The sequence below is a fragment of the Lissotriton helveticus genome, chromosome 12 (genome assembly GCF_964261635.1).
Source record: "Lissotriton helveticus chromosome 12, aLisHel1.1, whole genome shotgun sequence".
Lineage (NCBI taxonomy): Eukaryota > Metazoa > Chordata > Amphibia > Caudata > Salamandridae > Lissotriton > Lissotriton helveticus.
This window is the reverse complement of record NC_136073.1, coordinates 407,070,738-407,142,826: the sequence shown is the minus strand read 5'-3', so window position 1 is coordinate 407,142,826 and position 72,089 is coordinate 407,070,738.

Genomic DNA, 72,089 nt, shown 5'->3' with positions numbered 1-72,089 from the left:
TTTCCCAGAGTGAGGAAAGTGGGCAAAGTTTTGCCAAGCAAAGTAATGTTGTGCACTATCAACATGCAACTTCCGCTTCCATGTGGGTAAGCGGTATCAGCGGAGAGAATCACATGGCTTTGCTAACTGTGTTGGACCATTAGCAAAGTAAGTAGGGGCTGAGGGTAATTACCAGTGACTTTTGAAAACACATGAGCCTGGAGGGGATAACGTTCACATATTTTGAATACCAATGATCTGCAATTTTAGCAGCAATTGATTATCCATGAAGTGAGCAGGGGGTCCAAGTGTAATGGCAGGCCTACTTCTGGCACTTGCAGACTACTATGAAGAAGATGGGGGTTCACCCAGGTGATAATGGGAATATTAACAGGATGAAACAAGAAGGGGTATGCAGTTCCTCGCTGAGTCATCCTGGAGGTAAGTGGAGAAAGGTACAATGTGAAAACCACTTGTAAGACAAAGTAGTCCTAGACGTAATTAGATAGGAGGGAAATACCTCCTTTCGGAACTAGGGCCCTGACACACCCAGCCAGCTAGGTGTCATGTTTCATCATTGGGTCTGCTCCTCTTTGGGTCGATGCTGCAATACCCGATGGGCACTCAATAAGGGGCTTTTTGGCAGAGATCTTTAGTTCCTTGCTGTAAGGTGAGGTGTGGGTGAGGGGCCTAGGCTAGTGTAGATGTGGTGTAAGGAATGTGAAATTAAAACAGGTTGGGTAGTCAAAGAACCTATTTAATGAGATGGCTCCCACCTGACTAAAGAGCTCTACCCTTCCAGAGCAGAACGCTAGAATCTTCAACTATTACTTCAGATACAGGCCGCCACTCTTTTCTATTTTAGTCAGGTGGGAGCCATCTCATTAAATAGGTTCTTGGACTACCCAACCTGTTTCCTTACACCACATCTACACTAGCCTAGGCCCCTCACCCACACCTAGGGGGATGAAATTCTGGCACTAGGGGGCAGGGGAAAGTGGGAGTAAGGTGGATTTCCGTCAGTAGGTCCTTTACTTTTTTTGTGAAGAAGAACTTGAACTTGTAACAGACTTCCATACGGAAAGAGGGCGTCGTTTTTTTTTGTCTTGTCTAAGTTCTTTGAGGATCTGGAAGGTCTTTTTTTGTGTGTTATCGGCAGTCGCTATCTTTGCTTCATAAAATTCTGCCTTCCTTGTCAGAACAGCTTTCTTATAGACTGTGAACCTAGATAGATATTCTGACTGGGCGCTAGGGTCATTAGCTTTCCGCCAGGCTCTCTCGCACTGGCGGAGGGTTTGTTTTAAGTTTCTTAAAGAATTGTTATGCCAGTGTGCTCCGTTACCCTTGTCCCTTATTCTTTCCCTGCGTGCTGGAGCCGCTACAGTCATTGCGTTTTTCAGTTTTAACGACAGGGAAACACTTTCTTCATCGAGGTCGCCCTGTGTTGGAGTTGAGGTTGGAGCTTTATGTAAGATAGCAATGAGGTCGTCAGCTCTGATTGCTCTTTTGTGTAAGTTTACACTTTTTATGCAATTCACAAAAGAACTTTACTAGTAGTATCTCTATGACTGCGAGGTGTCCGGCTTGTGGCAGAGATTTCACACATAAAAAGATAGTCAGTCATAAAGATACCACTTGTAAAATGCGTTTGTGAATTGCAGAAAATCGTTAACTTACACAAAAATGTAATTTTACCTTTGTGAATCAGGTCCAGTGAGGTTTATTTTGTATTTTGCACAAAAGTGCATTTTAAAACAGATTTCAAGACCAACTTTGAGCATCTATGCTGACCGTTTTCAGATCAGTACACACAACTGAAAATTACTGCTACTCCTTTTTTATAACAGAGAATAATGCTGCACTATTGTTTTTCATGAAGCTGTCATCCTTGTTTAAGTTTGCATTTGTGAATTTGCAATTAAAATATTTGATTATATTTTCTGCACACAGGGGTTATATCTGAAACATTTTAATGGTGATGATCAACCATACATGTTGTCGATGATCACAGATTCCATTTTTGCAATATTTGTGAAGAAATCTACTTTTTACTAATTTGGCTCAGTCACTGAGAGGTTTTCTCAATCCCATAACTTTTTCTTAGGAGTTTGCATTTCTTTCTCTAAGTATCTCTGACCTGGTCATATCCGATCATTTTTTAATCACGTTTTCACTTAACCTCTGACCTAAACTGAGGGGGCAGCATATCATGTATCGCCCAAGGGAACTTTTCTATTGCCTCCTAGTTTGCATTTGTATTCCCCTGCCAGTTACATGCCAGATGGTGTTGAGAGAGCGCCACACTTCTTTAAGTGTTTGACTGAAAAATTTATTTCTCTACAGGGGTCCGATTCCACGTCATCACGCACTTTTGAGTAGTGACTAGCAATTTCGTTTAAGACATCAGAAATTGCTTTAAATTCGCTGTTGCTGATGTTACACTCTAGAGTAAGATCCTTAATTTAGCATACATTACATGATGGCTTAAGCTTTAGCCTCATGTCATAAAGTGGACTGTTTGTGAGACAAGGAAACCTGCATTCTTGTAAGTTCGTTTTTATAACGGAATGCCATGTCTTAATCCTGAATCTGGAAAGAAAGTAGTATATTTTGGGAGCTTTGGTCCAGGTGTCCAAAGCCATTTTACGACCGAAAACCATGCAATTCGCTTAATGGTCAGTTAGTGGTCAAGGGAACAGTGTGCCCTAGAGACATCTATCCCTTTGTGAATGGTGTCAGAAGCCTTGTGGGGAGCAGGCAGAGGTCCACAAGGGCCACTGGCTGCTCTCAATGATGTTTTTGCAAATAGGGCTCTTTAAAAAAAAAGCTGCACTAGTTAAGGAATACAGGTGGCCTTCCAAATAAGATTCCATTTGGGAATGCAAAATGTAGTTACTGGTACTCTAATTTTCCTTGCAGGCCACCGTCCCTGTGTGTGTAGCCAATCACAGTGGCTGGAGATTCTTCAGTGCAACCTGTTATAACACAGGTTGCAATGAAACATTATTGACTGGTCACGAAATGTTGATGTGCAACTTGTGATAATTTTGTGTGGCAGGCCTTTTAGTACACAAAGTTCATTTGATTTCAGACTACAGTTTCTTTTGGAAAAAAGTAAATATCACAGACACCCATACAGATTCTTATGAATAACTTCCCACAAATCATATCCACGTATTTACATCTCAACACACTGAGCTATTGACAGTCTAACACATGTAAAGGGGATCAACCTTGCCAAAACGATGTGGCAGTGGGATACACTTCAAACAGTGTGACAGCAGCCATTTGGAGATTTGTTACTTGTTGGGTGAGTGAGGGGGGTAGGTTTCTCCCTCAAGTAACTTTAACAGCCTCAAATGTTGAGTTTTAAGATATATCAGGCTAATGAACCTTTTGAGGAGGTCTAATTTGGATTCTAAGTATGAGAACAATAAGTGATGAATGCATCATTCGAAGGTACAATCAGCACATTACATTGGTCTCGATGTGTGAAGACTTGAAGCCTTCGTTTGCAAGGAGTTTTAACGTTCCTCCTAAGTAATTTCTTACATAATTAGTGTCAAATGAAGCACTTTATGCACACTCTTTTGTTGTTTTGTGTGTACTGCATTTAGAAGGCACACAGTACCTTTATATTAGTTGGAAGATTGGATATCAGTAAAGGAAACAACCTTCCTGCTATTAAAAGTGATAATTCCTCAAGTACCTTAACAAGTCTAAAAAAAAAATTGAAAGCTGTTGGCGTAGTCCATGGTACCCCTTACTAGCAGCTTTCTCCCAATTTACTGATTTTACATGTGTGGCCAATTGCTTGACCTGATTTGCTATCCATATTTGATAAAATGTTGGCTTTAGAACACTCCTTTAGCAAAGTGCTCTAATCCATGGTGGCCACAACTGTACAGAAATGATACCCATATAAAACACATGTAAATACTCAAGCATCAGAATACTATAGATACTTTTTTTAATGACACATTTGCCAGTAATGGTTGGTTGAAGAGTAGCTTTACTACAACTTAATTCGGGATTTGTTACAGATGCACCGCAGATGAACATTTATTGTATTAATTGCAATTATGTTTTTAATTGAGGGAAACATGAAACTGAATTCCTTGTGGGAATTCCCAGAAGAGTATGAGGAGGTACTGGTGAAAATAATGGTACAAGTATTGGATTGGCTATTAACAACAGTGGTGGTTCAAATATGCTAGTGCTACATACTCCTAGTGAATATTGAGTTGCAGCACAGAATAGGCACTATGAAGGGACCGGAAGGCAGCAGTCAGTTCTGTGTTGCCTGACTGATGGTTGTAGACCATTAGTGGCCAGTTGTGCCAGCCAGTGGGTTGGCTACCCTAAGAACAATGGGCCTTATGTACATACACATTTTCCCATAGACACAGAATGGGTAAAACCCTTTGATACATCTGCCCCAATGCTGCTCCAAATGTGTGTCGCCTAGCATGGGTTTAAAGTGGCTACCTAATGAGGTTAAGGGCATACATGTCATGATATATAACTATGAAATGAGAAAAGAGATTAATAACAAGGAAGCACTTTGATCAACTCCAAATGTTATTCAGACATGTCAGCAGTAAAGGGGCTCTGGTGGCCTAGTCATTACTAGTTTTCATCACTTCTGCTCAATTGCAATCAGTTGGTGAAGATGCTAAAATATATTGAGCGAAAAGCTGCAATGCTGCATTGTGTACCTTAGCAATGTTACTGTAGTACCTTTCTTGTTCAACTTGTACCTTGATTCTCTAAAATTGCTGTTCAAGGGTGCTGCAGTTCCAGTGACCAATATGGTGATGACACAGAATTCTACATAAATATGACATCTCTCTGTGAACACTCCACGCCTTAAACCTCCCTTACAAAACTCTAAACATGCATATCTGACAACTTCCCCATGCTCAACATACAGAAAAATGAATTTCGCCCCTCCCTCTTCCACCCCCCTCCCACACACACACCCAATAGGCAGAGCCCGAACAAAAGCAATGCCTGAGGCCCCACTGTTCGGTTTGTAATTTTCCCACATTTGCACACTCAAAAACAGGGTGAAACCGAAGTTGCAAAAGACTAGACATGACTCATTGGAGCAAGTAACTCCAAGAACAAAACAGTACTTAAATATTCTTGGCTTTACCCCTAGCATATTAATGTGGTTTTGGAATCTGGCGAGCCTATGTACAAAGCTTAAGAAAAAGTCACTTTTAGTCAAATCTCAAGTAAATTTCAAGCAGAGATATTTGTTTGCAAGAAACTCGGTCCCTTTCAGATGTTTTACTTGACTATGAATATATTCACCTAATACAAAGGGCCTCACAAGTGGAGGTCTTTCAATTCTCCTTTCAGTTAACTGTTATTTGGAATTATGAAATAGTTCCATTACCAGACACTAATACCCATGGTCTAAAGATTACTCTTAATTCCCCAGTGTCAAAAACGAAATCTATCTGTTCATTCATTTTTTTGGTTCTGATACATTTCTTCACTCAGATCTCCCAGATTGGATGATAATTTTAGGGGACTTCTATGCAATACTCTCCTTTCACTGAATGTTTTGTCTGGCAGGGTCCTTGAAGAAGCCTGGTCAATTCCAGATGCCTCTTCCCAGATTATTGTAGGGCAGATAAATGTGGCATTCTTATACTTGCCATAATAAGAGAAGTAAGGAATGCAATTAATAATCGTTTTCCTGTCAATAATGTTCCGTTCTCACCCCCAGATGGAAACCCTCTAGGTCCACAATAATAGGCTGTATTTAACTTACATCAGGAATTCTGTAATTGACCACTCAATTCTTTCTTTTAACCTAAGGGGCCGAAGAACAGAGGTTATAAAGACAAGTGTCCGTGTGATCTGGGACCCTAATGCTGTATAGCAAACAGCCAGAGATCTATGGTAAAAAAAGAATACATTTTCCCCCAGAGATATAATAGATTGTGCTCTTTCTACGGAGTTCAATAAAATGATACAAAGACAATGTTAATGTTCCCCAGTTTGCAGAGCAAGTAAAATAAAACAATTAAAAAGGCCACAAAAGCAACACATCTTTAAAATCCAACAAATGCAATTAATCTCCTTTTGCATGATTTGTCGTCCGTAGCCAGGGATACAAATTCCAGATGTTCTGGTAAATGAAGGCTATACAATGTTCTGTAAGGACAATCAAGCAGGCACTTTGACACATCAGACTAGGCAAGCCTACAGCCCCACACTCTACAGAGAGAACCCGGAAAAGACTTTAATAGAGAAGCAGTTTGTATTCCTGAGTTTTTCTAACTCAGATCTGGAAATTGTCTCTCTCTCGGCACAGCAAATTGCCAATTATATTCACAAAAGTTCTAAAGTGAGGGGTCCAGATCAAATACAGATTGCCGTGTAAAAACCTAAGTGAACTTCGTAGAGGGAACTGTTGGTTCCAGTCTTCGATTTTTACTATAAAACTTCCACTGTCTCTAAATCATGGACTGGCAGTATAAATCTTCCACTTTGGCAACATGTTCTGATATTCAGATGCTTATATAGCTTTTCAGTCTTTATAGTATAGCGTGCCTTTAAAACTGATAGTAAGACATTTGGTGAAGTACTGAACAAAATGTCTGCGTCCTGGTCATTTTGTTTATAACCTCTTGTATCTGTGACTATAATATTATGTTGAAGAGCAGTGTTGATTTGGCCTATCAGGCATTCTGGCACTTTGGCACTACAAGTAAATTACAATTTCTATGACCAGGGAAGGGTCAGTTGTAGGTCTTGGTCATACAATGTATCATTTGCATACAGTGAGATGATATATTGGTTATCCACTCTATTCAAAACCCTATGAAATCACTTAGTTCAGAAAAGAGAAGCCAATGGCTCAGCTGCTAATACACATAGTAGCAGCAAACATGGCAGCACAACCTGCTGCCATGTTCCACCCACCATCAAGCCGAAATTCCACTTTCTTTGCGGACCATAGTCAATCTGCATGTGTACTAGAGAGACAGCCAACCCTGGTTCAAACCCTGCAGCATGTAGTCCTGCATATAAATATTCACTACCTGGCTTTGTCAAAGCTCTCTTCATGTCGGAGGAAGCTACTGAGGATAATGCCCCAATTACTTACCAGTAATCTTCATTACTCTGAGTCTTGGGGTTCCTTGATGCAGTCCTTAAGCAAAAGATAATTCTTCTTTCTGCCAGAACCACTTCCCCAGCTGAAACCAACAAGTTAATCCAAAAAGGCCCCTGTTACCCAGGAGCCACCACAAAACAGGGAAACTAACAATGCACTTTCTGTAACATACCACGTAAATGCCACAAGACAAAAGCAAAACTGGAAATAGTCAACTGACATGCGCTACTCAGGACTGCATCAAGGAAGACCAGGACTCAGATTAATGAAACCGGGGCATTACCTACTTGTCTGTCTTCCTGGATGCAGTCCTTATTCATGAGGCAAAACCCAATCAACCCACTGACTATTTTCAGACACTAAGGGGCTTATTTACAAGCCTACTGTACCACCGTTGCGTCACTTTTTTTGATGCACCGGCGGCACAGTGGGCCTGCCCATATTTACAAGACCACAAAGCCATAAAGACACCCTGCGTGGCTTCTAGCCCCCTTTCAAGCACTAACACCCTGAACGAGGCATTACATGGGTGTTGCTGTGGGTGTTCCCATGCAACATCGATGGAACCTGGCACATTCCCAGATTTCCAATGTTTTTAAACCGGGGAATGTGTCAGACTCCTACGCCTCCCCAGGGGAAGTGTAAGGGAGGCACAATGAGGAGAAATACCTTTATTTCTTCTTGCTTTTCCTTTTTCTATGTGTGCTGCATTCTGCAGCACACATACAAAGAGAAAACACCTCTTGTGATTGTTTCTGTGAACTAATGTCTCCCTTCCTGCACAAAAATAATCACTCCTACAATGCAGACACCCTTGCACCATGGCGCAAGGGTACCTACTTTGGCACATGGCAGCTCATTGTGCACCAGCACAGGGGAAAAGGACAGGAATGCACCATATCTTGAAGATACGGCAAATTCCTGCACTTTTCTTTGGACACACTGCAGCACAGTAGGAAAGCTTGCTGCACTGCTGTGCATTAAAATATTGTAAATGAGGCCCTAAGTTTGAAAAACACACCAGTGACCCACATAGTATACTGAATCACAACAGAATATATTACAACATAAAAAACAAAACTGCTTTTCCTGCTACAAAACTGGCAGAAGTATTCTGCTATAGACAGGACATGATGTCTACAGGAGGAAGAAAAATGCCCACCCAATTGCAACCGATAATGGGACAGAAGAGTGTGATGAGAACTCCAAGGAGCCACAGCATATACATCCCTCAAAGAGGCACCTCCAAAAACTGCCCAAGGTGTAGCGTCACCCCTAGTTAGACAACCCTGCACCTGCGGGGTACAAAAAGAGTCTGACACCTGGTAAGCCCTCATGATGGTAGACTTGATGCACCTTGAAATGGTAGCTGTAGAAGGATGCAAACCCTTATTGGAAAGACCGAAGGTAACACAAGCATTGGCATAGCCAATAGGTTTCGCCTTTGGGACCTTATAAGTATTTAGTTATGCAGCACAATATCCTTACTGCATGAACATTAACTGTTGCATGGCTAAACACTTATAAGGTCCCAAAGGCGAGATCTATTGGCTATGCCAATGCTTGTTTAAATATAATAATTGTTAGCCGACAGTATCAATTCCTATCTATGGGGAGAAATATAGACATGCTGCTGCGGGATTGAAAAAAGTGTATTGTGTTAAACACGAACAAGGAAAGAGGGGAGACCACACCGGGACGACAGTGTCCTGCAATAAATTACATGCAGTCTAAAACAACCCAGAGACCCTCCGTGTGTAACCCTTCCCAGGGCAGGGGGCTGAATAAACATACAAATATCTGATGGATTGAGTGTGCCAGAAGAGTGCTAAAGAATACTAACTAAACTGAGGCATGTCTCGTACCTATACTTTAGACATGTTAGCAATTACTGTGTATCACTAAAAACGCAGTACTCTGGTCCCTTTATTCTATAGCAATGCATGCTGGTACTTGTAGTCTTGCTTCTAATAAATGGATTGTAGTCCATTCTACAAAAACCACCGGAAGTCACGTTATCCGTAATTACGTATTCAAATTCAGCAGGTGAAGATTTTAGTCTACAGCAAACTGGCTTATTGTTACGATCTACAAAAAATGTATTTACATCCATGTTCATGGTGTAATTAATTAAGCCTGGTGAATTCGTACGACTAGTCTGCCTTTTAATTTTGCATAAACATAACTCGCGCTATCGGATGAGATCTATAGTACATTGTCAATGTTCTTTGCATTAACTGTGTAACACTCAAACACACTGCTACAAAGACATGTCGAAGTTTGCAGCTCACTTTCCGCCCACTCCTTAACCCACGGCAGCTACTTCAACATTTACTTCTATTCAGAATATGAAAGCATTTAAAAATGATGATATTGCGGAGTACATGTTCTTTTTACAGAATGTGTGTTCCAAGCAAGGGAGGGCGATCACCGAAGCCTCTGATTTCCAATGATTCTGAGACTGTCCAAGAGACACGCAACCACGCACCATCGGAGCTCTGGTTCATCATTACGTACCAGCCGGCGCAAAATGAGCACATTGGAACAATTAACTGCTAGCATTAACAACTCATCTGATGGAGAAAAAAACAATACCACTTAAGGTTTATTTGGGTATTTTTTATAACTCTGTTGCCTAATGCCCGTTAATTATGTTTCTGATCGCAGTTTCCTTGGTATGCTTATTGCTTTCAGCGAATGCTGTCCTTTACGGTACTCGCATGCTGCAATGGTGAAAGAGAAGGGTGGGGAGGGGGGGGGAGCGAGAAACCTGACACAGACAGAAGAAATCCGTGCAGGCGTAATACTTAGAGATTAGGCTGGGGCGGCCGTCGTACTGATTATACTGGTTATAATTAAAATGTTACCTGCAGGGTTAAGGTTGAATTGAGGTGCAGCATTGCTGCAATGGTGAAAGAGAAGGGTGGGGAGGGGGGGGGGAGCGAGAAACCTGACACAGACAGAAGAAATCCGTGCAGGCGTAATACTTAGAGATTAGGCTGGGGCGGCCGTCGTACTGATTATACTGGTTATAATTAAAATGTTACCTGCAGGGTTAAGGTTGAATTGAGTTGCAGCGTTGTTATAAAGGGAAACCCGCGAATGTGCGCAAACAGCTGTTCAAAACAACGAACTAAAGCAGACAGAGAAAGGAGTGCAGGGAAACAAAGAGAATATGCACCCACTGGATAAGCATGCTTGTGGGGACTGGGAGGAAGGGTGACGAGACGCAGGCCCTGCAGTGAATAATTAGGGGAGGAGAGATGCCGGCCTGAGGCAGAGCGCATGCTGGGGGAAGGAGGCTGGGCTGCCTTTGATGTGGTGATGTCTCGGGAGGGAAGCTGATGCCTTTGATGTGGGGAGGGAGATGCGCGTACTTGTGTGGTCACGTGGTGACTGACTCACATGCACTGTGAAGAAACGCCAGTGGTTTCACGAGTCGGATCAAGCCCTTGAATTTTCGCCTATTACATTCGCAAGCGAATGATAATAGGCGAAACCTAAAAAAGGGAATCAGTCTTCCGAAAGGAAGAGCATTTCAAATAAATGGCCATAGCCCTGCAAAGATCCACTGAATGCAAACAAACTTCCTCAGTCGAAGAAGTATCAGGAAAGAAAACGGAAAGGCACATTTTCTCCAAACAATGAAATTGGGAAGGAATCTTAGAAAGACAAAAATTGGCCTGGTCAAAGAACAACTTTATCGGGAAGGAAATCGATGAACGGTGGAACTGACACTAAGGAACCAATTTCTCCCACCCTTCTCCCCAACACATATCAACCAGAAACACAACCTTCAGTATCAGAAACTTGAAAAATACTGCATCCACTGGCTCAAAAGGAGGACAAATCACAGCCTGGAGCACCAGAGGCAGATCCCAGGAAGGAACCAGAGAATGGGAAAGTGGCTTTCTAGAAGGAAACCCCTAAGGAGTCGAGACGCCAAAGGCACAATCTCTGAGAAATTTTCTCCCCGAAAGGCTCGAATAGACCCCCACTGGTCTATAAGAGTAGAAACTGCCAAACCCAAGGAGAAGCCACCCTGTCAGAAGACTAAGTTCTGTAAAGGAGAACAAGAGGGGAAAATCAACCCCTTTCTATCACACCACTTAGTAAACTGTCCCCAATGGTGATCGTCTGACCTGCGAGTGGTGGGCTTGTGAGACAACTGAATAAAGGCAGCAACAGCATGAATAAAACTCAGATCTAATAGAGTCATCCACTCAGAAGCCGAATCCCCAGATTGAGACTCTGTAGGTAGGAAGTCTGCAGAAGGGGATGACACAGAGTAGAAGGAGAAAGAGGAAACACCTGAGGATGACCAACTGACAGCTGAAGAAGCAAGGGGAACCAAGGCCTCCTTAATCACTCTGGAGCTACAAGAAGAATCTAAACGTGGTCATAATGATAACTTTCTACAACACCCTGGGAATCAAGGGGATGGGAGAAAAGCAATACGGGAGACCCCTGGACAGGGTATCGAAAGGACATCCTTCGCCCAGGCTCTCTGAGAAAGAATCAAGGAGCAGAAGAGGGGAAGAATGCCTTTGCTCTCTGAGGCAAATAGGACCGGCCAGGGGTATCCGATCCTCTGACACATCTCCTGAAAGATCCTAGGGGAGAGATAGAGAGATATTGATGATGGGAACCTCTGACTGTGCTGGTCCGCAGGCCTATTCTACAGTCCCAGAATATAGACTGCTGACATATAGAAAAGATTCCACTGTGCCCATAGCCCCATCTCCCGGGAAAGGGCAAAGAGGGAGGGAATCATCCCCCCTTGATGACAAACATAAGACCACATGGTTGTCTGTCTGAATACACACCCCAACCCCTGTGGGATGGGAGAAAATGATTCAGAGCAGCCCCAACTGCAGCCAACTCTTTCCAGTTGGAAGAATGGAGAGACTGCCCTCTATTCCATAACCCCTGGATGGTGAAACTACCCATGACTGGATCCAACCCTCGACGGCTGGCATCAATGGAGAGGATCACAGGAGGGGGAACACTCAACTGATCCTAGTTGAGGTTGTCCTGGTTTAACCACCACTGCAAGTCCTCAGTGGCATAGGAACGGGGGTGCAGTGGGTGCGAGCCGTCCCGCATGTCATCACTGAGGGGGGTGACGAAATGGCAAAAATATGTGTTTTAAACACATATATCTGTCATTTTGTCAAGCCAGGGGTGGCAAGTGTCATCACTGAGGGGGATGACAAAATTGCAAAAATATGTGTTTTAAACACATATTTTTGCCAATTTGTCAAGCCGGGTGACAAATAACTTTCCACACTGGGTACCTGCCAAACCTGGAGAGTGACTGGAACCCGTGATTCGAGATCCTGAGACACTGGATTCCAGTGATGGAGAATTTGATGTACAATGGGATAGAGATGCTGATGGCTCCAGCCTACCAAAGCCAAAGTGGATGCCATTTCTCAATGACTCCTCAGCCACAGTCTTTCTGGAGAGGATGGGAGAAACAAAAAGGTTGAAAGGTGTAACATCCCCCAGTCCATCCAGAAGAAGGCCCCCATAAACTGCAGAGACCGGGATGGTTGAAGGTGGGACTTTGCTGTGTTGGGCAGAAATCCATGAATGCCCAACAGAACATACACCTTCTCGATGTCTTGGTAAGTCTTAGGAAGAGAAAAAGAAGCAATTAAGCAACTTTCGAGGTAAGATAACACCTGAATACCTCGAGAGTGCAAAATCCTCACCAGTGGAGCCAGAAGCTTAGTGAAAACTCTGGGACTAGATGCCAAACCAAAGGGGAGAGAGATCGAAACTAGTAATGGTGGCCATCCACTGACAACTTTTGGTATTGTTGATGAAGAGGACATATCGGGACAAGCAAATATGCATCCAGCATGTCCAAAGATGCAAGGAACTGGCCCTTTGTCAACAGGCGAAAGGTGCTTTGTCGAGTGACTATTTTTAAAGTTCTTGTGACCAGGATATGATTTAATGCCTTTAAATCCAACAATGTGCAATAGTCCCCCAATACTTTTTGCACAAGAAAGAGAATGGAGTAAACCTCTTGTCTGTTTTTCATCTGGGGAAGTTAAACAACTGTCCCTTTGTCCAGCACTTGCTGTACCCCATTCAAAAGGGCGAGGTGACGGACAAGATCCCATGGAAGAGGAGTCTCCCTGACGTGCAATTTTGGGCTCTCTGTAAATTCCAAGAGAGATCCCTTGGACACTACATGTAATGCCCATGCATCCAAAACACCCTTTGCCATTGTCCCTGAAAGTCCAGAAGGTGCCCTCCCACTGCACAAGCATGCAGGTAGTCATGCCTTGGGAGGTTGGGGGTTGGGAACCGAGTAGGAAGCCTGGAACTGGGCTATTTTTGGAATCAGGGTGCCCGAGGTGTGACTTCTAACACGAAAGGATTGGGACGAATCTCTAGCCAAGCTGGAAGGAAAAGCTCTTTTAAATGCAAAGCCTCTGCCACTTTGAAAAGGCCTCAATGGAGCCATCAATTTCTTGTTTCCCACAGACTTTTTATTCATTTCTTCAAGCTGTTGCCCAAACAGTTTGGGACCCTCAAAAGGCAGTTTCATTAAAATAGCATTTTGAGCGACATCAGCTTTCAAATTGTGCATCCACAAATTAATCAATCACAGATTTTATAAACCGTAGCTACTCACTTGTAAGGGTCTCAAGGAACTACTTCTACGTAAGGTCTCTGAGCATCAACAGCTGCCTTTGAGGTAGCTGCTCATGCACAGAAAGTTTCAAAGGACAGGTCAGATAAAAAGAGAACCTGCTGTTCCATCAGTGCCTGAAGATCCGAACAATCAGAACCCTCAGACATACGATCCGTCAAGGCCTGAAAGTCTTTAAGCAAGGACTGCACAGTATTAGTTGTGTAGGTAATAGAATGCACAAAGAAATTGGCCGCAGCATAACACTGCTTCACAGTCCAATCCACCTTCCTATCCACTGCATTGGCGGGTAGCATTCTCGGAAACCACATTTCATTGAGTAGACATGCCAGCCATCAGACTATCCACCTTGACCACAGATAGAAATTCCCCTGCAAACTAGTCCATTGGATAACCCCATGACAGAATTCTAGGGAAAGCAGATTTGTCCACATCTTTCCACTCATGAGACAGCAGCCATGGAATCGCATTATGTAAGGGTACAGTCTCACGCTCCGCCAGCTGATAATTGGCCAAGATTTCATCCTCATCAGTTGATGCACAAGCTTCAGGGAGACTCATGTTGTCACTTACATGCATCAAGAGGTCTGCCAGCTTAAAACCTTGAATATATCGACCCCTTTGATTCTCCTCCTCAGGATCACCCTCAGACTTCTCCATCTTCTCCATTCTTCCTCAACAGGTTCCATACTCCCCAAACCCCAATTTAAACTAAACTATCCTCTCTGGCTGTCGTAACACGAGGTAGTCCCAAGCTAGTTCCTGTCCAAGGAAACCAGGTCACATAACTTTGCCAAGAGAGGAATGTCAGGGGAGAATCCAGCCTTATTTAGTCCCTATACGCTTCGTGGGGAAATGAAACTTGCCAAAACAATACTTCTCACATGTCAAAAGGACAGCTCAGCGAGCTCTGACAAGAGGGTAACCAAAAACCCCTGTTATAGTAAGACGAACCAAACCAAGAGCTCTCCAAGCCCCGTCCATTATAGCAGAATGCCTCTGTCAATGGAAACTTAATGCCTGGGCACCCCTATCACATCTGCTAAAGCAGAGCAACCTAGGTCAGGTACTCCGAAAAACAGTGTACGCTGGACCGTACGTTCTGCGCCAGCCTCACCTGCTAAAGCAGGACACCACAGGCGAGAAAAAACAACATGCCGCACAGAAGCTCAAGCATTTAAAAAACACAAAGCCTTGCTGGCTAAAGCTGAACACAGGGCACAATAAATACAACAAAAGCAATTCTGATAATAGCAATCCAACAGTAGTTATATATTTTAAATATAGAAGTGAAGAATATTATTTCCCCAACCAAAAAAGGAGCTTCAGCGTAGGGTCCATTCCAGAAAGAAAAAAACTGAAAGTGCATCATTAGTCCCTCCTATTTGTGGTTTCTCCTGGGTAATGGGGGCCATCTTGGAGCAACTTTTGGGTTTCAGCTAGGGAATTGGTTGTGGCAGAAAGGAGAAGTATCCCATGTGTAAGGACTGCAACCAAGAAGACGGGCAAGGAGATAATGGTCTGCAAATCACCATAGACTGGTTAGGTCAAACAGATGCCTAATGTTAGGGGAGATATTATGGTAAGGGTACAAAATCATTTTGGTTTGGGTATATTATGGAAGTCACTACAACCAGTACTATTTTGCAAAAGGGTTTCTGAAGGATTTTGTAGTGCATATTTAGCCAGGATAGAGCAAGTCTTCTTTAGGAAATTCTTGCCATGTTTGAGTAGTACAACTCATATGTGTTACCTCATCAAGGGAAAAAAACTCCCTTTCTCCAAGGCGGTGTTGCATATGTTAATGTTAATGTTAATAGTGTCTTAAAGAGCGCACGTACACCAAAATGTTTCATGGCGCTGAGTCTAGCATGTGCCGGGGCCAGCAGAGGATTATACGCGGGCCTGTGTAAATAGCCACGTTTTGAGCAGCCTTCTGAAATTTAGGAGGTTGTTGCAGGACCGAATCTCCAAGGGGAGGGAGTTCCAGAGTCTGGGTGCCAGAGTCGCAAACCTGCGTCCTCCCTGGTGATGAAGCTTGAAGGAGGGGGTGGTCAAGAGATGGAGGTTTGCGGAGCAGAGGTTGCGGGAGGGGATGTACCTGGGTAGGGGGTTGTTGATGAATTGGGGGCTGTGGCCGTGAAGGGATTTCAAGATGATACAGGCCGTCTTGAAGGCAATTTGTTGGGAAGTTGGGAGCCAGTGGAGATTTTTCAACAGAGGCCTGGCTGATTGCCAACGCGGTTGACGATGGTCAATCTGTATAAACGTTGGAGCCATGAAAGGTGTTCCCTTTAATAATCATAAAGTTACACCCGGACCCCCTCAGAGCCTAAAGTGTTGGCCCTGGCCAGCATTTGGATCACTGCCTCAATTTCAGCTACCATATTCAGTCCTTTCTGGATGTCTCTCTACACTTAGCTCTACTTAGCTGATAGTTTAGGAAGACATGCATACTTTTAGAAATGTGTGCCCTTGTTCTACATTTGTGGTATAAATAATAACAAAAAGGAGCTAAGAGGGAGACACGGGTACTATTGGGATTGCCCTCCACTCAATCAAATTCAATACAAAAAGATCCCTGTACCCTGGACATTGGTTAACATACGTCTAGTAGACAAGAGTACATGATTGTCTGGACAAAATATACTGTTTAATTCCAGACACCCCCCCTCTGTATTTATGGTTGGGTGTATGTTCTCCAATGCCTTACTGTCCACAACAAACCCTTTGTTTGTCACTTAAAACAGGAGATACCGGGCAAGGTTCAACTCAACATATCCGATGATGTCTGCCCCACTGAGACAGTCCATCCACCCACACTTAAAAAATAAATGAATGAAAAAAATATGTGTGGCGGAAAGGAAGGCACCTCACGGGCGAACAATCCTCGGGGGAACTTGGCAGATGTTACAACTTCTATGCCCCTTTCTCATCATCGGTTGCCATTCCTTTTCCAAGAAAACAGTGTCAAAAATAAAAGGTGCGAACAGAGAAGTGCTTAACCATAGACTAAAGAAATAGCTCCCTGGTGAGACAACAAACGAAGAGTGGGATAAAATCAACAGACACACCAATTATACAACGTTATTACTAACTCTGGTGTGTACTGGTGAAATAAAAAGGCTGGTAGCTTACTGTCGCATACCACTACCTGTAACCGACATGTTTCACTGCCTGGTGAACTTTATGGCAGATTCATCAGGGTTCACCACTCGGTCACCGCACCAGTGTTGGACATCTGTATAGGAAACTGTCGAGTTGAAAAACAAGCCCCACATAAAATCAGATCTGGACCATTTTCATCTCCTTATTGAATCAAGTGTGAAACAAACGTGGTTAAAAACACGAAAGTCATTACCCTCAACCAGCCATGTCCTCTCATGCCAGCTGATCAGGCAATTATCCGCCCTACTGTAGATTGTAGTATCAATCTGCAAACAATCAAAAACGTGGTTAGGGCTATGGGGTCTGCCTGAAAAAAACGTGCAATCGCACTATGCATTGGCGTTCAGAAAACAAACAAAATGTTCCCAGTATCCATTGTAAGCTATACAGGCTCCAGAATGAGTGTCAGCTACACTGCACTTCAAATGCGGGCTGTAGCCTAAATTCGTGCCAGGTAGCCCCCCATGGAACCTTATAAACACCCATTGTACGCGAAAGTGAAATATCCAATGACTGCCCAGACCCGGAGACATTATCGTCTAATGCCGCAGTCGAGCATTTCACTAATACGAGGGCATACCACATTCCTGCCGCCCCCCAATCTCCTCACCTTACAGACATGGAACCAGGACGTTGTATCATCCCAGGAACGCCGCGTAACAGAAGGCCACCCATTTTATAAAATTGACTGGATGTTACCGATCCCGGAGCAGTCCGATCACGTGGTCAGTAGAGCATGCTCAAAGGACCCTAGGGAATATGGGCGCCATCTTAGAATGGAGTAAAGAATGTATATATAAAGACAGAACCCACACTATCTGTTCGCACCTTTTATTTTTGACACTGTTTTCTTGGAAAAGGAATGGCAACCGATGATGAGAAAGGGGCATAGAATTGGTAACATCTGCCAAGTTCCAAGAGGGTTGTTCACCCGTGAGGTGCCTTCCTTTCCGCCACACATATTTTTTTCATTCATTTATTTTTTAAGTGTGGGTGGATGGACTGTCTCAGTGGGGCAGACATCATCGGATATGTTGAGTTGAACCTTGCCCGGTATCTCCTGTTTTAAGTGACAAACAAAGGGTTTGTTGTGGACAGTAAGGCATTAGAGAACATACACCCAACCATAAATATAGAGGGGGGGTGTCTGCAATTAAACAGTATATTTTGTCCAGACGCATGTTAACCAATGTCCAGGGTACAGGGATCTTTTTGTATTGAACTGCATTTGTGGTAGCCAGCTGTGAGAAAAAGAGAAAAATGTATATAACAAATATTGTATTAATTTCAGCCTGTGTGCCAGCCAGATTGCTAGTGTCTTCACTCCAGGAACTCAGTTGTGATTTAGTGGCAACAGTGCTGATAGAGTGGAAACTGCAAATTTCTTGTTGTTTCTCTTGTAAGGGTGCTTTATAATTAAGGCTCCCTGTTTACCGATTTTACAAATTTTACAGATAATTACAGATAGAAAACAATGTGTTTTCTGTCTGCATTTATTTTTAAAAGTGGATAAAATAAAGAAAATTGTGCTTCTTTTAAATGACTTTCCATGCCATCTTTCATAAATTATATGCCAGCACCTGAGCAGGTGGACAGCATGGAAATTGAAAAACAGGATGACATTTCTTTCAATAATGTCGTATGTCAACATACATTTATGGTATAATGCTAATAATTACCAGTGGATGTATTTTTATGTAATATTTGCCAGCTTAAATAGCTAAAACAGAACAGACATCATAACATAGCGTGTATTTGTAAAGCGCACGTTCACCTGCAGGTCTCTTGGCACTGAATAACAGATGTTTATTGTTACCCAACTCAGTAGTACTCATTTAACCGACCTCAGATGGATGAAATGCTGAGTGGACCCGCCAGGATTTGAACCTGTAACCATGAGGTCCAACACAGGCCCCTGCAATGGACACATTAGTCCACTGAGCCACCAGACCTGGCATCAAAGTATAAGTGCACGGCTATCAGTTAAATAAATATGGAAATGTTAAATTGTACAACTTCATTTAAATACAAAACACAAATAAATATGGATAAATATGGATACAGATAAAATGCCCAAAAAATAAATATGGATAAATACAGATGGAAATGTTCCTAAAATTAATACCGTAAAACAAAACCGGGAGCCTAATTATAATTGCGTGTAGTTTACATCTGCATATGCTAATTTTGTTGTATTAACGCAAAGTGTTAGAATCGTGGAATGAAAATGTGATGTGTTTTAGGCCATTGAAAAGTAACATGAAGAATCAATGTAGAAAATGAACGTAACTAGCAGAAAACATTAACGTGAAGAACTCGTATTGTGCAACTGACAATTTTTCATGTACTGAATGTGTTTATTAATTGCGTCATTTTACATATAGGTAAATGCATTAATTGAAAGTGCCTTATCTTCCATGCATATTTGTAAAGTTCACATGATGCCTTCATATGTTGGCTGAAGTTTGTAGGGTTGAAATGCAGTTCCCTGGAAACTCTTGCCTTAAGATGAACAGTTGAATCTCATGTATGCTGTCGAATGTGTTGTTTCTCACTTTTTGTGTTGCATGTGAAAGAAGCGCTCATGTTAGTTAGAATAATGTATTTGTTTTATTAGTCAGGCAAGGAGAGAAGACGTTACAATTGTGTAGCTTGAGTCGATAAAGGAAGGTCATTGGGCTTCACACAAGAGAAGACCTGGTAACGAAGGGCAACATTTATCAAGGATTGTACCCAGAGCAGATGGCATGACTTGAACTGGATTCTGGGAATATTACCAATGAATAATGTGATGTTGGGAGTAGGGAATGTGCCCACTTCTCTTTTGCTTTCATAGAGAGGGCATCTGGAGCAAGCTCTGTCTCTGTAGCTTTATGCTACATAACCCATTGATCATGGGCAGACGTCTTAGGAAGACTCCACATGCTGACACCTTCTATCCTTCTTCCTGAAGATGCTTAAGTAGGGATGCCACTTTAGTTTTAGAGTAGGTATAGAATTAATGCATTTCACTCACCAACCCTCGATGCAGGGTAACTTACACTCATACTTTCTGATCTTCTGTATTCTGCTTCTTGAACTATTGGCATTACTAATTTTGATTCATCTAAACTGGATATGTAGATTTGGCTCCATGCTAATTCCGATGTATTTCTACGCCTTTGTTTTGAGGTGTCTTTATGTTCAGTTATTTTTACCTTTGTAATAAATCAACTCGGGGAGAGGGGTTGGCCTAACGGCTAAGGCGCTCGACCTCGGACCTGGGGATCTGGGTTCGAGTCTCGGTAACGACGCCAAAAACCCCCTGTGATTCTGGGCTAATCACTTAATCTCCCCGTGCCTAAAAATGAAAGTGTCCTCATGTAACGTAACTGGTGCTATGTAAAGCGCTCTGATAACTGATTCGGTTCGGTTCTAGTTCGCGCTATATAAAACTCTGCAAAAAAAAAAAAAAAAACTAACTTTACGTAGTTGTCTGTGGTTACTGTGTGTCCAAGAGGATTATTCATTTGTTGTTTGGTCAACTAATGACCTTTCTCCACTTTACACTTCCATGCTGCGAAAAAGAACCATTGAATTGTAAATCTAGAACAGGTCTGGAACATATGGGCCCGACCCTTTCAGTGCCAAGATCAAAGCAAGTCATTTCACAGCTTTGTCACAATCCATGTGTTGTCTATCAGCATAAGAGCCAACGTTTTCATCTTAACCTCTCTATGATTGCATCTTTATATTTGGCCTCCAGAATTTCCGTATTGGGTTCCAAGTCTTTAATACATTGGGTTGCATTTTTTCTCATACTCTCTGTGTGTCATGTCAGGTAGTTCTGTACCACTTGTCTTAAGATTTAACGTCCCTATTGCATTTGTTCCTCATCCTTTCCCTAATTGACCCTGTGAAGGCTGCATCTTGCATCACTTGCATTTGCAAGTGCCATGATGGTATACATTTGGTCTGATGCAACAGCATCATATTCTACTTTCATGGTGTGATGGGGAACTCTAATAGTCTGTAGTCAAATTAATACAATTATGTGCACCTTTCCACTTTTGCCCATGTCTGCCCATTTTGTCCTTGTTATAGTCAAGCCTTGAGCAATATCATAAACGTTTAAGTTCCTGCATAAAGCTAGGTATACCCAATTTTCTGTGCTCATTCTTATTCACAGGGTAAGTAGGGAGCCTTTGCTCAGCGATCCGCAGGCCCCATGGCCCTGATGTATCTATGGGCAGGGGTTCCCATACCTACAAGTTCCACAGTGCCCTGGGAAAGAAGTTACACTGGCAGAAGCAGCTTTTCTTCTTTGACACTACCTACGATGTGGATAGTAAACATAGCACCCAAATTGCTTATTTATTTATTCAGTGATACATTTAGTTTGTAATCACTGTACTCACAGTTGAAATTGTCATATTTGTTAGTGATTCCCAGTAGTCAAAAAGTTTATTTGTAACGGTACTCTTTTGAGGACCACAAAATAAAATATATACATTATACATTCTCATTTAATACATTTTCAATGAAATTTTCAAAAACTTAAAAATTCTATAGCAAACATATTCATTTGGGGGGTTTTTACAAATTAATAAAAAGTCCTTTGAGTTTACGATCCTACATGATCGGTAAATGGGTATAAGACATAATAACCTTGCCTTCACAATTACTGTATTAGGACATATAAAAAGAAGATGTTCCAAATTCTGATTGCCCCCTTGACAAAAGGTACATAAAGCTGTCTTATCTGATCTCCAGGAAGAGATAAAAGTTAGTACAGGAAGGATTCCCAGGCGCAGCATCATAATTGCGCGCCTTGCACCGTGTATGAGGGTATAGTCTAGATAGGGAAGATATTGCTTATATTCATGGGAGTCTGCATAGATCTTATACAAAGATAAACTAACACAATGTGAGTGGTCAATGTCATAACTCAATTTAGGGGTGAATTTTTTTAAAAATAGTTTGAGTTGGGCTGGAGACCATGTAGACAATATTTCCACACTTACTTTAGCAAGCTGAAAGGCCTCTCGCATGTTTTTTGAAAAAGTGAGATTGGTAGAACCGATGTTAAATGTCTCAACTTTTAGTAAACTTCGGAGAGTGCCTTCTTTAGAGTGGAGAAGGTTATAGGCCCACCTTATGATACTAGCTACAGCTGTAGCATAGGCACTCGTGATGTTACATTCCAGTCTCAACGCCTGTACTGGAGTAGATGTAGAGATCTTCAGTAAGTTTTTTAGTATTTTACCTTCAATTAAGTTCATATACGTCCATTGATTAATGGGAATGTATTCCGAAGCATAGGAAATGACCGGCGGAATCTTGGCTCGATAAACTTGAATTAGTGCCGAAAAGTGCCTATATCCAGTAGCAGAATATAGGCGGGACAAAGCCCCAGCATGTAGGTCACTTTTCCTTTTTAAGTGATCCATTTGACTGTTGTTACTCGCGTTTTGCGAAAAAATTCTGCCCAGGTAAGTATATTCTTTTACCTGCTCTACTTTCTCCCCTCCCAACTTCCATTCGTATCTCACCCTTTTCTTCTGGTTTGAGAAAGCAACCACTTTGGTCTTACTTATGTTTGGGATTAGGAAATTTTTCCTGGAGTACTGATGTAAAGTGTCTAGGAGATTTTGAAGTCCGAATGGTGTTAGGTCGAACAAGACAATGTCGTCCGCGTACAGCAGGGAGTGAATATACTCATTGGCTATCTTTGGCGGCGTACTTAAACATTGTTGTAGTTTGGATGGTAAATCACTTAAGTACAAAGAAAATAAAATTGGAGCCAAGAGGCACCCTTGTTTTAAGCCATTTGATGTGCGAAATACCCTTGATAGACCCTTATCACTCCCCATTTGGATACGGCACCAGGTGTCACTGTGAAGATTCACTATTAAAAGCAATAGCTGTTCCGGTATGCCCATTCTTCTCAGTTTTGACCACAAGGTCGGTCTATCTACTCGATCGAAGGCCGTCGAGTAGTCTATGAACGCTGCATAAATGGTTTGCTTTTTCCCTGATACATATTTATCCAGAATGGTTTGGAAGATCGCTACATTGTCAGTCACTGCATGGTTTGGACGAAATCCAGACTGAAATTTAGAGATTAAACCCAGGGAAAATGCCCAAGTTTTCAGCCTATCCAATATTTCTGCAGCAAAAATCTTCCCGACAGCATCCATGAGGGCAATTTGCCTATAGTTTCCCGGAATGCTTCTTTGTCCTTTTTTATAGATCGGGATAATTATACTCCCCTTCCAGGAGATTGGCATTTTGCCACTATCAATTATATAGTTAAATAGTGGCGAGAGCAGCCGTCCCCACTCTTTGTGGTCAATTTGATAGGCCTTGATAGGTATCTGATCGGGTCCCGACGCACCAGTACTTCTTGCCCTTCTTATGATTGTAGAGACAGACACTGCCGACGTTTTATTAATTTTTATGTCATTCTTTCCCAAAATTTGTACTTCAGCCTCACCATTATTAATCAACTTGTTTGGACTATATAGCTCTCGAAGGTAAATTTCCCAGTCTTCTTCTGTAACAGGAGTTGATTCTAATTTTTTCTTAGTTCCAGTCATTATTGCAATCAGGGCCCAATATTTGCGCTGGTTCTTTTGTTTAGCTGCTTGTTGGATTTCAATCCAATTGGTGTCCTGCTTCAGTTTTTTCTGTTTAGTTTTTTCTCGTCGTATTTGATTTTTTAATCTATTGATTTCCTTTTTATTTGTAAATGAGAAATTCAAAAACTGGGCACGTATCAACCTGTTAATTTGTTTTACGACTGGTTTATTTGAATTTTTATGTTTACTACTTCGTTTGCTTTTCCTTAATTTTGTTTGTTCTAACTTACTTTGTAGTGCATATTTCAGCTTATTTAATATGCAGTCAAAGTTCTTTATGGGATCGGTTGAGTATGTAGTAGTCAACAGATTAGTTTGGGAGACTAATAACCTCACGTGGTCCAAATTTTCTGTCCCCCAATAAATTCGGCCCCTCGTTGCGTTTACTTCCAGTTTGGTTTGATGAAATATCGGCTGATACTGGAAAATGGCTTGTACAATCCATTCAGTTGATAGACATAAGATAGCATGATCACTTTCCTCATTGAATGTGATCGAAAGTTGACTCATTCGATCTTTTTCTCCGATCCCACATATGAAGTAGTCAAGGATAGAGGGAGATCCATTACCCTGCCTCGTATACGATGCTGGTTTATCACCATGTATATTACCATTTAAAATTGTCCCGTTGATTCTTGGGAGAAACGATAATAATGCGCGACCTCTCCTATCGGATTTCATTTCTTTTGGGAGTACAGGGAGTGATGTTTCCAAAGATTCCTCATTGAAGAGGAGAGCCCATTTCATTATTTCGCAGTTTGACATTTTTGCATTCATGTCTCCCATTATAATATAAGGCAAATTGAGTTGGTCTTCAATAATGTGAGAGATGGTCTCCATTAGGCGTTCGAACAACAGATCGCAGTTGATGCTGGGAGGCGCATAGATGTTGAAGAGTAGTATTTTTTCAAAAGTGGCTGATATTTGGGATTTAAGAGATACCTTTAAGCATTGTAAATTATCCATATTTGTATTAATTATTTCCTGTGACCAAGAGTAATCTTCTTTTAATAAGATTGCTAGACCGCCTTTGGCATGGCCCCTTCTAGATCTTTTTGCCAAGGTTTCAAATACATAGTATCCCTTTTGTTTAAAAGGATTAATGTTCCACGTTTCCTGTAATCCAATAATGTCAGGGAGGATTTCAGTTATATACTTCATTTTTTTATCCGTCTTCCCAGCCAAGTTCCAGGACAGTAGCGTCAGACCTTTGCTAAACTTGATATTTTTGAGGTTTAACAGATTTTTTACTATTTAAGGTTTCTGATAACCATGCCCAAGATTTTGTTGAGTTCTCATTATCGGTAGGTCTTAAATCCCTGGACCATACTGACCTCTCACCTTGCTTTACTTGTATTTTTAGTGAGTCTTTTCTTGTGGGATTTGATACTGTTTCTCCCCAGAGAGTACTGGTGATTTCGTTTCTTCGGTTAGTTTGTCCCAGGATGCCTTTGTTTAAATTATTAGTAGGTGTGGGTTCCACTACGGATATTACATCGTAGCCGTTTTTATGAAGAATTTCCTTCTCCCTGAGTATGATTCCAGGCAGAACTGGCGAAAAAAAGGATACCTGTGCTAGTTTCTTATTCTCTTTATTTGGAAAGAGAACTAGATCAATTTCATTGCTTGTCAGAGAGATCAGAGGTGGCATTTCTTGTAAAAGATTCAGTATTCTACCGCGATTCAATGGCAACTTGTCAATAGGAAACAGTTCCTCAATAATTAAGTGTTTAGATAGAATTCCTTCCCATGGTTGCGTAATAATATCATTCGCTTCTTCAGTAGCCTTAGGATTTTGTTCTGTTGTTCTATATTCTACCACTGGACAGAATTCTTCAGCTTTTGGGTTCAGATGTGTTAACAGCGGAGATTTTTGAATTTCTGAAGAGTTCATCAAGATTTTGGGAGTGAATTTTTGAAATTTCAGTTTATTCCCTTTTTTCCTCTGTATTCTTCTTAGTGGTTTTCTCTTTTTCTTCCCCCTAGCATTTTCCCTCTCATTTCTTTTTTCAGACTGTTCTTGTTGACTATTTTTCTGTTCAGCAGTAACGCCCAATGCCTCTACTTTGTTGTCCCTAATACCCTGATCCTGGTTGTTGTCAGACACTTTGTACGAAAAGATAGGAAAATGCTTATTACTATTTCCAGTAATGGTTTCCGATTCTTCTTTAAACAATTTTTTAAGAGAATATGTAATAAGAGGTTTATTCTTCTTTCTTAGTTCCTTTGTTTTAGTCACAATTTTTGCTATGTTATTCGTTTGTGTACTAGCTTCTCGCAGTTTTGGAGTTATATTTACATTTTTTTGAAGATCTTCATCTTTTAATGTTTCGAGTGAATCAGGTTTTTTTGATATGTATTTATTTTGGAATATTTTCTTTTTTTCCTCAACCAAGTATTTCAGTATTCCTATTTGTACGTCCAAAGTGTCATCGGAATTAGCAAGAATTTGACCAAGATGAGTAAGCACTGATTCCAAGATTTCTTGCAGTGTAAAAAGCGCCTTTGAGAGAGGAGAAGTAGTATTTCCAAAGGTTAAATGTGAAAAAATTGGATCAGTAAAGTTGGCCTGGTTAGGGTATAGGATAGGGGATTTTTCTGGTGAGCTGGTTAAAGGATGTATTTGGCTCAATATTATTTCAGATTTATCTTGTTCAGGCTTCATATTCATACTTATAAACACATCAGAGGGTAACTCATAATCCTGTTTACTTATTGGTATTATAGGGGTTATTTGAGCCGTATCTACGGACGGATTTTGGCCTTTCCCAGTGAAAGAAATATTTGCCAAATTACTTTCAGATTTTGTCTGTCCTTGATTGTCAATATTCTGGACGAAGAGAGGTAGCGAATCGTAATTTTCCTTATTTATAGAAGGTTCTAGCTTATTTTGGTTTTCAGTTGAAAATGAAGATACAGTTTTTTCTTAGACAGGGTAGAAAAATATGTGTTTATGGCTGGAGTACTTGAAATTTGGCCAGGTTTCAATGAATTATCTGCAGTCTTTCTAACAGCTGTTTCAGTCCCCATACGCCTCATATAAATTGTTCGTGAGCGGAGTTTTTTTACAGCCCTCATATTTGGGATCAGAGGTCTGATTGATAGTATGTTAGCCGCAGTTGATTTTATTTAATTATAGGATCTTTATTTCAGATTTCTGATAGAAAATTTTCCGTAAAACTTAAGATGTATTTACAAGTTGGTTTCGGAATATAGGTTTGGTAGATCCTCAATGGCCAAGCGTAAGTGGGGCGGCCCGTCCCGTCCTCGGTCGTCCCCGGACGGCCACAGACGGCCCGCCCTTTGCCCGGGCTTAGCCCCGCGCTTGGTCCCGCACGCGTCCCGCTACGCGTTGACCCGGTTGTAGTATATAGTTATGACTCAGATGGGCGTGTCGCCTGGGGGAAGAGGAACCAGCTGACCCCAGCTGGGATTTCTGGTCCTCGCAGTCCCCGGGGCTTGACGCGCTGTAGTTCTTTTACCCTGGCCTCGACCCTACTGACTCCAGCTGGGAGCGAAGGGCAGAGCTTGCAGATTGCAGCTCACGCTCACACCAGCGAGTCAAGGGGAGGCGCACCACGGGGCACAAAAGGAAAACGAGCGTCAGCTCTGGCAGCAGAAGCGGGATACAATCAGCAGTTAGGGATACAGATCCCTCGTCAGGCACAGATGAGCAGCAGTTCAAAGTGAACAGAGAACCGGTGAGTGGCGCCCGCGAAGCGGGTGTCACGAAGCTTTATCCTGCCTCGTCAGTGGTTGTGACTCAGATGGGAGTGTCGCCTGGGGGAAGAGGAACCAGCTGACCCCAGCTGGGATTTCTGGTCCTCGCAGTCCCCCGGGCTTGACGCGCTGTAGTTCTTTTACCCTGGCCTCGACCCTACTGACTCCAGCTGGGAGCGAAGGGCAGAGCTTGCAGATTGCAGCTCACGCTCACACCAGCGAGTCAAGGGGAGGCGCACCACGGGGCACAAAAGGAAAACGAGCGTCAGCTCTGGCAGCAGAAGCGGGATACAATCAGCAGTTAGGGATACAGATCCCTCGTCAGGCACAGATGAGCAGCAGTTCAAAGTGAACAGAGAACCGGTGAGTGGCGCCCGCGAAGCGGGTGTCACAAAGCTTTATCCTGCCTCGTCAGTGGTTGTGACTCAGATGGGCGTGTCGCCTGGGGGAAGAGGAACCAGCTGACCCCAGCTGGGATTTCTGGTCCTCGCAGTCCCCCGGGCTTGACGCGCTGTAGTTCTTTTACCCTGGCCTCGACCCTACTGACTCCAGCTGGGAGCGAAGGGCAGAGCTTGCAGATTGCAGCTCACGCTCACACCAGCGAGTCAAGGGGAGGCGCACCACGGGGCACAAAAGGAAAACGAGCGTCAGCTCTGGCAGCAGAAGCGGGATACAATCAGCAGTTAGGGATACAGATCCCTTGTCAGGCACAGATGAGCAGCAGTTCAAAGTGAACAGAGAACCGGTGATTCCCAGTAACTTATTGAAGTTTAAGGAATTGCTTAATTCGGACATTGTGCATAATATTACCCCTGCTGCCCCCGCACTGTTGTTCTCTGGTAATCCAGAGCAGTATGCTAAATAGATTAGATTATGGGAATGCTCTGTTCCTTGGTGAATCTAACTAATTTTTCCAGTGCTTACATCGTATTCAGGCTGCATCAGCAAAACTTGCGCCTACCCTGTCTCAAAACTGTTGAATCGCAGCAGCTCTAGATTCTCTTCACTGGCTCCTTGACAGCAAGGGCATCAAGTGTATATCTTTGTGCATTGTACATAGAGCCTCGTCATATTGGATCTTCTTCGTATTAACAGAAATTTCAAAATTATGCTCCATCGAGACTGCTGCGTTCAGCCAATGCAAATCTGCGGAAAGGTTCTTAAATTTAAGAAGAACTGGATGGAAGGCAGAGTTTTTTTGTAAAAGCAGCAAGTCTATGGACCTTCCTCCGTTCTATTCTCCAAACTCTTCACTTTTAGCAAAACCTTAAAAACTTGGCTGTAAAAAACTCTAGGGTTTGCTTTCGTCTGGATTAGGTATATGATATTTAGTGCCAGGGTGCCATTTTTTAGGTAACAGTTCTCACTTTGTAAGTAGTGCAAGAGACTGAGTAGCAAAATCCACCAAGTCAGTTTTAGCTATTATCTTTGAATGGAGGACACAATTCATGAAAATTGGATCACTTATAAGTGTAATCCAAGCAGTGAAGCTGCACTGTCTTGGATAAATACGTTCACTTTTATCTGACTTATTGGGACATGGGAAAGTAGGCGATTGGATTTATCACCACAATGTGGTAGGGTGAGTGATGTTAGGGTTGTTGCTATAACAAACTGTTGGAACTCCCTCCCCATCCACCTTCGGCTGACCCAGGACCATCTCGCCTTCAGGAAACAACTCAAGACCTGGCTGTTCGAGCAGTAGCATACCCCTCCCCCCAAGCGCCTTGAGACCCTCCCGGGTGAGTAGTGCGCTATACAAATGGCATGATTGATTGATTGATTGATTGCCTTAGGGTGAGCATCCCACTGTGACCTAAACTTTGAATTCCTCCTCCTTTGTACACCAGCTTTTAAGATTGTAGAATCTTTAGGGAATATTTCTCTTTCAAACGGAGGCAAAGGCCCTGATTACAAGTGTGGATGCTATTTATCACACCTGATAAATAACAATACAACGGTGTACGTTATTTATTAGGAGTGATAAATAGCACCTATTAGGAGTTTGTGGGGATCAACATGCTGATTATTGTGTTTAATGCACCAAAATCTGCATAATACTGTAAACACCATAGGTTTTTTCCCTGTTGAATTTTGACAGGTTTGACTTGCCGACATGTATTGAAGTGTAATGTAGTGAAGTGTAACACATCTGTCCTCCAAATATCTTCCAACACATAGTTCCAACCCATGTGTAAAGAGGGGTTTACGCACAGAGCGAAATACACAGAACCACACGTGATTAGGCCATAATAGTGATTTCATCAAGGACTAAGAAAATTAGCAGCTTACATAAATCCCGTAGAAGTATGTGTTTTATCAAATTATTTTAGGGGATTTACCATCCTAAAAGTATACCACCCCTCCCCCATTGACATACTTCAATTTACCTAAAACATGTTTACTATCTCTAATCAATCCTGCATTCTTGGATTACCTAAATCTTGGCTGACTACTTTCAGGGTCTGTGTCTGGAAAATTATTGGAGACATCAATGTTTTCTAAATTGAGTAATGAACCAATTTATTTAGTGGTATGCATCCTCTACCTGCTGTTTCTTCTGTTTTCTGAACACCACTTCAATTATTTCAAACAGCTTTTCTTGACTGATTACTTTCTAGTCAACATTTTCACTAAATGCAAGCTCTAAATTGGTCACAAACGTCCCCCCGATAGTGATCACCTCACCTCATTGAAGAAACTCAATAAAATGTAATCAGACATCTTGATTTCTTCTTGACATGCCCAGAATCTCCTGTCCACACCCCTTGCTTTTCCCAGGCCGCGGCACAAGCTGCAGTAGAAAAAAGCATTTTAGAAGTTCCTACACAGCGGTCTTATCCTCATATGGCGGTCAGGACCGCCGCTTCATTCCTGCCTGAAACGATGGCGGTCTGTGGTCGCACCGGCCGCCATGGTAATCAGTTCCTAAACCTCATTAGTGGAACCTACTTCATGGAGGATGATGAATCTGTGGGGAATTAATGGGCTACCAAAATGAGCAGAACAAATGTGCATCTTACCACAGTCCACATATCAGATGTATCAAAGACCTACTAGGGGGGAGAGAGGATATGATACCATACATAAGTCGAATACAGACTATGCATGACTTAAACCTGAGTGAGAGATGACATGATTCAGTGATTTTTGGACACATTCTATTGTGTATTCCTGTAGTTGTTCTCATACACACACGCACACCACAATCTGAGACTCTGAGAGTCCCATAGCTGTCTAAACCAAAGACCCAAAATGCAACTCACTTTTTCATAAGCTGTCACTGTGAAATCAAATCATCACTACTTCATCACATAGAATTCCACAATGACAGATGTCATTCTAGAAACTATTATGTGGGAGTTAACATAAATAATATCTGCAATGGGCTTAGTCAGAGATAGCGCCACAGACACTGCAACACCGGTTAAATCAGTATGGGATAACAGCCAAATTTCTTTCACAGCTTGATGCAATAGAAAGCAAGGTTGAATCAATAGAAGCCAAACTTGAAGACATGAACAGAAGTCCTGATGGGGCACAGGTACAACAGGAAGTGAGGGAAAATCAGATTGACTTAGAAGATCGGAATAGGCTAGACATTTTGTGCTTTATAGAGATCTCGAACAGGGAGGACTGTAGGACATGATGCACTTTCTCACCTAATTTCAAGTAAAACTGTTATAAATTCTCACCTCTGTTAGAATTTAAAGGGTTCACAGACTTATATTTAGGCAACCTGCAATACCAGACAAACCCAAGCCAATCATAAAATGCCTTGCTTGCTACCAACAAGCACAACAGGTCCTCACTCTAGTGAAAAACCATAGTGGACCCTTCCATTAATAAGGCTATAATATTTTGATTGCAACAGACTCTTCTCAATAAACCAGTCTAAAACGATAAGATGTTCTGGCCTTGCAACCCTGTCTTAAAAAATAAACATTATATATGGGCTGCTAGAACCAGCCGCAATGCTGATAACATTTCAATGTTAAAATAGGGAATTCCTTGGACTTCACATTTTGGAAAATGATTTAGATATTTTGGCGGAACCCACAATAGACATTTCAGATATGAGTACCAGAGGAAAAGACACAGCATCACAAAGAATAGCGCAATCCATGGCTATGGAATAACAGAATCTTTATTTGGATTTGATGTTTTTCACAGTTTCTGACATTATATATCTGGGTTTTAGAATTTAGAAAATGTATAATATTTTCTTCTAAAACTAATTTTTTTTTTGGGATATTATATTTAGCTTATAAATTTGTCCATTTTTTAAGAGTGTAATCTTTGGAGGGAAGACTACAATGTGAAGGAGGCAAGATGGCGTCCACGCTGGACGTGTGAGCAAGCTGCTCCTGCCGGACCTCACGAGACACAAAGCTGCTTGAGTGAAGAGGGGACAGGAGGGAGGCTTTCAACAGCGCAGCCGATCTCCGTGACTGTATGCGTCTTTCGACTGAAGATAAAGAATAAAAAAAAATACTTTCCCTGCGTGTAGATGTGCTGGATTCGATTAGCGGCGGCAAGCGGACCTGGAGCACGGAGCCCGCGGTGGCTGTGGGCGGCGCATTGGAGCCGGCTCACCTGGTCCAGCTGGTTCAGGGAGAACTGCTTCGCTGTTGGGCGCGAGATTCTGAGTGTGGAGGAGGGAGTGTCGGAAGGAGCAATGGCTCCCAAAGGACGAAGAGGCCGTGGACAGGGAGCCGCAATATCGGAGCTGCCAGACGGACAAGAGGCTTCAAACACGACGGAAGCTGCTGCCCGCTCCGACACACGGAGCAAAGAGACAGACAAAGCGGATAAGGCAGATAAAACAGGGAGAGCGGCCCGAGGTAAGGAGGGCGGTGAGAGCATTATGAGACCTGTAAAAGGAATCCCGGAGTTATTTTCTTCGATTAAAAATAATAAGGAAAGACTTAAATCGGGTCAACTCGAAGAGGCTGTTTGTGAAGTGCCTGAGACATTGAATGGAGATGAAGGAGCCGGGCAGATGAATGAAGGCAATACAGCAGAAAGAATACAGGGGACTGTGATGGCGAGTGGGATAGTGACTGATTTGGAATATGTAATTACTTCCCCTGTATTAGAGAAAGACTTGAGTAATATTGAAGGCGCAAATGAGGAGATTCTGCTAGGCAGTGAGCAGGAGTCTGTCTCGGCTATATCCTTAAAGTCAAAACTTAGCACTATTCCGGCCATCAATATGGAGAGACCTAGCAGCGAGAGCGGCTTACAAGAGGGGGCCGCACACGGACCGCACATTCCTAATGTTACTGAGTCTGATTCTGCAGATTTTTACTCCCTATCGGAACAGTCTATGTCTTCCTCCGAGGATCTCGTCCAGCAATATGCTACATATATGAGTCTGGAAGATGGCAGTATCCATAGTAGCTTTGATCTGAAGGATCAGAGACCTGAATCTCGCACAGTTCGTAAACTGCAGTTAAATCAGACCGGAGAAATAAATGGAGGAGAAGCCGAGAAGCAAGGAGATAACTCTACCGTCCCTACTAGGGGAGAGGAAACACCGGAAGAAATAACATTGGGGTTGATATATAAGACTATGATGCAGCATAGGGATGAAAACAGGGAAGACAGCTTGAGAGTGCAGAACTCTTGTAAGAAGCTACAGAACTCAGTTAGGCGTCTTGTTAAGTCACATGCTGAGTTTGTAGTAAGAGCTATTGAAGCTGAGGCACGCATATCTACCCTCGAGGACGAACTGGTACAACAAAAGAAAAAACTTGAACTACAACTTGCCCATAAGGAGGACGTTAATTGGAAATTGACCGATTTGGAGAATCGGTCACGTAGAAACAATTTAAGGTTTTTACAGATTCCAGAGGGTAAGGAAGGGTCTGATCCTCGAGGTTTTATAATTAAGCTGCTTAAAAAGTCATTTCCTGAGTCTACTGGTTGGGACTGGGAAAGGGAGGTGGAGCGGGCACATCGGTTTCCGTTCAATAACAGAGTAAATCAGCGGGATCAGAAACCAAGAGCTATCTTAGTGGCATTTAACAGCTTCTAGGCTCGTGAGGAAATTTTTACGAAAGCTCAGCCAGATAGAAAGAGAAGTAGGCTTGATTGTGAGGTCTTTGTGCGCCCCGATCTTTGTAAACAGTCAGTTGAATCAAGATGGCAGCTCCGGCAGCTAATTCCGGACTTTCAAAGTAAGGGTGCACAGGCCTACTTGATGTTTTCAGCTAAAATGAAAGTTATATATAAGGAGCGCACTCATTTCTTCATGTCCGCAGTGGCTGCTAAGGAATTTTTGGGTATATGTAGTTAGTTTAGTTGTTATATATACTCTGCAAACTTAAGATGAAAGTTATATATAAGGAGCACACTCATTTCTTCATGTCCGCAGTGGCTGCTAAGGAATTTTTGGGTATATGTAGTTATTTTAGTTGTTATATATATCTGCAAACTTAAGATATTAGGCCAGTAAGGGCACTCTTTCTCTGCTCCGCATTTTTCTTGAGCAGCAATGGACTTTATTCTTTCTTTTTTTACTTCTAATGATATGTAGTAAGATGCCCCGTGGGCGAAGGTAGGAGGCTGGGGGCAAGCTCGCATCAACAGGACCATCAGTCCTAAAGCCTCTATTAAGGGTTCGGGGGAGGTTGGGGGGTGAGGGGGGGTTGGCTATAAGGGAGGATGGGTAAGGGGGGTGCACGAGTGGGGTGTGGGAGAAAATTGGAAAAATGTTCACAGCAAAATGCGCAGAAACTGTCATCTAGCTTCGAATACTAGAATGGATTGGGACGTATTGGAATATCTCTCTTTGGATTTGAGTAACATGATGTTTGTGAAATGCCCGCTAATGTACAAGTATATAAAAAAAATAAAAATGTTTTTCTCTTTTTTGTTACTGAGGACAAATGGCAACTAAAGGCTTAAGAATGTGTTCATTGAATGTCTCCGGGTTGAACAATGTTAATAAGAGATGTAAGGTGGCGGCTGAGTTGAGCTATATTTCACCACACTTACTTGTCTTCAGGAAACCCATATTCCATGGGCAAAAAGGGAGGTGTTGAAAGAACTTGGATTTTCTTTAGTGGTTACAACACGACAAACTAGTATGATACGGGGGGTGGCTATTCTTTGTAAGGGAAACAATGTTACTATTGGACGGAAACTAAGTGACAAGAAAGGACGGTGGGCGATAGCAGAATGTGGTGTAGAGGGTAAAAATGTGACGCTATGCACTGTGTATGGATCCAACTTAGATGATCCGGAAATCCTAAATGAAGTAAATCTGGAGCTGGCAACCTGGCTTCACCCAGTGATAGTATGTGGTGATATCAATATAAATTTGAATAACACTGCACTGTTGGATGGGTTTACTAAGTATAAGGGGCATAAACCAAAATTGTATAAAGCGATGTACAATTTAGTTGAGGACCAAGGGCTGGTGGATGTCTGGGGTCATCTGAGACCACAGGATAGCGGGTATACATTCTATTCTTATCCGCATAAGAAACTGGTTAGATTGGATTACTTTTTTGCCTCAGCTTCAGTACTGGATGGAGCGACTGTCAGTGTCTACCCCAGAATTTTGTCTGACCACGCTCCTATTGTAATGGAGATACAAGCTGATATAACTAGATCTAGATCTTTAAATTTCACATTTGACAGGAAGTTGGGGTTAAATAGCGATTTTGAAGCCCATATGGGAAGGTGGATCCAGTTTTTTTTTTAAGGAAAATAAGGGCACCGCCACGGTCCCTATAATTTGGGATACCTTTAAGGCGGGATTTCGTGGAGAATGCATGAGTTTTACGTCTCACCAACAAAAGAAGGCTAGACAAGAGTTAGATACATTATATCAGCATTTAATTTAGTCTGAAACTTTATTGATGAGTGGGGTGGCCAGAGGTCATAACGATCTGAGTAACTTGGAGGATAAAGTAGCAAAAGAGAGAGCGAAAGTTGTGGGTTTTTGGTGTGTGGAGAACGCAAGGAGGTTTTTAACATCAAAGATGGAAAAACATGAGTATGGTGAAACAATTGGAAAGAGGCTGGCGGTACAGCTTCGAATGAAGGAGTCGGCTAGAAACATTGTGGCAATGAAGGATGCTCGGGGGTGGCTCACTCTGATCCTCATGAAATCTTAAAACTTTTTTGGCAATTTTACTCAGAACTATATGCTCAGCATAGAGGGATTGATGAGGATGGGTTAGACTGGCTAGAAATGTTTGAATTGGGTTTAAAAAAATTGGATCTAAATGTGGAGCAGGAATTGGAAGCCCCGACTACGGAGGAGGAGATGGAAAAGGCTGTAAAAAGTCTTGCTACCGGCAAAGCTGCTGGCCCCGATCGAATACCTAGTGAGGTCTACAGACAGTTTTACAATATTATTAAGAAGGAGCTTTTAGTAGTGATGCAGGTGGCTCAGCAGGGCTTTCCTCCTAGATCATGGGCTGACGCCACTATAGCTGTTTTTTGCAAGAAGGAAAAGCCACCGGACTCAGTAGGGTCATATCGACCCATATCATTATTAAATGCTGACAATAAAATGTATTCGAAAATATTGCTGATCGAATATCTAACTGTATGGTCTCTCTAGTCTCACCGCATCAACATGGTTTCATACCAAAAAGAGGGATGGTAGAGCATGTCAATAAAGTTATCACATTATTTGACATCGCGGCTGTTAAAAAAAATTACCTAGCGCTCATTTTACTTGATGTTGCAATGGTGGTACGGCTCATACACCGATCGTACAATGGGGGTACGGCTCGTACACCGATCGTACAATGGGGGTACGGCTCGTACACCGATCGTACAATGGGGGTACGGCTCGTACACCGATCGTACAATGGGGGTACGGCTCGTACACCGATCGTACAATGGGGGTACGGCCTTGTACACCCCATGATCGCAGGGGTACGGTGCATACCCCTGCGATCATGGGGGGTACGCACCGTACCCGGGGGGGGGCGTTCCGTATCTGTTTCGGCGCGAACTCTGCTTTTACAGCTGTTTTCAGCTCCCGTAGAAAAAGGGTCATACTGTGCGTACCCGACACGTATCGTACTTGCTGGGTCGTAAAAACCAGCCGTGAACCATACAGATGTCGCGTACAGCGGGTTCCGAGGGAGAATCGTACGGAGATTAGAGTCGTACGGTGTCTTGTACGACTCGTACGGAGTACGGCTCCTGGTACGAATCGCACTTCGTCGTACGTACGGGGGACGTTGCAGGGTACGATTCGCACGGGAAAAATGCTCCTAACGGCTATTCGGAGCGGTTGTTCCCAAATCGGAATCGACCCCAAAATGTTAAATTTGTATAATCTGGAGTGGGGCCTTTTTTCTATTAAGGGACCAAGGAAAAGAAGACTGGGCATTAAAATTTGGAGTGCGTTGTGTGATTACTATGAGGACTGATAAATGTTTTTTGCAATGTTTTTAGGGAAAAGTATTTGAAATGTGATTGCTTTATTCTGGTCTGTAATTTTTGCTGTGAATACATAAATAAATAAATAAATAAAAATATATATAAATTTGTCCATTTTAATGTATGTTTTAAATGTAGTCCTAACTTAATTTTAGTTGTAGATTTTTGCTTTACAGGACTCTTTGATGCTGCTTTTAGCACAATTATAATTTTTTGCCAGTCTGCTGAACAAAAGAAATCTGTTAGTTGTGTGAGTTTATTTTTAATGTAAAATGTATTTAGCAGTTAGTTAATTTTTGTTTCCATCTGTTAAATCATTTTTTTTTTTTTTGCGAGTTTCTTACAATATTTTTGAGGCGGTCTTTTTACACTTCAAGTAATTCTGCGTCCAGATCTTTATTTTATTTTCCTTTTCGCATTCTTTCCTCCATTTAAAGGATTAATTTGTCATTTGGAGAAATTAAAATGTAGCATAGGTTTGTTCTACTAACCTAGTTTTATTGATTTATTTTTAGCCTTTATTTTTTGTCAGGATTTTGTATGAATAAGTATTCTATTATATGTTTTCAATACAGCATATGAAGCTATCCTGTTGTCATTTTTTAGGAAGCATTTGTTGTGCATTTCTGTGGCCTTTTTTTTTAGTTTTTTTAGGTGAAAAATGTGTTTCTAATTGTTAACTGTTAAGTTGTATTTGATAGACTGGATGGCAATCAATTTGTATTTTTTGCACCATTTATGGGAAAGCTATTTATTGTTTTTTATATATTTAATTTATATTAACGTCATTCTGACTTTATATATACTTATATATGTATATTTATATGATATAAATATGTATTTATTTCATATAATACTGTTTCTTTTTAGTTAAAATTATGTTCATATTCTGGAGGTCGATATTTTGGTTTGTGATTGTATGTTTCCTTAATTTTAATATGTTGCTGATTTTCGTTATTTCTTTACTTTTGATTGTAGTATTCTTACGTTTTTAGATATTTGTCCGTAATTTTTATTTCATTTTCATTACAACATTTGTGTGTGTCAATATTGTTTTTCTCTATGTAGTGTCACACAAGCTATACATCCCTCACAGATATCGACGCATGCAATATTTTAGAGGTGGGGATCACTTTCCACAGACAGGCAGTACTGAAATCAACATTAGGGCCTGATTTAGAGGATGGCAGACAGGGACAATCTCTGTCAACAACATGACGGTGTACTCTGGCCCCCCAATGCTTGGTCTGCCAGCCTCATTTAGAGATGGAAGATGTACTTCGTCCAACAGAGTTGGAGCTGTTGGAGGAAGACATTATACCACCTACCCATAGTTAGAACAGAAAGTGTCATATCTTTTTTTCTGTCTTCAAACCTAGTATAAATCTGGCAGTGAGGATTTGTTTTAATTTTCAGAAAAAAACTCCCACTTGGGAGGTTGTCTCAATAAAACAAGAACATTTTAAATATTTGGTGGACACCAGTCAAAATTGATAGTGGCCATTACTGACAGTATTTCCTTTCAATTTACAGAGATGAGCTGGTGGTCATCTCTACATTTGGTGGATGGTAGTTTATTGGGATGCAAAGGTAATGTCCTCCACCACACTGAGGGACTGGCTCTGTGCACCAAGCCATAAATCAGACCTTATGTCTGGTGACACCACCCGTTAAAACATGGAGAATGATCACCTTTAAATATAAACAACCAGACAAAAAAACACAACTCTAACCACACCTCTCTGATTATCTTTCTATCAATTAACACATACTTAAGTTGGCACAAAACCTTTAGGCCCACGAAAGGCGTACTTATATGGTTGGATTCCCGCCAACATGACATTACCCAACTAGAGGAGACATTTGTATGAGGCAAAACAAAAGGGAATGATGGACGGAGTGTTGAACATTGCACGCACTCACTCCCAGTCAACTGATCTGGGTTTAATTCATCATCATTCTTTAGCTCACTCCGCCACCCCAGTTTAGACAGAGGAGACATTTGTATGAGGCAAAACAAAAGGGAATGATGGACGGAGTGTTGAACATTGCAAGCACTCACTCCCAGTCAACTGATCTGGGTTTAATTCATCATCATTCTTTAGCTCACTCCAAATCAGTATGACCCTGTGCCTCATGGGAACAGTCCAGCCCGAACTGCCAAGCCATGTCTTCCCTGGACCGGAAACAAGCATCCTGGGACCGGTTTCTGACATTTGTATGAGGACTTAAGATTCCAAAATAGGAGATGAAACAAGAGATTGCATGACTGATGGGATAACAGTAGAAGAGATTCAAGAGACTAATAAAGATATCGCTGCTGAATGGGTTAACAGGGAATATGGGTTCCCTCTTGAATTTTAGAAGATAAATAAAATTGGAACCTCATCAATACTGACCAATCTATTTAAGGAGGATAAACATAATGGTGCCTGATTTTTAACAAAGCCATAATCACACGTATTCTCAAAGAAGAGAAGGATCTTCTTCCTGCTCAAGCTTCCTCACAATTTCTTTATTAAACACAGTTATTAAGATAATGGCCAAAGTTTCACCATAAGTGTGAAATCTTGAATGTCAAGACCGCTACACATCTCTCAAGTGGGATGTGTGCCAACTTATTCCGATAGTTACAATAGGAGAACCTTGTCACATATATTCTGGCAGACCTGACATGATCCAGATGTGAAAATAATCCTCTCCTGCATTTGACTGTGTCATAAAGGGATATCTATTCTACACTTTAAAGAGGACAGGTAATGGCTAAGTTTTATCAATATGGTTTGATGGCTCTATATATCACCTATGACTATGAATAATTTGTAGGCTTTACATGAGAATCACTTCCTATAAAAAGAAGAACACGGCAAGGCTTCCCAATCTTGCCTTTGTTATTTCTCCTAGAACTGTTTGTTGCCACGATAAAATGCTAGTATGATATAAAAGGTATGCAGACAACAGCACACAAGTTACTAATATATGCAGATAGTAGGTTTCTACAACCATCCAGTATAATTGTAATGTCCATAATAACATACTTTTCATTATTCTTGGGTTACATAGGATATTTCAGAAGTGGAGTAGATGGAGATCTTACCATAAAATGGGATGAGGCAGAGGGAGCCTAGACATAAACGTACGTTTTTGAAAGTCCTACATTAAATATATTTTAATAATACAAAGCCCAGAATTGTTGAACACTTGTTGGGGATGTTGAGACACAGACTGTGACATCACACATGATTATGGTTATGTCCTGTACTAACCCACTTTTGGACTCAAGTACATAATGCAATGACAGAATCCATAGACTCCGCCTTTAACCTGTTTACTGATAATCCAACATCACTTTTCCAACATAAGTTGCCTGAGCTCTAACTAGTGGAGAAGTTTGCAAACTCGCTGGTAAATGCAAAAATATGCATTTTGAGAAGATGACAGACTGCATCTCCCATAACACTAGAAGACTGGTTGTCAAAAATAGCGATGATGGCAGGGAACTAATAAAAATAGAGACTTAGGGCCAGATCTATCAAGATACCCTTTTGCGATTCTCAAATAGCGATTTTTAAGGAATCGCTATTTGAGAATTGCAAAATGGTATGTGTGTAAAAATTCGCTATTTTTTAGCGATTTCTTAAAATTCCTTAATTGCGATTAGCAAATTGCTAATCGCAATTAAGGAATAATTTCCCATTCATTTCTATGGGCCAGGAAGCCCATAGGAATGAATGTGAAAATATTCTAAATTTGCGATTCGCAATTTGCTAATCGCAAATTGAGAATAATTTCAAGGGTGTCTTAAGGACACCCTGCTGCACCTCCTGAAATTGACATGTGTGCGCATATGGCGCACATACATGCCCTAAGGGCATGTATGAGCGTCACATGGCACCTTTAGAATTTTCAAAAAGTGCATTTTTAAAAGAATTCGCAAATTACCACCAACTACAAGTTGGTGGTAATTTGCGATTTCTTAGCCTAAATTCGCAAAGCTTAAATGCTACATACATAGCATTTAAGGAATCGCAATTTGAGATTCCTTAAATGTTTGCGCAAAATTAAGGAATCGCAAATTTTGCGATTCCTTAATTTTGCGGTGCGATTTTTTGATACATCTCATTTGCTGATTTTTTTGTCGCAAACGCTGCTTTATTGCGAATCGCAGCGTCTGCGACAAAAAAAACAGATGATACATCTGCCCCTTAATGATTAAGCAGATATATTTGAGAGGGTATGGCACTGCTTCATATCTCCCATGAAGTAAAAATCCTGCATCACATAAGCAATCTCCCAATTTAAAGATTGAATCACAAAACCTGTTCCTGTAGAAGAGTTCCTTAATACATTTCTTACAAGTTGCTCTTCTTATTGAAAGTATTAACATAATATTTTACAAAAGGTGCTTGGATTATAGTTACATAGGAGAATGAATACATTCACTGTACAGTTGACATATTCATTTGGCTGTGTTAAATAGAACAGAGGTCTCCTCTAATATCATAACTATGCATCCCAATACAGATCAGCATATTGTGTCTTATTATAGTAATGTCATTATATATTTATACCAGCATCCCATTTTCATTTTTTTTTATCGTTTTACTTAGTCCCCTGATTTCAACTCTTTACTAACCTTCTATCCTACCCGAAAAATTCCTCTAACCTGGTATATTATGCAAATCTTCGGTTGTTGACATACTTTTAATTGAACTTTGTATATTATTATTTGACGTAGCGTTATAACCACCTATGAAGATGATTGTTTGTACCCAATTTGAAATTCATTCTTACAATAAAGAGAAAAATGAAAAAAATTAGACCTTTGTTCATCCTGTGCACATTAGAACACCACCCAGTGCATGCAAGTTGTGGCAAGGACAGGAAAATGGGTGAGCCTTTTATTTGAGTATTTTATACTGCCAACATGGCATCTTAATGATATATCTTGTTTTAAGACCTCTAACACTCCACTGCTGTACCAACTTCACGGAGGCCAGACCACATTACCAGTTTGGAACTGGCATTTTCACCCTGTTATATAGAAAAATAAATCAACTATTCCACAGAATAAAATCAACCGAGGTACTGATCTCTATTTCTAATGTTAGTTAATTGGTTTGTGTTGAGCGAGATATATTTAATTATTTTGAAACAATAAATTAATTATATTAGCAAAAAACAAACCTTGGATATAGCTGATCTCCTATCCTGATCTTTGCACTTGCCATCCACCCAATTTATCCTGCTAGTCAGGCGCCCCAGCCGCGGCCGGTGGCGGGAGTACCTGCGGGCGGTGACGTGGGGAGGGGCAGGGTGGGGGGTAGTAATGTATGGTTTACGGAGTTTAACAGGTAAGTAAACATATAAATAAATAAAACGAAATTTGTTACATGCACTGCATCGCATTTGGTGATGCAGTGCACGCAACAAAATTTGTTGTATTCATATATGTTATATTACCTGTTAAACTCCGTAATCCATACATTACTACATCCCCTCCTGCCCATTCCCCTCTCCACGTCACCTCCCGCAGGTACTCCCACCACCGGCCGTGGCTGCAGGCGCCTAAGACTGAATACTAACTTCAGCAACTCACCACTTGGACTTCACAGAATGTTCTGATGTTATGTTACTTCACATGGTGACATTTGGCTGAGGGGCCTTGCAGCAGACACTTTGGCACCAATTCACAAAGTTCTACTTTCCTCTCAGTTTATCTTTGTCAATCGAGGCCTATCTTTCAATGTGATGCTGATTTTTTGTCCCTCTGCAATGCAATTTAGAATTTTGAACTCAACACTCCCTCGCCTCTTTTCCCCAAACAAATTGCTCTGATGCTACTTACTAAACGGTGACTTGCCCTGCGTTACAAAAACAGAACATAGTAAAATTAATTCATTTTGAATTATTTATGTTTTTCGTTGACGTATGTGAATGACGAATACGTGGCTGGGTGGATGGGTGGATGGATTAAACTGCATGCTGTAAATTGGCTGCTATCAGCTTCTGAAGACTGTTTGCTTTAAGTGTGCTGCAAAAGTATAATCATTCACCACATGATTGTGCCTTTGCCATGGCTGTTACTGACTTGTGGCTTTTCTTCCCTCAAGGAGCGCTTCGTTTTTATTTTTGTTTTTGAATAGTTTCATAAATGCTGTAATTGATATATTCTTACTCATTACTGTTTCGGAAATATCTTCCATGTTTTTTTATGGGAATATGCAGCCATGTACCCAATATTCTTTTAGGATATTCTTATTCAGGTTCACTTGTGTGGCCCTGCTACTGCTGTCCTGTGGAGTTTACTAGTTTTCTGAATTTTTACCCTTGTTAATGTTGAATATCGCACAGGTTTCAAGTCTATTGGTGCCCATTAGATTTCCCTGAAAAACTCTAACACATTACCTTTCTAATAACTGTTCTTATAAGAGATTTACAAAAATAATCTTGTAGGAACATTGGGCATTTGACATTGGAGCATGGATGCCTCAAAAACACCACTGAGAATTAACTTTTGGTAAAGGTTGAAGAATATGACGGCATTATTAATATTCAAAAGAATATATTTGTGCATGGAAATATCCTTAAGAAAAAATGAGAATGGGGTTAGGTTAAACGAGCTAAAGACAAAATAAGGACACTTATACATGAGCATTTTTAACAAATCCAATTTCATGACAGGGAACATTTTATTTATTATGTTCTTTCTCACACACTGTGCACCCAAATAAAGAACTGGTTACAACTAAAGGGCACATCTCGTTTCTGGATATTCCAGTTTGCAGTTAAAAGGAGATTTGAAGTTGGAGATTGTCCCTGCGATTTTCACTAGGTAAAATCTAGCAGAAAAAAAACGTAATTCCAGTTAGCACATCCCCGTCCAGGTAAATCATGCACAATTTGTGTGTAACTTTGTTTGCACACGTTTCACCTCCTAATTAGCACACCGTGATCAGTAGTTTCATAATTTGTGCCATCGTTTTGTGGCCCAGTATTAATCGGGCCCTTAACATTGACCTGAAACTAGGAGGGTTTCAGTGATAAGCGAATAATATATATAATTATTGGATATATCAAATGACAGGTAAAAGAAAAATGTTTGCTTTCTTCCTAACTAAAACACGTTAAAATGACAACAACACTTCACCTTTTGTTGTCTTCTCTCTACCAAGACTGACTCATACTCTTCTGACAAGTCTCAGGTGGCACCAACGTCTGCTGCCAGGATTGTGACTATCCCTCGGGTAGAGCACACACAATGTCTAACTCAATCAGCATCATTGCTCAGAAGTATCAAACTATATATACAAACATTATTACATTCACGTGTGCAGTAGAGTATTCAAACGTGAGCAGCCTTGAGACAATATCTTGTTTCTGGAAGCGGCATACTTAAGCAATGAATTCTCCTAGAACTCTTTCTCTTCCACCGTTGTAAACATTGTGAGATTCCATTTTCAAAACAGCAAACAATGGATAGCGTTAACATATAGATAGACAGACAGACAGACAGACAGACAGACAGACAGACAGACAGACTGATAGATAGATAGATAGATAGATAGATAGATAGATAGATAGATAGATAGATAGATAGATAGATAGATAGATAGATAGATAGATAGATAGATAGATAGATACACAGACAGACATGCAGACACACTGTAGTAATAAAGCACTACAAATTGTAGGTTCCAACTTAAGTTTAATCGTCATAAGTACAACAGGTGCTCCTGGCTTGGCGGCTTCATCAATCACCAACATTCTATCTCGCACTCCAGGATGGAGCGCGGGTCATACCAAGAGGGCAGAGAAAGAGAGGGGGGAAAAGGGAAGTGGGAAATGAGGAAAGTTACAACACACCTCCCTCCTTAAGGAAAGGTAGGGAAGGGAGAGAGAGATAGTTCCACGCAATGGATGCAGAACAGCTGAAGGTGGGTGGGGGAAAAGAAAAGGGGAAAAAGAAAGATGAGAGGGAAGTATACAGCACCGAATACTGGGGTCGGAAGCCAGGGACCCCTTGATGTTTTAAGCATAAGAACAGTCCTAACAGCACACTAACTGTGGTACAATAGCTCTGGACAGATTTGTGAAATGCCCAAACAGGCGGGGCAGGGGAGAAAATGCGTATATAGTCCCAAGGCATGTTCTGTATCGATAGAGTGAGTGGCCCTATTCTCATATACATCTACAGAGATAAGATAAGACTCTTTTAAAATTCAGAAAGAGATAAGTAAAGTTATCAGGTTACATTTCCCATGTTAATAAACTGTAACTGTCATGTGCATTTAAAATGGTTATCAGGTTCCATTTCCAACGTTAATCAACTGTAACAGTCTGGTGCATTTAAAATTCAGAAAAGGAAGGGGAAGGCTATAAGGTTACTTTGTCAAACGTTAGACAACTGGAAATGTCTGGAGCCAACAGGGAGTGCACCATTAAGGTATGGGTAAAGCTAATCAATGTACGCACTATGTAACACTATGGGCATCCCCATATTGGTGAAAACGAAGAATCACCGCCATTTCACACTTAGCTCTCCCATGTCCGAGCTTGCTACACCGTCTATTTCTCCCTGGGATTCCAAATTCCTACTGCTGGAATTACCATCCCTTACCGGAAGATTTAGAATGGCTGTACAGTCCTTTTCTCTAGGCAGTAGCTTGGGCCAGGACACACCCCTAAGGCTACCACTGATGAAACAAGCTTCCGTTTCCATGTCCTTATCCATGCCGGGCCTGGGCCTTCTTCTGCTCCCATTTTCTTGGCCTTGACCAGTATTGCAATCTTTGTCACATTTTGTTTTAGACAGCCACCGATCATTTGCATGAGTCTCATCAGGCTTAAGTGTGTCCTCCTGTTCCCTCTTAGGCTTGCCATACAAGAAATCATACGTGTCTTCTGAGCCATTGCACTTCGGCTTCTTCCAAAGATCATAGACTGGACCCCTCTTCCCTTCCATAACTTTTAGTGGGGATCCTTTTAGGTCTCTCGGCTTTATATCACTCTCCCTCTCCATCATTACATACTCGATCCCTTGTATGTATACATCTTTGTGCTCTCCTTTTGGCTCTCTGCCTTTTAGTGGGGATCCTTTTAGTTCTGTCGGCTTTATATTATTCTCCCTCTCCATCATTCCATACTCGATCCCTTGTATGTATACCTTTTTGTTCCCTCCTTTAGGCTCGATGAAACTTGCACCTCTCACTTTTTCTAGATCGCAATTGTCCATATGCTCCTCTGACCACTCGGGTCGGAACCCATCCGGCATCATCCTGTGCCGCAACTCATTGCCAACGGACTGGTCGATTTCATTCATCTGCCATCCTCGTTCTTTGGTTGTGGTATTTACACTCACCACCACCCTTCCCAATTTTCCATCCTTCTTCACTTTTTGTTTCCTACTGTCCATTCTCTCTGGTTTCTTACGTATTTCTCTTTCCTCCACCTGGCTTTGATATGTGTTTTTCTTTTGGTAGTGTTCATCCCTAATAGCTTCTCTTCCCCACTCTTTTTCCTTTGCAGCTCTTTCCAATGCTGCATTTCTCTCAGGTGGTTGCCTGCAGACATTAACAGTTTCACCTCTAGTATCTTGTCTGCTTTGATACCATGCCAACTCATTCCTGTGTCTTTTTATTTCTTTCTCCCATGATATCCTCAACTTCTGTTGATCTCTCCACCCTAGCATGTTGATAACACCTCTCGTTATGTATATAGTACTCCTCGTATTGCTTTCTTTATAAACTACATCCATGACTTTGTGACCAATAATCTGTATATCCTCCCCTGCATATGTTTTCAGGACGGTGTTGGCCTCTTTTAGCTCATTACTATGTTTTTTTGCAAATTTTCTGTCCCAATCTCTTTTGCTTACCATGCTATATCTCGAACCAGAGTCAGTAATCATTTCTGTCTCAACTTCATCTATTTTAACCGTGCATCTCTGAGATATCTTGCTGGTTCTGACATCCTCTTTGCCATCCATTCTTTCTCTGAGCTTTTCATCCCTAAGTGCCTTTCCACTAGTGGCTTGTATATAATATTCATCCCACACGTTCAGAATATTTTCATATATGTTTCTGTCAGTACCTGTCATGAAAACCTTCTCCATATTGTGATACATTTTCCTTCCTCCCTTACCTAAGCTGTGGAGTAGAATTTCCGCTTTTGCTTCCGGTGACAGAGATGCTACCTCTTCCTCCAGGACCAACAAATAGTTTTCAAAATACACTTTCCACTCCCTCCACTCTGCAATGTTTTTATTAACCTCCTCCATGAACGGCTTAGGCGGAGGGAGATTGTACATTCGGCCCCACTCCATGTTTGGTGTGCTGCAATACCGGAAGATGCCACCCCACCAATAATACAGCACAACAGTGCACTAACTGATCACTACGGAGCCTTGCTAATCTGCTTGCCACATCTCCCCCTAGGGCCCTTATGGATATACAGCACTTGCGTTAGAACAATATGAATGTCACGCCAAAGACCTGACTGGAATTACTGAAATGAGATGTCAGGTAAGTGGGCCACTAAAGACCGAAGGGTGACGATAGATGGTAATCACCCGTTATATTGTTTTTTTCTTTTCTTGTCCTACTAGTGAGTGGCACTATGGTGTTTTCTCACCAACAAGATGGCCACTCGGTGGCTCCAAGTACCAGAAATTAGTTCCCTCAAGCCGTGGGGTTAATAAACTGTCGGTGAGGTTTTCTGCTTATCCTTAAATGCACTAAAGGTGTCTGCCCACACGCCTGTATGCTAATGATCACAGTTCCCTTAGTGAAAGAACATCTGAAATTACAAAGCTCTCCCACGACGTGCTTCCTCAACGTCTTTTCCGAACACTTATACTGCGGTTCACTGCACTCCCTGCCCCTCCGAGATAACCTCGCGCAGTTTCAAAGCGTGCCTCAGTTCGGTTTCTAGCTCGGAACCAGAGGTTAGCCCCACCCTCTGTTCCTCCTGAGACTCCTCACGCAGCTTCAACTCGCTGCCTCCGTTCCGTTTTCTGCGTGGCAACCTGGGTTAAAATCCTTTCCTGATTCTTCCAGACATTTCAAACGGCAGAATGACGCGGGGCCACAGGGGTTACACACCTTCCCTGATCCTCTCAGATATTTCACATGGCTCTATGTGCTGCCTCAGTTAGTTTTCACTCACGGGAATTAGGGTTCACTGCCCCCTCTGTTCCCTCTGTTCCTCTTGGATCTCCTCACACTGCTTCAATTAGCGTTTTCAGTTACATTTACCACGGGGCCACAGGGGTTGCACACCTTCCCTGATCCTCTCAGATATTTCAAATGGCTCAATGTGCTGCCTCTGTTGGTTTTCTCTCACGGGAACTAAGGTTCGCTACACCCCTGTTCCTCTGGTATGTACTCACACCTATCACGCGCTGTCACCATTTCATTTCAATTATCACTTCACACTAGGTTCCGCTGTACGCTCCTCCCAGTGTTTCCACTGCTGTGACTCACCCTTGTCTCGAGCGCCGCACACTCCGCCTCGGTTAAATTTACTTAAAAGAAAGAAAAATGCGACTATTTTCCTGCTCCGCACCATTTCTGCTCACACAGCTTCCACGGCTCACCTCCTAGACTGGTACGACTCCCTCAGGTGCTGACCAGTCTTGATTCCTTGCACCATCACCTCTAGGCTGCAGAGTCCTCTGTCTATTTCCCGCTTGCAGAACAGGAACTTCCTGTAGACGACCTTGCGGTTCCTTGAAGCAAGAACACTGTTCCTTTCTCTCCCAATTGTGCACTGCCTCTCCCTCCGTGAAAGACAAACACCTCACGATGCCGTACCTAAACTTCTCCAGGGGTGATTTATACCGCTGACCAGTACTCTTACTTGAAAAAAAAAAAGAAAGGATTCTCCGCTCAGCATTGGCTCCCGATCAGTAACCAGTCTGGGTGAAGCCTGCCCCTCTTTAGTCACGAGGACGGCTTAGTTAGAGAGCACTGCTGCGGTCAGAATCCGTCTTCGACCCCTCTGACCTCGAAGGAAAACTATTCCTGCACAGCGCTGCCCCAACAGTCCAGCTACACCAACTGCAGACGAGCCTCCTCACCTGCTCCACCTCAGCGTCTACTTTCACCGTTGTGGGAAATCCGTGTCCCGCTACTGGACCACTCTTTCACCGTCACTTCACAAACGGCTATCCCGGCTATTCTTTCCGCTGGTTCACGCACTGCTATTTCCTCCACCGCGGAATGCTCCCCGAGAGAACTGGTAACCAGATCCACAGACGTCGATCAGACCTCAATTGAGGAAGGAACGTTCCCCTACTCCACACGGTACCCTCTCACTTTTCACCGAGGCTTCACACCCGACTTCCTGTTCTTTCCGAGTCGAAGATTTCACGTCCATCCAAGGGAACACCTCGATGAATACAGCCTGGGTTACCGGTATGTCTGTTGTCCTGTGATCTTCAATATCAACTGGTGAGTACTTATTGTAAATTCAATATTCCGCACAAGCATCAACTTTATCCAGGGGGAAACACCCAACTGACCCTGGCTCAGCTCCTCGTCCTCGTCACCACAAATGTAGTAATAAAGCACTACAAATTGTAGGTTCCAACTTAAGTTTAATCGTCATAAGTACAACAGGTGCTCCTGGCTTGGCGGCTTCATCAATCACCAACATTCTATCTCGCACTCCAGGATGGAGCGCGGGTCATACCAAGAGGGCAGAGAAAGAGAGGGGGGAAAAGGGAAGTGGGAAATGAGGAAAGTTACAACACACACATATATTGATGGGGAGCACAAATCGTGGACTGCATTCACCATGATGCAAAGGAGCAAACTTTTCTGGGATATGATGTTGTGTACGACTACACCCTTTACCATGCCCAAACTGATTTTCATGACCTCCTCTACCATTTAATACACATTCCTAATGTTCCTTTTTGTAAAAAATGGTATTCCAGCCTATTGATTACACTTCATCTGGCCCGAGCCTGAAAGTATGGCCTCATAAATGTCTTTGTGAATTGGGCCCTAGGTGTGTGAGAAGTTGGTTCACAATCTGTTGCTTTCAATTAGTATGTTGTACATTTGCTGCTTACTAGACAGTGTAATTAGTAGTAAAAAAAAAACTGTAGATTAGGAGTTGCACTTTTAGTTAGCAAGGCATTAGAAAAAGTGGAAATATTTACGTGTATATATGATTTGCTGTTCTCAGAGAGTGTTTTTCTTTGAATTCTGGGTTTTGTGGTTGTTACACTGCTTTGTCAGACAGCTACAGAAGCTATAAAGCATGCTGGATTGTGCTTAAAATAAATTTTCAGTTCACTAAGTTACTTGTGCACATGCATGCCCTCTGCCAGGCTCTTCATAGAGTATGCCATCCCTAAAGCAACTGACATACATGTTCAGAAAAACATAAAGCCTCCGTTTCAGCTATTGAGACAGCTACAGAAGCACATATCGATTCAGTCACTCACCAGAAGCTATTAATAAATGCAGCAGACTCAAAGGTAGTTGCAGTCACACCTACGTAGCTCGGTATTGCCTAACATAGGCACCGAAGTATTTCTGCAGCCACTTACATACACATTTAGACAGCCATAGAGGTATTATAGAAGGCAGTTACATACCAGCACATTTTTTTAAACATCTCATGGCACCAATAGAGGTGTACTTCTACACTCTCTCAGGTATATAGGCAAGTACTGACACAATCTTCTCAACCATGCAGAGAAATACTATTTTAAAATGCGAGATGGCTACTGGTGCAGACCCTGTCTATTCACTGTCACTGCAAGCTTTACTTGGCATGTTATAGGTGCTTCTGATGTGTCAAATCCATGTTTTACTGTACATAATACAGTTCTCAGACATGCTGTAAGTATGCTGTAAAGGATGCTGTTTTGTGTAAGAGATTGACAGATGTCCTTTTGAGATTAATAAGTTACTTGAGAACTTGTATGCCCCTATGCAAAGCACTACATAGAGAGATGCATCCCGAAAGCAACTGATATACATGTTCACAAAAGCATAGACCCTCCCTGCAACCTAATCATACAGCTACATAATCACATATACATGCAGTCAGTTACTAGAAACTACTTATGCCTGCAACAGACTCAAAGGTAGTTGCAGTCACACATTTATAGCTCTCTATTCACTTACAGAGGTTCTAAAGTATTTGTGCAGCCACTTACATACACATTTATACAGTCATAGAGCTACTAAAACACACAGTCACATACCAGCACATTTAACTAAAGATCTTATGGCACTTATACAGGTGTACTGCTATACTCACTTACAAATATAGGAATATTCTGACATAGCCATGTGAACCGTGCAGAGAAAAAAATTGTGAGTCATGGGTTATGGCTACTAGTGTCGATCCTGTCTGTACATTCTTACTCCAAGCTTCACTTGGCATGATATTGGTCTTTCTCAAGTATGAAACCCAAGCCTTAGTGCACATAATACACTTCTAAGATATGCTGTAGGTATGCAATAAAGGATGATGTTTTGTGTTTAAGAGATTGAGATATGTCCTCTTGAGTTGAATAAGTTACTTGTGCACTTGCAGGCAGTGCTTAAATGGGCTGGTACTGCCTGGTACTCAGTACCTGGACTTCTTTGATTTGAGAGGAAGAGCATCGGCACTTCTCAGCACTGCTGCTATACATTTATTAGGAGAGTACCGACACTTCTCAGGAGCAAAGAGGTACTCTAAGTAGGGATTACCTGCACTTCTAGATGTCCATTTAAAACACTGCTTGCAGGCCTTTATGCCAAGTACTACAAAGAGTATGCCATCCCTAAAACCATTGACATAGATGTTCGTAGAAGCATAGAGTCTTACTTCAGTTACAGAGATAGCTAGATAAGCACTTATACATTTATTAACTCAACAGAAACTATTTATGCATGCAACAGACTCAAAGGTAGTTGCAGTTTCACCTATTTAGCTCTCTATTGCATAACACAGGCACAGAAGTATTTGTGCAGACACTTAAATGCACGTTTAGGCAGCCATTGAGGTTTTATAGCAGGCAGTTACATACCTGCACATTTACTTACACATCTCATGGCACTGGTAGGGGTGTACTCCTACATTTTCTGAAATATGTTGCCAAGTACTAACACCATATTTTCAACCATAAACAGAAGTGGTCCTTCAAACATGGGTGATGGCTACTAATGAAAACGCTGGCTGTGTTCCCTCACTGGAAGCTTCACTTGACATGTTATAGGTCATTCTCAAGTGTCAAATCCACTCACAAACTCATGAATCCAGTCACTGACCCACTCAGACACATATGCACCCACTTAGACATCTACTCAAACTATCAGGGATTCACTCAGACAGTGATGCACCCACTCACACATCTAACGCAACACTTATGCAGGGAGTCCAGGACCCATTCAGAAACACACACACACTGTCACATACCCATTGAGATACTCACGCACTCAGTCATACAGACTGAGGCACTCTTGCACTGACTCACACATTCATTTTCAAAGGTTACAGTTAGAAAATAGAATTTAAAAAAAACCTTAGAAATCCACTGAAAAAACAAAGGTTACAGGAATTTGGCAGTTATAGTTACCTGAGCTAACTATGACTTTTGCCTCCGCAATGCACTGCCTATGACCTCACACATAACACATGACATGGTCAGTGACATCACTCATGACATCTCAAATTACATCACTGATGATATCATCCAATTAGTGTCAGTGTATTCTAAACGTTTCTGAGTATTAAAGACATATACTAAGATACTACAACACCAAATAGTTTAGGATCAATAGGCCAGACCCATGATACATGCAGATACAGCACTTGGGGTGGCAGCAATTTACAGCACTGGGAAGTTGTGCCTTGATTGGATCAAATAATCCACTTTGTCTTAGGTGAAACAACACTTGTCCCTTCTTTCTGTTCACTTTGGGACTACATGACTTTTTGTTAGGTCCTCGAAAACCACATCAAAAGTGCTTTCTGTATGCAATGAAATGTGGAAAATTTAACATCAGGAAGCAACTGAGAGACTGTGCAAAATAGACAGCACAAATCTAGAAAAGTCTCTGGCAGTAGTTGATAAAGGTAAGACTACTTTGCCCACTAGGATTTACACTCTGGGTAACATAGTCTCATCTGCAATCAACATCATACGGAGTGACATGTCTTCTTTACAACATGAACAGTTGCAGCTTAAAGCTATCATGTTACTGAGTTGGACTCTACAGACACTTCGAGGTGGTTATACTCCATGGAAACACCATAATGCCAATGGTTTGTTTTTACCAAGCAATCTCACTAAACAACAGACCATCAGAGCTAAAAAGGACGCAACATACACCATGATGCATATGGAGAAGTTAAAGAAACTGCCATTCACTGTTGCAGAAGTACCTTCCATGGATTGAATAATCCACTGGTTTATTTCTCTGCCAATTTTGATGTTTCACTTCCAATACTGCTTACAGCACCATCAAGTGGGCAGATATGAAGCAATAGGAGAGGGGTTTGTATACGAGTCACAGATCTTATTGTTCAAATATCAATGTGGGAATGGTGAAACTGAGGTTTTTCTTGCGGGACCGATTTGAGGGTACTTTGGGACATTCCTTAGTTTGCAAGTAAGTTTCGCTTCATGTCCCCCATGCCCACCGCTTTTAGTTGTACACAGCAGGGGGTTTGCCACAGGGTTTGATTTCCTGCCAAACCCTACACCCAACCTGTGCCTCAGGCCTCAGGATCCAAAGTATATTTTTTAAATCCCTTGCAGAGCAATTCATGGGGGGTTCCCCAGTTGGAGCAGTGAATGTGAAATGAGCAGCTACTTCATTCATTTCATGTTTTAATTTGGGGTGGTGGGGATGTGTGGCCCACCTCGAGGGACCCCATCCCCTGGGGTTGATCCCTGTTTTAATGGGGATGGGGGCATATGACCCCACTGGCCGAGGCACTTAAGGGCCCTGGGGAAACCATCCTCTGCAGCCAATATTTATTTTTTGGGGACGGGGGCATGCAACCTCCCTCCCGACCACTTAAGGGCCCTGATGACCCTATCCTCCTGTGCCAATTTTTGCTTTTTGGAGAAAGGGGTGTGGTGCACCCTTCCCCAGGCCATGCAAGGGCTCTGAGAACCATGTAGGTTCCCTTTTCCTAGCCATCCAGTTGCCCCAGGTCCAAATAGCAGCAGTGTCCCTGGCACCTCATCCCCTGTGAACATCAATTGCCAGCTTGCACACTTGCAGGCAGGGAACACAGGTTTGCCACCTCCCGGTGGGAGAGAAGCTGCTCCCACTCGGTGGGAGGGAACCACTGCAGCAATCTCCCACCGCACTACAATGAGTGCGGGCTCAGAAGCCGACAGGAGCCACAGGGTCCCAGGGACTCCCCCAGCAGCCTTTGGGCTCATATTGCTGTTAGTGTCCCAGGTGGACACCCACACAATTTCAAATTGTTGTGGCCCAGGGAGTGGGGTCCATGCGGCCTGATAATAGCTCAGGGGGTGGGGGAGGCACACCCCATATGCCTAAATATTTATTTGACCCTGGACTATAAGTGTGCTGTTTGCCACTGAAACACGAGTTTAGTATCATATAAACCAACAGGAAGGCAGAGATAGATATACGGACAGACAAGACAGACAGACAGACATACAGACAGACAGACATACATACATACGTACATACATACATACCGGCAGGTATTTATTATCTGTTAATGGAGTAGAGAGACAGACGGACGTGTGGAATGCGGGATGCAGGCAGACTAACAGATAACTAGGCAGACAGGCCAAGGAATGAGGGCAAACTGATATAAGTACGCATGGTGAATGAAGAGAGAGGTGTGCATAAGGACATTCAATGAGAGGGGCATGCCAAAACACCAGCAGAAAATGTATTTCTTAGTTTATAGGTGTATTTTTTTTATTTTGACTAATTGACTGACTTCCATGCACAGCCTTTGGGATTTTTGTGAATCCCTAAAACGAATAAGTTGGTAAACCTCTAGGCGTTCGGCTCATATGGTTTACTCAGGCGTTTGTGATTAGGGACGCTTCCAATAGTCTGCATCCCATTAACATTGCATGACGTTATTACCACCTGAGGAGAGTGCGGGCGTGCAGCCTAAATATGATTGTCTGCGGCCTAGATAGATGAAATACTCTCTAGCCATACTGATACAAGCCTATGAAATGTAAAAGAAATGCATTTAATGCAAATATACATATATGCTTATCACAGCTGCACGCATGATTTATAACTGTCTGAGATACTGAACATCTATTTGCATACGGGCTCACTTGGCCTCATTTTGACTGATTATGAGGCCCCGACATCTGCATTGCTCCTGATATGAGAGGCCTGTGCTCTCCTTATTTTTCTTGTCTTGCTCCGGGGAGGCCAAGGTAGCCGTAGATCAATGGGATGTCTCGGCTGAGGCCGCCTGCAGCACTTCCATTTCTCAGACTGGACACTGATGCTAACTATCAATAGCAATAAGAGGCTGTCTCGGACAGAATTAAGGTTTTCTCCCTCTGCATGGTTTCCAGTGCTCGCAGATAAACATCGGGTGCACTGGACGGCTGCAAATAATCCAATTTAGGTGTGCAAACTAGCAAAAGCCTTTGTTCCTTATTGATAGGGTCTCTCCTTCGTGCAGCATGTGAATGCAGATAATTATCACTGGCAAGGAAAACCTGAGAGAGGTTGAAAGCTGAAAGAAACAATGACATATTTAAAATATAAGAGCGCGCGGCACATTTGGTCCTTGTTAAGAGAGTGTGTTTCTGGCCCGCTGGCACAACGACAGTGTGCTACCATGCGAGAAAAGCTTTGTTTTTTAAGGCTGGGTCAAATGGGGTTGACTGGCAGCCATTTTGTGGAGTGCTTCGACTCTCTGCAGTCAGTGTGTCAGCCAGTCAGCAATGGCAATTAGTAATTTTTCATGTACTGATCCCACTTGTGATGCTGCAAAGCAATCATTTTGGTAAGGATCACTCTAAAGCACGTGTTATAGGATGCAGACTTTAGGGCAGTGCTTAATTTGTAAAAAAAAATAAGTTCCAGGACTCTAGTCAGGAGGTCACTGCAGCTTGCACCACACATTGCCCCTGACATGCTGCAAGTGATAGTAACAACACAACTACGAACCATCAGTGTAAGAACTTGGACCATTCCAGGCCCCCATACCTGGCTTGGGCAGCAGGTAATAGTAATTTTAAAGTATATTGAATTCATAATTAACTGTTGTTGTGGTCGTTCCTAAATTAGCCAGACAGTGCTACCTTGTGGTAGACTGTCACTAGCACTGGTGTTGACAATTAAGTGCCTGTGCTGAGCACCGGAAACCACTGGCTCAAATTAATCACAGCTTTATGGCTTACAGCATATTTATTCTCCACCTACTTCATTGCATGTTTATGGCTGTGTGTGCTGGATATTGAGGTGGTGTAGAATCCATCAGGCAAACTGGCTATGCAATCTGTCATCGCACTAATCACTAGGGTTGGTGTGGATGATCTGGCTGCCTAGTTGTTCCTTTACAGCTCCATGTGCGCCATTGCAAAGCTGTGTGCTCGGTCATGTAGGATAACCTTTCCTCATAAGAAGAACGAGGGGCGCATTACTAGAGCCTCTTACAAGCATGAATGTGAATTTATTTGAAAAAAGTAGGATAGTCAAGGTCCAGGTTTTCAAGCATATATAAATGATGCACTGAAAGTAGACAGTGTGCCTGATTTAGCAACACTTTACACCAGTGCAGTGTCACCAAAAGTGATGCAAACCGGACCAAACATTTGATTTGACACTTAATTTCCAGTGCAAAAACTTGTTTTGCTCTGGAAAGTTAGCCCTGAGGCAACACAAAATAGGGTTATGCTTGTCTTTCTATTAAGCGGTGTCCCATGAGTATTACATGGGTATTTCCACAAAACACATATGGATTTGATGCAAAACCCTATCTACTGATATTTGTAGATTTGGTTTTGTGGCAAACATGCATGTAACTTTTCAAACTTTGCATATGTGCTATACTCGATATAGCACACACAAGAAGGAGGGAACGTTTTAAACCATGTATTTTGTATTTTGTACTGTAGGGGTACCTTTCCAGAAAAGTACGTATTCTAGACAAAAGTACATTGGCAACGATAGTGCAGTGTTTTATGGTTGACCTGAAGATTCCATAGGAAAGGCATTTTAATTTCCTTAATAACTTTGGTACTATTCAACAAATCTGCATTCCAAACATTCCAAAAAAGTAAAGTACATCCACTTTAGGTTCTTTGTGACAGGTTTTGTGTGGATCCGTTAGGTGCGAGCCAAAAAAAGGGGAGGTCCCAAAAGCACAATTTCCCATTTTAATTTCCATAGTACTCTTTGCTGTTCGATACAGAAAACAAGCACTGACAAAGCCCCGCATAGGAGCGACCTATTGACTTTACCAATGCTTGTTCTTAGATCCTGCTAATGTATAGTGCAAAATCAGGTGCTAGATACAGCACACACATCCCATCATCAGTCTGTAATGTGCATCTGCAATTACGTTGTTTAATCAATCAAGGGCTTGTAAAGCGCGGCTACTGAGGGTCTCAAGGTGCAAGTCGTTATGGAGGGTTTTGTGGCAAACATACAGGGTAATAACCCTATTTTACAATTGCATAGGAATAATGTGACAAATAAAGAAATACCTCAGTTGATTATATCTTTACATGTCTATCAGGACAAGGCATGCTTTGTGTTCTGTGGCATAATGCTCCTAGAGACGGCCAAGAGTTTCATGGGTCATATACACATTAAATGGGATTTGTTATTGTATAACAGTAGTTATCATTTTGTTCTACCCGTTTTATTTGATCTCAAATAGAGAATCACATTAACTTTGACATTTGCCTCATCATGTTTTTTAAATATCCAAGTGTTGCATCAATATGCATTATTGATACTTATCTAGGTATTTATTTTACATGTTTTAACACCCTCACTTTCACTCAACATATATATGTGAACATGATCGCGGAGGCGATCGAAACGCATCTGAGGCGGACACTTGTCTGGACCATTTTGGGTGAAATAAACAAAATCATGGAACTTTGAAACCCGTTTCTGCATTTCTTTGGTAATCAACTCTGCTGTGGTCTGTACCTGTTCGCAGTCCCACCTTGGAATTGGAGGGTCAGGACTTTGTTTCCATATATATATATATATATTCACTGAAAAAACCATAGGTTAGAGACCATATATAGTTAGCTGGACATTTTATTGACATAAAACCAATGAAATTCCATATATAGTTAGTTGCACTAACTATATATCGCGCACCCGCAATCCACTGCTGATGATGTCACATATTACATCATTCATGACATGGTCAGTGACATCACTGATGACATCACTGATGACATCTCAAATGACATCACTGATGACATCACTGATGACATCTCAAATGACATCACTGATGACATCATCTAGTGTCTGTGTGTTTTTGTAAAGTTTAAATATGTTTTACATATTGAAGAATGAGTGGATGTATGGAAGACTGAGTGTGTGTGTGGCTGGCTGGGAAGTGTGTGACTGTGCATATCAATGTGTACTTGTATCAGTGATTGTATAAGAGAGTAAGTATGTGTTAGTATATGTGTGAAAAGTATGGTGTTCTGTGTTTAACTGTATAGATGAGGAAATCGAAGTGTGATTGATTCTTCACAGGACTAACTAGGTGTATGAGTGCATATGATAGTGTTGTAATAATGAGTGACTGTATGTATGAGTGATTGTATGGGTGAATGAGTGAATGTGTGTGTAGACGTAGGAATCAGTGAGTGCGTATGTAGTAACTGGTATTGGTGTGTCATGATGTCATCAGTGATGTCATTTGAGATGTCATCAGTGATGTCATTTGAGATGTCATCAGTGATGTCATCAGTGATGTCACTGAAGTATGGTGTTCTGTGTTTAACTGTATAGATGAGGAAATGGAAGTGTGATTGATTCTTTACAGGACTGACTAGGTGTGTGAGTAACTCCATGGATGAGTGGCAGTGTGTGAGTGTCTGCATAGGTGTATGAGTGCATATGATAGTGTTGTAATAATGAGTGACTGTATGTATGAGTGATTGTATGGGTGAATGAGTGAATGTGTGTGTAGACGTAGGAATCAGTGAGTGCGTATGTAGTAACTGGTATTGGTGTGTCATGATGTCATCAGTGATGTCATTTGAGATGTCAATTGAGATGTCATCAGTGATGTCATCAGTGATGTCACTGACCATGTCATGAATGATGTAATATGTGACATCATCAGCAATGGATTGCGGGTGCGCGATATATAGTTAGTGCAACTAACTATATATGGAATTTCATTGGTTTTATGCCAATAAAATGTCCAGCTAACTATATATGGTCTCTAACCTATGGTTTTTTCAGTGAATTTTCAAGGTTTTGTAAATGCAAATTCCTAACTATATATGGTCTATAACCTATGTTTTTTTCAGTGAATTTCATTGGTTTTTTAAAAGCTAATATCTATAGCTGTAAAATATATTCTTTATTACGTGACGTATCACGTAGCCATGTGAGACGCCTCATGACGCGTCGCATAACCGTGACGTATCGGCTCTGCAGCGCAAACAAAACCCGTAACGTAAGCGTGCCGGAGCACGCTTACAGATATATATATTTTTTTTAACCTTAATTAGACAAAATCCACACGTGCACATATCTTGAGGCCTTGCAAAGGCACATCAAACAAACAGTCCCTACAATTTTGCCAAGTTTGCTGGAAATCTATTCCCTTAATTTTTTTTTTACTGTTTCTCTTGGTTTTCCCCTTGTTACGCTTACCGGGACGCTACCCGGTACGCGAACCGGACGCTCCAAAAACACAAGATGGCGGACTCCCGTTACGCTGCCGATTAGCTGCCCGGTTTGCGTACCGGGAAGCGCCTCTACCGCGAAAAATCGCGGGGGACTTTAATATCCCCCTCATCAATCCTAGGGGGTCAGGAGGGGTTTACCTTGCCCCCTTTCCTTCATTTCCCCTTCTTTTTTCACCACATCTTGTCTCTCGAACGTACGCTGCCGGTTAGCTGCCCGGTGAGCTGCCCGGTGAGCTGCCCGGTGAGCTGCTCGGTGAGCTGCCCGGTTCGCGTACCGGGACGCGCCTCTACGCGGGGCACTTTAATATCCCCCTCATCAATCCTAGGGGGTCAGGAGTGGTCTACCTTGCCCCCTTTCCTTCATTTCCCCCTTCGTTTTTCACCACATCTTGTCTCTCGATCGTACCGAGAGACAAGATGGCGGCCGCTCCGGACTGTTTAGAATGTTGACAGACACCGGAGAGCCAATCAGCTTCGCTTCGCGAAGTTCCGTTACGCGTCAGGTACGCGAACCGGGGCGCTAACCGGAGCGCTGTCACAGATATATATATTTTTTTAAATGTTAATTTCTCAAAATCCACTGGAGCACATATATTGAGACATAGCAAAGGCATGTCGGGCAAACCATATCTACAATTTTGCCAAGTTTCATGTAAATCTATTCAGCCGTTCGAGCTAAAAGTGAGTCCAACCGCCCTATGGAAAAATGAATTGGAAAAACGCGTTTTAGGACCCCCCTTTTTTCTCGGCCCCCCCTTGACGAAACCCCCCCAAATTTTCAGGGGCTGCTCAGAAACTAAATGTGCCATTTTCCTGAAAATTTCAGCCAATTCCGTCCACAAACGCCAAAGTTATTAGACATAGAATTTTCAGAAATCCCATAGAGAAAAAATCCTAACTATATATACCCACTGGCTATCGCCAGTAGGTAATATACATATATAAACATATATAATCTGCATATCTATATAAATATAAATGCATGCATACATATACATATATGCATACATATGCATGTTATTTACATGAAAGTTTTAAAAACACTAATAAAAGCAAAGCTAAAAAGCCACCTCATTACAAACAGAATGGCTTTAACTTAAACGAGGGCGAGATCTATTGCATTTTCAATGCTTGTTTACTTTGGTTCTATCAAGAAGGCATTCAGATGTGTCACACATTTGCCATAAATTCTGAATGTTGGCACTCTAGTTGCTCATTAGATCACTGTAGTAAAGCTAGTGCTCACCAGGGAAGTCTGCTGCTAATCATGGTTTGCAGCCATTTTCCCGCATTTTTTATCCCGCAGACTTTCAGTCCGCATACCATTATCCCGCAAGGTCATTGACCTCGCATACCATTATCCCGCATTTTTTCAAAACGCATGTGCATTTATCGCGCATGCCTTTACAAAGAATTACGTTTTAAAGGCATGTATGGTAAATGTATTTGCGTTGTGAAAACCACGATGACGAGAGAGGTAAGTGGGTTTGTGTTAATTTTTTCGTGGGTTAGTGATTGTGTAGTGTAGTGTAGTGTTGTGTTAGTGTAGTGTAGAGTTGTGGTGGTTGTTTAGTGTAGGGTCATGCTGGGGGTAGTGTTTTAGGGTTTAGGGTTGTGTTGTAGTGTTTGCGTAGTGTAGGGTCATGCTGGGGGTAGTGTTTTAGGGTTTAGGGTAGTGTTGTAGTGTTTGCGTAGTGTAGGGTCATGCTGGGGCTAGTGTTTTAGGGTTTAGGGTAGTGTTGTAGTGTTTGCGTAGTGTAGGGTCATGCTGGGCGTAGTGTTTTAGGGTTTAGGATAGTGTTGTAGTGTTTGCGTAGTGTAGGGTCATGCTGGGGGTAGTGTTTTAGGGTTTTGGGTAGTGTTGTAGTGTTTGCGTAGTGTAGGGTCATGCTGGGGTGTAGTATTTTAGGGTTTAGGGTAGTGTTGTAGTGTTTGCGTAGTGTAGGGTCATGCTGGGGGTAGTGTTTTAGGGTTTAGGGTAGTGTTGTAGTGTTTGCGTAGTGTAGGGTCATGCTGGGGGTAGTGTTTTAGGGTTTTGGGTAGTGTTGTAGTGTTTGCGTAGTGTAGGGTCATGCTGGGGTGTAGTGTTTTAGGGTTTTGGGTAGTGTTGTAGTGTTTGCGTAGTGTAGGGTCATGCTGGGGGTAGTGTTTTAGGGTTTTGGGTAGTGTTGTAGTGTTTGCGTAGTGTAGGGTCATGCTGGGGGTAGTGTTTTAGGGTTTTGGGTAGTGTTGTAGTGTTTGCGTAGTTTAGGGTCATGCTGGGGGTAGTGTTTTAGGGTTTTGGGTAGTGTTGTAGTGTTTGCGTAGTTTAGGGTCATGCTGGGGGTAGTGTTTTAGGGTTTAGGGTAGTGTTGTAGTGTTTGCGTAGTGTAGGGTCATGCTGGGGGTAGTGTTTTAGGGTTTAGGGTAGTGTTGTAGTGTTTGCGTAGTGTAGGGTCATGCTGGGGGTAGTGTTTTAGGGTTTAGGGTAGTGTTGTAGTGTTTGCGTAGTGTAGGGTCATGCTGGGGGTAGTGTTTTAGGGTTTAGGGTAGTGTTGTAGTGTTTGCGTAGTGTAGGGTCATGCTGGGGTGTAGTGTTTTAGGGTTTTGAGTAGTGTTGTAGTGTTTGCGTAGTGTAGGGTGATGCTGGGGGTAGTGTTTTAGGGTTTAGGGTAGTGTTGTAGTGTTTGCGTAGTGTAGGGTCATGCTGGGGTGTAGTGTTTTAGGGTTTTGAGTAGTGTTGTAGTGTTTGCGTAGTGTAGGGTGATGCTGGGGGTAGTGTTTTAGGGTTTAGGGTAGTGTTGTAGTGTTTGCGTAGTGTAGGGTCATGCTGGGGTGTAGTGTTTTAGGGTTTTGGGTACTGTTGTAGTGTTTGCGTAGTGTAGGGTCATGCTGGGGGTAGTGTTTTAGGGTTTAGGGTAGTGTTGTAGTGTTTGCGTAGTGTAGGGTCATGCTGGGGGTAGTGTTTTAGGGTTTAGGGTTGTGTTGTAGTGTTTGCGTAGTGTAGGGTCATGCTGGGGGTAGTGTTTTAGGGTTTAGGGTTGTGTTGTAGTGTTTGCGTAGTGTAGGGTCATGCTGGGGGTAGTGTTTTAGGGTTTAGGGTAGTGTTGTAGTGTTTGCGTAGTGTAGGGTCATGCTGGGGTGTAGTGTTTTAGGGTTTTGGGTAGTGTTGTAGTGTTTGCGTAGTGTAGGGTCATGCTGGGGGTAGTGTTTTAGGGTTTAGGGTAGTGTTGTACTGTTTGTGTAGTGTAGGGTCATGCTGGGGGTAGTGTTTTAGGGATTAGGGTAGTTTAGTTGTTTAGTGTATGCTAAAGGCATATTAGTTCTAAAAGTTTTCGTTATTTTAATTTGCGGCCTAATAGTACATGCGGGAATATTTTTTTGCGGACTGATGGTATGCGGGATTTCGTCATATATTCGCTAATCATACTTTCTATGGCAAAATGAACCCCCTCATTTTGTTCCTTTTTAAATTAAATGTTTTAAGAGTTACCACTTTATTCCAATCAGGATGGCTTCAGGTGTGCCATACCTTTGTAATAAGTAGGACTGTTAGCACTCTAGTTGTTCTTTAGAACACTCTGGGACATTCTGTCATTGGGCTATAGTTGGGCTACATCTGGCTGATATTTGGGCTACATTTGTTTTTTTTGTCTCTGGTGGCCATCTTTGGGCTACATTGGGCTACATTGGGCTACATTGGGCTACATTGGGCTACATTTGGGCTCCAACATATATATAGCCCAATGTAGCCCAATATATATTTTTCAAAGTTAATTTTCATAAAAACCACTGGAGCCTATATCTTGAGACATAGCAAAGGCACATCGGGCTACCAGTCCCTACAATTTTGCCAAGTTTGGTGTAAATCCATTCAGCCGTTCAGGCTAAAAGTGAGGCCAACCGCCCTATGGAAAATTGCGTGGGAAAAACACGTTTTGGGACCCCCCTTTTTTCTCGGCCCCCCCTTGACGAAACCCCCCCAAATTTTCAGGGGCTGCTCAGAAACAAAATGTTCCATTTTCCTGAAAATTTCAGCCAATTCTGTCCTCAAACGCCAAAGTTATTCGACATAGAATTTTCAAAAATCCCATAGGAAAAAAATCCTAACTATATATACCTACTGGCTATCGCCAGTAGGTAATATATATATATATATATATATATATATATATATATATATATATATATATATATATATATATATATATATATATATATATATATATATATATATTACCTACTGGCGATAGCCAGTAGGTATATATAGTTAGGATTGTTTTCCATAGGGAAATCACAACATTCTATTGGGAATAACTTTGGCACCGGTTGAGGAATCTTCCTGTAATTTCCCTTAACTTTGCCTCGCGGCGCTCCGCTCCTTCCCTGGAAGTTTGGGGGGGGATTCGTCAAGCGGGGGCCGAGATAAAAGGGAGGTCCCAAAACATGTTTTCCTCATGTTAATTTCCATTGGGCGGTTGGATTCACTTTTAGCCCGAACGGCTGAATGGTTTTCCACCAAACTTGGCAAAATTGTAGGGACTGGTAGCCCGATGTGCCTTTGCTATGTCTCAAGATATGTGCTCCAGTGGTTTTTACAAAAATTAACTTTGAAAAAATATATATTGGGCTACATTGGGCTATATATATGTTAGAGCCCAAATGTAGCCCAATGTAGCCCAATGTAGCCCAAAGATGGCCACCAGAGACAAAAAAAAACAAATGTAGCCCAAATATCAGCCAGATGTAGCCCAACTATAGCCCAATGACAGAATGTCCCAGAGTGTTCTAAAGAACAACTAGAGCGCTAAGAGTCTTACTTATGACAAAAGTATGGCACACCTGAAGTCATCTTGATTGGAATAAAGTGTTAACACTTAAAACATTTAATTTGCAAAGGAACAAAATGAGAGGGTTCATTTTGCCATAGAAATTATGATTAGTGCTGAAGAAAGAAAAGTTAGGGCACATTTTGAGTGACTTCTCAAATCCTCTTATATTTCATTAAAAAAATTCTGATATGCAGTCTCCCAAGATGGCCACCAGAGACAAAAGAGCCCAAATGTAGCCCAAATATCAGCCAGATGTAGCCCAACTATAGCCCAATGACAGAATGTCCCAGAGTGTTCTAAAGAACAACTAGAACGATAACAGTCTTACTTATGACAAAAGTATGGCACACCTGAAGTCATCTTGATTGGAATGAAGTGGTAACACTTAATACATTTAATTTGAAAAGGAACAAAATGAGGGGTTTCATTTTGCCATAGAAATTTTATATATATATATATTCACTGAAAAAACCATAGGTTACACACCAGTTATAGTTAGGAATTAGCATTTAAAAAACCTTTGAAATTCACTGAAAAAACCATAGGTTTCACACCAGTTATAGTTAGCTGGAAATTTTACTCGCATAAAACCATTGAAATTCCCACTTTACAGTTAGTTGGACTCACTATAACTTGCACGTCTGCAATGCACTGCTGATGACGTCACATATTACATCACTCATGCATATATTTAAATATTTAAACATTACTCGCTAATATATGTATTCACTAAGATACACTTAATAAGCCAGTTAACCAATCAATTTTTTTTTTAAAAACACTGAAAAAACCATAGGTTTCAGGCCTTATATAGTTAGGAATTAGCATTTAAAAAACCTTTGAAATTCACTGAAAAAACCATAGGTTTCAGGCCTTATATAGTTAGGAATTAGCATTTAAAAAACCTTTAAAATTCACTGAAAAAAACATAGGTTTCAGGCCTTATATAGTTAGGAATCAGCATTTAAAAAACCTTTGAAATTCACTGAAAAAACCATAGGTTTCAGGCCTTATATAGTTAGGGATCAGCATTTAAAAAACCTTTGAAATTCACTGAAAAAACCATAGGTTTCAGGAGTTATATAGTAAGAAATTAGTTTTTAAAAAACCTTTGAAATTCACTCAAAAAACTATAAGTTTTAGTGGTGTTATAGTTAGCTGGACATCTTACTCATACAAAACCAATGAAATTGCTCCTATATAGTTAGTTGTACTAACTATATTTCGCGCACCCGCAATCCACTGCTGATGATGTCACATATTGGATCATTCATGACATGGTCAGTGACATCACTGATGACATCTCAAATGACATCACTGATGACATCACTGATGACATCATCCAGTGAATGTGGTTTGCTTGGTTATTTAAATATGCATTATATATATAGCAATTTACATTGACGAATTAGTGGATATACATAAATAAATATTTGGATGTCATCAGTGATGTCACTGACCATGTCATGAATGATCTAATATGTGACATCATCAGCAGTGGATTGCGGGTGCGTGAAATATAGTTAGTAAAACTAATTATATAGGAGCAATTTCATTGGTTTTGTATGAGTAAAATGTCCAGCTAACTATAACACCACTAAAACTTATAGTTTTTTTAGTGAATTTCAAAGATTTTTTAAAAACTAATTCCTAACTATATAACTCCTGAAACCTATGGTTTTGTCAGTGAATTTCAAAGTTTTTTTTAAATGCTAATTCCTAACTATATAAGGCCTGAAACCTATGGTTTTTTCAGTGAATATATATATATATAGATATATATTCAAAATGGGATTTCTTTAATTATTTTTAAGGAAATCATCCAGCACTCGTGCATATCTCTAAATTAGGCTTCTTTATTGAGTCTTAATTCACATCCATCAACGCGTTTCGGGAGTCATGCTCCCTTGATCACGATATATATATTCACTCCAAAACAACTTCAATTTACTGAAGAAAACAGGACACCCATAAGCTCCAGTTAAAGAATTTATTCTGCAGGTGAAAGAATCTCCACAACGCGTTTCGCCATTACGGCTTGGTCACGCTCATCATACAGTGTGTGCGGACATTTTTAAATACCCAACACCCTCAATATTGTTAGTGCATGTGTACATGCTTGGTATGGCGGAAGACATCTTGTAATGTACATTACTACATGACACAAGTTCAGTATGTTGCATGTTTCTTACAAAATCGTGAATATACTGCAATAATAAATACTTCACACGCACTGATATCTATCGTGGCTAAGTACCATCCACAATTGATGTAGCACATAATTTCACATATATTGCCATGTAAATGTGTGAAAAAATGCATAATTATTGCGGGATCGAGAATAAAATATTACAAATCGTCCTTAGTTATTCAGCCTGTCATAAAGTGAAACAAACGCTTCAGTAATATAGTTCGTTTCTGTAATGGAGAGCATTCTTGTGATTGGTTGCTCCTCGCCCGCGTTTTGCAATGAAGCGCGGTATTGGTTGTGACGTATCCAGCGTTAGTTGTTGCTAAGAAACCATCACAAAGTTCGATCATAGCCTCAATAGACATACACTATAAACGTCCTAGCCCCAGTGGGCTAATATTACAGTAGAATTTCAAACAATTCAATTAAGCCCCAGTGGGCTAATTGTTAGACAAGGCCTTTGTAACTGTTTATTAACAAAGTCCCGCATCATGATCCATATTCTTCCGTCACCAAGTCTATAGGGAAATCTAAAAACAATGAAAAATACTGATATTTAAAATCAAGAAGACTGCAGACATTATATACAATTGATGTTACTCTCAGGCTGATCATTCATGTAAGTGTATTGCCAATTCCTCACTGATATTGAATCGATTCGGAGTTAAACGTTCGAAATCAACAATGTACTTGGATTCCAATTTCCTGAGGGACAGCTCACGATTTCCCCCTCTCACCCCCAGATCAACATTGTCTATCACCACCAGCCGGACAAGCGTCTCATCCTGCATATGTTTTTCAAAGTGGTGCCTTGCAATGGGGTATTGCCTATTGTTGTTGTGTATGGCACGTAGATGTTCCAACATCTTTTTCTTGGCTTCATGCTTAGTACTGCCAACGTACCACTTGTTGCAAGGACACATCAATACATAAACACTATATGGTGTATGGCAAGTAAGTCATTTGCGTATAATGAACTCCCTACCTGTATTGGGTACAGTTATTGTCTTGCAATCTCGACTATATTTACAAGCCTTGCACCTACGGCAGCATTTGAAACCTGCAGTTACCAGATTCTTCTTCGCTGCTGATGAAGTGACATAATTATGACTTAACTCATCTCTAAGTGATCTCCCTTTCCGAAAGGTGATTTGGGGATTATCACTCAGATATTTTTTGAGATGGTTATCCGTCTGTAAGACGTGCCAGTGTTTTTTGAAAATATTGCGCACCTTGTGGGCCTGTCCAGAAAAGGTGGTGATAAACCTTACTTTCTCTGACTCCTCAGTCTCCTTTCTGGGGTTCAGCAATTCTTCTCTGTTCTTCTGATCAACACGTATTATAGCTTTGTCAATCACGTTTTTACTGTACCCCTATTCAAAAATCTTTGACACATAACTTTTTCTTCTTCTTTGTATGCCTCCCGTGTGCTGCAATTGCGCTTAGCGCGTAGCAGCTCACCAAATGGTATACTGTACACTAAATTGCGAGGGTGACAGCTAGTAGCGTTAAGGATGCTGATCCCCGCAGTTTTCTTCCGAAAGAGTCTAGTATTCAGCTGACTGTTCTCTACCTCCACAGTTACATCGAGAAACTCAATAGATTGGTTGCTGATATGTTCAGTCAGTTTCAAATTTAAATGGTTAAGATTGAGTTTGTCAAGAAATAATTTGACAGATACTTCATCCCCACACCAAAGGAAAAAAATATCATCAATGTATCTAAGCCACAGGGCAACGTTGTCAAATTCTGCCATTTCCCTGACGACCTGCTCCTCCCACCAGCCCATGAATAAATGTGCATAGCTGGGGGCGAAGCAGGTCCCCATGGCAGTGCCCTGTGACTGTCGATACATGATGTTGATGTAGTAGCTTGACCTTAGGGCGACAACCGACGATAGGGCACTAGGACCCTGTGGGTCACAGGGCAGTGACCAGATCACTGGACACCACATCCTGTAGGGACAGGAAGTGGACAGAGAAGCCTAGGACAGACCAGAGGACAGATGTGCTGCGACGCGCTCCTGCAATAACAATAAACGAAGTACATACACCCACCTGCTGTCCTGTATTCTATGCGCCGACCGCAAGCACCAAGACACTACAGTTATCAAAGAAAAAAAGTTATTTTTGAGACAGAAATCGATCATAGATATGATCATTTCAGAATGTTGTAAAAAGGAAACAGATCGCGTCCTTAAAAAGTGTCTCACTGCCTCTAGACCCTGCTCATGTTGTATGCTGGTATAAAGTCTGCTTAAGTCTAATGTTACCAAGGTGTAGTGATCATCCCAGTGTATCCCATTAACAACCGTCAGGAAATGTGTGGTATCTTTAATGTATGAGGGGAGAGCTATCACGTAGGGTCTCTTAGATAGTGATCTGTGTACTTGGAAGTATGTTCAAGTAACGATCCAATAGACGATACGATAGGACGCCCAGGTGGATCAATGGGGTCCTTATGTAGTTTGGGAAGCAAATACAAAATAGGTATCCTGGGATGTGCACAGTACAAATATTGATACTCCTCACATTCCAGTAGTCCCTTGTCACTCCATTCAGTTAACAGATCTCTGAAAGCAGTATTGGATTTCAGTATCTCATCATGGATGGTTTTACAATAACAACTCTCATCGTTCAATTGTCGAAGACCTTCATTTAAATATTTAGTTTTGTCTAGTACCACAACATTCCCACCTTTGTCGGATTGTCTAATGACAATACTACTGTCAGATTTTAAACTGTCAATTGCCATGATTTGTTTGGCTGTCAAATTCTTATTTGTCCATGCTATCTTGTGATTGCGTATTCTAGTCAAGTCTTTCAAGACCCCTCTTTCGAATACGTCAGTTGCATCGCATTGGATCAGTGGTAGGAATACAGATTTCGGTTTGAAACTGGTTCCAGGATTATCCCCCACATCAATGCCCCATGTATCCCATTCTGGAGTATCATTGGCATATATATATATATATAGATATCCTTAGAAACAAAGATGTGTCGCACTCAGAAATCCTTTTGTTGACTTTTTTATCCAGTCAGAGCTAGTGCGTTTCACCTACGGGTATTGGCTTCACAGGGCCTTGCTCACAGTTGGTGGATGGTGTCACTTCACACTTATATATACCATTTCTACCTCTGCCCATTATGCGGCATTGTGGGAGTTGAAGTTCACATTTCAATTTCTTCTTGCAATTCTTCACTTTTTACTATCTTACATTGCATATGTATAATACATTAAACTTTCAAATGATTGGTGTCAATTCAAGCTCAATCACAACTTTTAAATTCCTTTAAATTCTCATATGTCACTTTGATTTTAAGAATCACAAACTACTTCTTTTGGATGTATGGTATTGATTTGTATCTTATTATATATACTCATCAACCATTGTTTTTCCTTTTATGGTATAGTACCAGATTAGATCCATGATCATAGCTAAAACGGAAATATCATGATTTCCATATCGCGGTCTTCTTTTATCTTGATTTTTCTTTTGTCTTTTACAGTTTTTCATTCTTCTTTACACCTCATAAATGCACATATAGTTCTTCATCATTGTTAAGACCCAATGGCGTCTTATTTTTCAGTCTTTATATGCACCAGGACTCTATTTGTCATAGTTCTTTTACTCTGTCTCCTCCTCGTTCTTTTTGTGGGATTGTATCTAATCCAAAAATTGCATCATACGCCAGTCATTGTTCTTGCATTGTGCCATATTTTTGGCTGTGATATAGTTCATGTCTTTGTTTTTGACTGCTCCTATATGTTCTAAGATCCTCGTTTCCTAACATACAGGTAGTACTACCAATGTATTGTAAGCCACATGAACATTTAATTACATAGACTATAAATTTGTTTTTTACATGTAATCGTCTTTTTTATTTTAATGCTTTTGCCTTCCTTAGCGGTTATATTTTTGACATGTATACCAATTTTCCTTGCCTTACAGTTATTGACTTTCTGAATCCTTGTTGCTGGTCCTCTAGCAAATTCCTCTTAGGCTTATCCTGTATATGACTGCATACTAAGTGATCTTTTAGAGATTTCGTCTTCCTGTAAGTTACCAGTGGTCGCAGACCAAGAATGGTACCTATATCCAGATCTCAAGATATCAAGTGCCAGTATTTTGTTATTAATTTGACACTTTTAATGCTTTCCTTACTATATGTCAGAATCAATCTTGAGAAACATCAGATTCTATGGACAAGGTAAGACCAGGACAAACAAAACTCACTGTTCGAGAACTGAAGCCTTGCTGCAGAAGAAAAATGCACCAAACCCTGCCAGCTGCTCCCAGGATTCGACAATTGCTGCTTTTGTGTCCTCTTGAAACCTGAAAGGACTTCAAGAACCCCGCAGCACCTCCAGCCTTCAAGAAATCTCTGTGAAACTCCCTTGGAGTGAAGATATCACTCCCATGCACACCACAGGCACCAATCCTGTGAAGTCAGTTTGTTGACTTTCTGTTTCCCATTGACTGCAATGCAGCACCAAAGCAAGAAAAGGTACAACAGCTCCTGAGGGTGAGATATGCCTCTCCACCAAGTTTAGAGGCACCAGGACTGATTGGAGCTGTGGCATACAAATACCTGGATTGCTGGACTCACAACAGCAAACACAGAGAAGAAGAGATTCCACTCCAGACTCCCAAAGCACCAGAAGAAAGCACCCATCAAGGAACATAGAGACACCTGATACCCGCTTCCTGAGTGGCCCAGTTGTCCCAAGATCTCCTCTCTAAGTTGCCTGCTCCTGACGGCGAGGACCTCAAGATGCCCAATGCGCGGCTGACCTGTTCACTCTGCACCGACCCGCAGGCCCCAGCACAGATCAACAAGCCTTTGCAACCTCTTCCCTCAGAGGAGACCCATGGACTTACCTGCAAGTCCCTCTGTGCAGTACTTTTTCAAATTGCCCCCTTCGTCTTTGTGCACCAGCATCCAAGACCTCAGCCCCTCTCCTCCCAGCCAATCTGGAACGCTCCTGATCTTCTCCTGCTGGATCTTTGGACCTGGTCCAACATCATCCTAAAATGAGAAGGTAAACTTCATGAGAGCATTGCCTGAATTTAAACGCATATTTTCCACTTTTTTCCATTGTTTCCTTTGGTCCTTAACCTCTTGCGTGCATTGGACGTCCCCCGGTCGTCTGACGTCACGGTGGGTCCGTGCTTTGGACGGCTGGGGGATGTTCGATTTGCGCATGTGTAGAAGTCGCCCACACGGCGGGGAAATGTGCGCTGCATCGAAGCGGTTAATTGCGCACAACGGAGATATATTTTCTAAACTTTGAAAAATCATAACTTCAAAAGTACTTGCCTTAGAACTGTGTTTATGGCCTTAAACATGCTATACAAATCAACATTATTTTTACAAATTGGTCTTTGATCTAGTCTTGAGTGTGTGTCTCATTTATTGCCCCTGTGAATACAACAAATGCTTAACACTATCTTCTGATAAGCCTAACTGCTTGCCCACACTACCTCAAAAAGAGAGTTAGTGT